The sequence below is a fragment of the Apium graveolens genome, chromosome 7, assembly GCF_009905375.1.
Source record: "Apium graveolens cultivar Ventura chromosome 7, ASM990537v1, whole genome shotgun sequence".
In the NCBI taxonomy this organism is placed as follows: Eukaryota; Viridiplantae; Streptophyta; class Magnoliopsida; order Apiales; family Apiaceae; genus Apium; species Apium graveolens.
Genome location: NC_133653.1, coordinates 15,414,514 through 15,486,602, shown reverse-complemented (window position 1 = coordinate 15,486,602; position 72,089 = coordinate 15,414,514). Strand labels below are relative to the sequence as shown.

Genomic DNA, 72,089 nt, shown 5'->3' with positions numbered 1-72,089 from the left:
GTCGATATCTCTGAGATCTCTACATGAGAAATTGACTTGTCGATATCTCCAATTCTTCACATATTCATTTGACTTGTCAATATCTCTGAGATCTCTATATGCAGAAATGACTTGTCGATATCTCCAGTTCTCTACATCTTCAATTAACTTGATATCTCTGAGATCTCTATAGGTCATTTTGGACTTCTCTACAAGTTATTTTGGACTTCTCGAATGACTTCTCGATATAACTTGATCTGTGAATTGTCGATATCTTGACTTAGAATATTTTTTATAGAACAGCTCTATTCAACTCCAAGATTCTACATCTTTCCTCTAAGGCATGATCATGGCTTGATCTTCTTCTAAAATTTATTTTTTAGCTTGAATCTGTTCACAGAAAAATCCCCAGTCTAATCTTCTAACCAATTCTATAGACTCAAGAGATACAATACATAATACATATTTATATTATCATACAACTTAATCTTAGGCTTGTTAAAGTGACTTAATCTTGTTATTATACAGGCATGTCTTGCACAACAATCTCCCCCAATTTGTGAGAAGATTGCTTATCACAAATTCATGCCTGATAACAAGAATAACCCTAATCTAAAATGAAATATATTAAAATTGACATATTGACATATACAAAACTTTTATACATTGAGTAATTACATCAGTTCAAAAAATTACAGACATTAGGTGAATTTTCATAGTCTGGTTCTTTAATTTCCTAATTAGGTCCTTGAGATTTACTAGCACTTGAAGTTCTTCAATTATTTATGTCCCTCTTAAGCCTTCCACCAGTTTGAGCCATTCATCCAATGAGTAATTGTTGAGGTAATTGACCCTTAACCTTGAAAATCTTCCAACTTGAATATATATAAAATGTTCATCTTTTGAGTATCTACTCATCCCCCTTGCCTTGAGCTCATTTAACCTTTCTTCAAACATTTCTATCTCTTTGGCATACTGCTTTTCCCTTTCCTCCCTCTCAGCCTTTATTCTTGCATGTCTTTCATTCCTTTCTCTCAACCTCTCAGACATCACAGCCTTCCACATCCTTGTACTAGTATCCTTTTCCTTCATCAAGCTAATCACCCTCTTCAATTCCGTGGTTAGAAATGTTTCCATTACCTCCCTTTTAAGAAAAATGAAGGAGCCATCCAAATAGTAAATTCTGACTTCTGCCAAAGAGACAACCCAAACTTTGACTATTTCTTCAGATAGTTATTGGAAATAATCATCATCATGCTCATGTTTAGAGGTAGAAAATCATCCTGATTAAAGCAGTTCCAGATGACACCAGCATCAGCTTACATTTTCTTTGGTTTTCTCCCAGCAGTCGTGAAGTGAGTTTTGGTTGGAGGCTTGAATGAATGTAGATTTGAGATTTTCTTTAAAGTGACATGGTTGGATGTGATGGGTACCTTGAGTATGGAGTTTGCAGTTTGCTTGAATAAGTACTTGGGATTTTGAGGTTGGATTGGTTGAGTGTTTGTTTGGTTTGGTTTGGAGGTCTGAGTTGGTTGGATTTGTGAAACTTTTATTTCCTGGACATTTTGCTCCTTTGTTTCCCCTTCTCCATCTCTCCTTTTCTTCTTTCCATCATCCTTCTTCTCATCTTTCCCCTTTTTCTTCTCATACATCTTGAAGACTAACTTGGATTTGAGCCAGAAGATTTTTGCTCATCCTTCTTCTGCTCATCATCATCCAAGTAATCTTTAGTGTTAATTTGAGTTCTAGGCAACAGGTTATCAGAATTCCTCAAATATCTCCCCAATATCTTTATCATCTCCTCATCTTCTACAGTCTTGATCTTCTGGATTTTTAAATCAATCTCTAGAGTCATTATTAGCCTCAAGTTTCCCAGGACACGGTGCTTTAGAATCATGAAGTGTTTGCACCTTTTGGTTGATGGACATATGTAGGTCACTCCTTTGCTAGGTTGAAGATATGCTTCTGGAAAAGAAGCTACTTGAGCCTTCTTAAGTTCATTTAGCAAAAGAGTGTCCTCTAAAATCACCCTGTTAACCTTATTAATTAGGATGTCCAGCTCAAATGCTCTTCTAGATTGGAGATAAGTAAGAGACACCTGCATACATCTATCCACCCCGGAGTCATTTATATTTGCAACAATCCTCTTCTCTTTGAAGTTCTCTCTTGTCACCATTACCACCCTTAGAAAATTGATAATTCTGTCCAGAGCCTTTTTGTAGGTGAAAAAGTTGTTGGTTAGAGAAACTCTGAGAGACCTGAGCAATTCATCAAATTCTTTGTCCAAGCAGGGTTCCTCAGCTGCTTTCTGTAGTGTTTCTACCCCAACATCATTTTAACTTGTTTGAATTGTGGCTTGGCTGGAAGATTTTAGCAGTCTAGCTTCTATCTTCCCCTTAGTTTTGGTAGCAGGCAGGAGTAGAGGATCAGGAAGTTCAGGTCTAACTGCTTCTGAAAATGCTGGAAGAGGAATATTTAAAGCTCCCATAATAGCTCCCAAAGATACTTTGCATTTGAAGGTGTTTATGGGAGTCTACTAGGCACTTTATATCTTGTTGTTGACTGTGCACCAAAGATGTCAATTGGAAGACTTGAGTTGATAAAGATTCATTTGACGACTGTATAGTTGAGATTTGGGCTTGCAAGTTTTGGATTTGTAGGATGGTTGATATAGATATAGGTTAATGTGAGCTTGATGCTGCCAAAGTTCCAACAGAATTTTGCACAACATTCTTGACCTCCTCTATGACCAAGGCTGAAGGTTCAAACCTAGCTTTGTAAAGTTGATCCAGCTTGACCTTTGAGTCATTATTCTGAGTGATTTGCTTCTGAATCACTTCATGAAGAGCTTTGAAAGACTCTCTCAGATTAGACACATTTTCTTCCAATGGAGTTAGATAGAGGACTTGAAGTATGTCTGAAAACTTGTTGAAATTGGTCTTAATGTCTTGAAATATAAGCATCAACTCATCAATCATTCACCCACTTCTTCGCAGCAACTTGATGCTTGACCAGAGTGTTTTCCATAGCTCTTCAAATGTGATGAAAGGCCTTCAACTGTGCTTTTTACACTTCTGTCACTGTATCATACACTTCTTGAGGAGTGAGGACCTTAGCATTTCTTCCTAAGATGGACACATATTCTTCTCTAAATTTTTATAAGGCCTCCTCCATTGTGAAGTCTTTTGAGAACCACGCATCCACATTACCATCTACTTTATATGCAATTTTCTCCTGTTGCTCTTCAATATCTTCCTTATATGAAAGTAGTATGTCATGATAGTCTTGGTTTGACATATCTATTGTAGGGAGTTAGGTGATATGGCTAGGCCTACAAGTTGCTCAACCAAAAGATCATTAACAATTGTTGATTGGGCATGAGCATCTTGCAGCCATTGATAGATGAGGTGAGAAGGTTGTGGAATAGTGTTTAAGAGAAAGGGTATGTCTGTTTGGTTTGAGGTGAAGGGTATGGAGGTGGTAGGGAAACCTGTGACAGGAGTCACAGTTGGACTCACAACTATTATTGTGGTTATGATAGTTTGTTGTTCACCACTAATAGGAACCTCCATTTGAATTGGAGGGGACTTGACTAGGTTACTATCATGTACCATAGCTTCAAACCCTTGTTCTTTTTGCAAAGAACTGGCACTTGAATGTATACTTGCCTCCCCAATAGCAAGATCATTGGCAATTTTACTCCCAGCTTCAATTGATAATGCAATTTCAGCTAGGGTATTGAGGGGAGTTGTCCCTACTTGAGGAACCTCCAATTGAATTGGAGAGGATGTAGATAGCTCCCCAACAAGAATATTACCCTCGAGATCGTTTGGCACATGAAGGTGCTAAAGTAACATCCACAGGGTCTTCAGTTAAAACTGATGAAACCCCTATGGTTTTGATGGTGTCATCAAGGTCTACCCCAACTTGTAGTCTTTCACCATCTAAATGTGGTTCATGGGTGGTGAGCACAGTTTCATGAACTATGTCACTTGATTTTGGTAAAACTTGAGATGAAGATTCAAGTTTTTCATTGTATGAAGAATAAATTTGTGAGATAAGATGTGTAAGATCAGAACTCTGTGTTGGAAACTCCCCTTGAGTAAATGAGGGAGTTTCAAATGATGTGCTCTTTATGTGTGTGTCAACCATATTTCTTCTTTCAGCAACGTGAGAGTGCTCAAGTTGGGGTGCAGACTCTGTACAGATTGCACTATGGAGAATGCTTTGTTCAATAGAGATTTCTTGTTGAGAAGGTTCCCCTAGAGTCTATTTAATTCCCTCTTTAATAACTGCATCCTTTTGGGAGGATACAGAGGTAGCTTCATTAGTGGTCAGCTCAATTTTCTTTGTCTTCTTTGGCTTCTTGACCTAGTTAGACTCTATTTGGATTTGATCCTCACCACTCTCACTTATGACATTTAAAGGTGCCTGCTTTCTCTTCTTTTTACGAACTTCGCCCTTTTGAGAGGATGAAGCAGTTGGTTCCCTAGCTTTTAATAGTTGAGAAAAAGTGGTCACAGTTGTGGAAGGCTCCTGTTGGTCATCCTGTATTTGACCTTCTACAGGTGCAGGAGCCATAACTGATTTAGAAACTGCATTTGACCTCATGTTGGGCATAGGGTAGGGGTAGGTCCTAAATCTTTCTAACATGAAGTTAGTGAGATTTAGTGCTACCTCTACCTTATTCTTTGTAGTAAGTGACCCAAATAAAATCTTGTACACTTGCTTATAATTGCCTATTTTGTTTCTATCAATACCTTCAAGCATATATATGTCTGTAACTTTATGACTTAAAGTAGACACAATAAATCTAGGGAAGAAAATTTCCTTACCTCTATTCTTCAAGGGCATGGTGAGCTTGGTACCGAGATCTTCCAAGATCAATAGCCCCACATTTATGTGCCTTTTATGAGCCATGGAGAACATCAGTTTCTGGACCACACTGGATATTTTGTCATGCCCAGTCTTCCTGCAGGTGGTGGCTCTCACAATTGCATTAAAGAGAAAAAACCATTCCCTCCTGAGATTCTTCTTGTTCAGGCTGGACAGATTGATCTTCTCACTGTAGTTTATGAGATCCATAAACTCAGCTAACTCATGTTAAGTTGGTACTTCCACCATGCAAGATGTAGGAATGCCTAGTCCATTGTTGACATCCATAACATCAAACCTCAATTGTCTGCCTCGAATTGAGCAGTTCACCACTAGGTACACAACTTGTTCCTCATGCACTACAACAGAGTTCCAGAAATCATTGAGTACATCTAGATACATGATTGGATTGGAAGTAAGAGCACCTGCAAGATATGACTCATAAGGAAACTTCACAAAATATTTGAAGCTACCAGGAGCCTGGTTAGCATCTGTGAAAGCTAAGTAGTTAGTGCCCTCTTTTGGGATAAAAGCTCTAACTTTGTTTGCAGCCATTATGAGTGTATGAATTTGCGTGGGTAAGAAATTTGAGAGAGAAAGAGCTTGAAATGAGAGAGAACGATTCAGGTTTGTAAAAACTAAGTTAATTGAGATCTCGAAAGCGTAAATAGGGGTTATGTCGAGATGTCTGGATATTTATAGAAAAAGATAAGTGACTTGTCAAGAAGTAGGAATAAACGGTTGAGATTTGCTTATCAAGAAGTCACGTGAATGAATAGATACATATCGAGATGTCACTGTCCTGACTCTTGTTAAGAACTAGATAGTGACTTATCGAGATGTCAAATAAATACCCTGTTTGTCCTAAATTGACTGAATTTAACCAATTTTTATTTGAATAAATCAAATAATATCAAAAGTATTGTACTAAAATAATTTATTAAATTAAATTATTTCAGTTCAAGGTTATAGAGAAGTCTAAAATTTAAACTTGTAGAGAACTCTATGAATAAATATATATGTCGAGATCTCTACAAGACTTATCGAGAAGTCATAATGAGGCTTGTCGAGAAGTTTTTCGAGAAGTCAGGAAAAAGAATTATCCAGAACTCTATCGAGTAGTCTCAAAATGACTTGTCGAGAAGTCTCAAAATGACTTGTCGAGAAGTCATTTAGTCTTATCGAGAACTCAGTTCTCTACATACTTTTGTTCTTTTCAGTTCTGTCTTATATTAATTTCATATATTTAAAATGTAAATTAACAATTAGACATTTTTTCTTCGAATTCAAAAAATTCCAAGTTGAATTGTAAATATAGAAAAATAAATATACATAGAATTATGAAATATTTATATATCATATTCCTGTTAATTTTCAATTAAACTAAATTAATTTTGACTTACCAGAAATTAATCTGCTGCCCTTTAGGATGAAGAATTTAATATTCCAATTTTAACAAGTCTAGTGAAAGTTGCTTCATCCAAAGATTTAGTGAAAATGTCAGCTAATTATTTTTCTGTTGGAACAAAAATGAGCTCAATTGAATCATTTATAGCATGTTCTCTAATAAAATGGTACCTTACATCAATGTACTTAGTTCTAGAATGATTAACTGGATTAGCAACAATAGTTATGGCACTAGTATTGTCACACATGATAGAAATTTTGTATAACACTAGACCATAGTCCATTAGTTGATTTCTAATCCAAAGCACTTGAGCACAACAACTTCCTGCAGCTATATATTCAGCCTCAGCTGTAGAAGTTGACACAGATTGATGTTTCTTATTGTACCAATATACAAGTCTTTGACCAAGAAATTGACAGCTTCCACTAGGACTATTTCTGTCAACCCTGCATCCAGCAAAATCTGCATCTGTGTATCCAACAGCTTCAAATACAGTTCACTTAGGATACCACAATCCCAAGTTTCACTACTAGAAAAAATACCTTAGACATTGGTTAAAAACTGATATCTATGTAAAAACGGATTGATGTCTTCGCGACTGATGTTAAAGGTATTTTTTCATGGATATTGGTTTTTATCCGATGTCTAAATCAGTCTTACACAATACTTTGAAAAGATTTCTGATGTCTTATTCCCTATTACACAAGTTATTAAGAGGAATGTTGTGCAAGAAATGCCTATACAATAACCAGACTAAGTCAATTTGACAGCCTGAAGATTTAGTTGTTTGATAATCAACTTTGTACTTTGTATTGTATTACTTGAGTCTATAAAAAGGTTAGAAGATTAGACTGGAGTATTTTTCAGTAAACAGTTCAAGCCTAAGGAATAAACTCTGGAAGAAGATCAAGTTAGATCATGCTTCAGAGAAATGATACAGAAGCTTGGAGTTGAATAAATCTATTTTATGAAAAATGTTCTAAGTCAAGATATCGACAAGTCACAGATCAAGCAATATAGAGAAGTCATTCGAGAACTCCAGAATGACTTATCGAGAAGTCCAAAATGGCTTATAGAGAAGTCTCAGAGATATCGACAAGTCAAATGAAGATATGAAGGTTGGAGATATCGACAAGTCATTTCTGCATGTAGAGAACTCAGAGATATCGTCAAGTCAAAATGAAGATGTGAAGATTGGAGATATCAACAAGTCAAATTATCATTAGAGATCTCAGAGATATCGACAAGTCAATCAACAAGCCAATTTTATATGTAGAGATCTCAGACATATCGGCAAGTCCTTTAGCATGCAAATATCAAAAGACCTCGACAAGTCAAATTTACCTATAGAGAACTCAGAGATCTCGATAAGTCATTATAATTATCGAGATGTCACTTCCCTATAGAACAAACTGGAGATCTCGACATGCCTCTCAAATACAGAATGCAGACAAATCCAAGATTCAAGATTATCAGTCAATAAACGATCTATCAACTAGATTGAAAAGTCTACAAAGTAGCTGAGGAGAATAAAAGATCAAGGGCCAAGATTAACTAGACAAAGGATGGTCACAGACCTACAAGATTCTGCACAGATTTGTTAAACTAGAAATGGAAATAGAAAAAGGTTGCTTTAGAAAAGAGTTTAGTACATTTTAGTGCAAGTTTTGTAAACCCGTGCTGCTAGTGTATAAAGCATGCACTGGTCCTTAGTTTAGAAGTATCAAACAACTTTACATTATCTTGTATTCTTTCAAGGAAGAAGCTGAGTTCTTATATATTTAAAAACACAGAATTTGTAGAAAGACAAACTTAATTAATATAAATTGTTGTAAAAGACATGCATGTACTTTAACAAGACTAAGACAACATGTCAACCTTAAGTAAGTTGTATTGTTATCTAAATTTGTATTCTGTACCTGTAACACTTAAAGTCTGTAAAAATGCAAAGGAGCAGACTGGAGTTTTTTTCCTAAAACAGTATCAAGCCTAAGGATTCTATCTGGAAGAAGATCAAGAAGATCATGCCCCAGAAGAATTTTGAAGAAGCTTGGAGTTGAATAAATCTGTTTGGAGAAAAATGTTCTAAGTCAAGATCTCTACAAGTCACAGATTTAATGTTATAGAGAAGTCATTTGAGAACTCCATAATGACTTATCGAGAAGTCATTCAAAATCCAGAGAGTACCGACGGATAAGCAACATCTACTCGACGGATGAGCTATATATCCACTCGATGGATGAATAACATCTACTAGACAGATAAGCAATATCTACTCGACGGATAAGCTATACATCTACTCGACGGATGAGCTACATCTACTCGATGGATAAGCTATACATCTACTCGACGGATGAGAAATATCTACTCAACGGATAAGCAATATCCACCGGGAGTAGAGAAGTCAGGAAAGCTACTCGAGAACTCAAAAAGATATCTACAAGTCATTCGTTCAATAGAGAAGTCAGAGTTATCGACATGTCTATATCCATTCGAGAAGTCGGAGATATCTACAAGTCAAGTGAAGTTATGAAGACTAGAGATCTTGATGAGCTGAAAACCTCTACAAGCCAAACTCATTATGGAGTACTAGAGATCTCGATAAGCCTTAGTACTTATCGAGATATCAAGTGTTCAAATAAATCAAACTGGAGATCTCGAAGGACAGTCTCAAAGTACAGAATTGCAGATCAGTTTAATATCCAAGATAAATAATCAACAAACAGTCCAACACCTGGATTGACAAGTCTACAAAAAGCAGCTTGAAGAGTGTGCAAGATCGATGGCAAAGATTAACTGACAGAGGAAGATTAAAGTAAACACGGGATGCTAAAGATATGCTAAGCCAGAAATGGAAGATTTGCTTTTCTATAAATAGAAATGACAAGTGACAGTTTAGAAAAGATAACAGCATGTTTATTATCCTCTGTGTAAACCAGCAGTTAACTGAGCTATAAAGTTAACACTGGTCCTCTAGTTAGTCGTAAAAATTTATATCAAAATTTTAGTAACACTCTCGAGAAGAAGCTGAGCTCTTTAACTTCGAAGAGCTTAGAAATTTTGTAGCAAAGCATCTTAATTTTTAATACAAAAATTAAGTGAGTTTTGAAGATTTGTGTTCGTTATTTTGTGCAAGTTTAATTTCTGCATGAACACTTTTCTATACAAGATTTAATTTACTTTGTTCAACCATTATCTTTCAAGAAAAGCCTAAAATCAGAAAAACACATTCAACCCCCCTGTGTGTGATTTATTACCTAACATAAATTAAGTGAGTTTTGAAATACTGTGTTTGTTGTGCTTGTTGTTTAAATTCTGCTAACTTAATATCTCTACAATTAAACTGCTTTGTTCACACTCCATTATCCAAACTTCAAAAAGGCTAAAAATCAGTAAAACACATCCACCCCCCTCTGTGTTGTACTCAATAACTAACAAGAAATTAACATCGATTCTTGATAAAAAAAATGATGTCTTTTTTTATATTAAACTTCGGTTTTAAAAAATTTTGATGTCAATTGTTACAAATTTAGTAAACATGTTTTAACAACAAATCTTTAAATTTTTACTGATGTTTTTAGTGCAATTAGACAATGTATTAACCACAATATTGAAAAAACTTAATTCTCAATAGTCAACAAATACATATATATAATAACCTAATTGAATTCAAGATCATCAAATAAATTCTCAATGTGTACCACTATTCTAAAATACGTCTATTATTCTATCATTAAAATAAATTATATTCTTCATGGTTTGTAGCCTCCCACATGCATCTGCTCTGACTGGCATAAAAAACCAGCTAGTAGTAACGAATTAATCAAGCGCTTGGTCATCATTTGCCACCCAGGAAGCTTGTGGCCGAGTAAGGTGTGGTCTATTGCAAGCCCTTCCAGAACAGAGGAGTTGAAACTCTCTTAGGAGCTGCTCTACTACAAGGTATGTAATACCCGGGATATAGCGTGTATTTATTTTATTGATAAATAATTTTTATGTGACTATTATGTAATTTTTGGTGAATTATCTGATGATTGGTGCGGATGTTTATATGTGGTAAAGTATAAGTATGTTAATTTTATTATGTACAAAATAAAATATAGATAATTAAGGTATTTTTTTGGTAATTTTGGAGTGTTATATGATTTTATATTGATTTGTGAATTTATTAATTATATCTGAATAATTACAAAATCATTTTCTAAAGTCGGAAATCGTCCAACCTCAACCGTTTTTACGTTTTTACAACCCGAAACTCTTCCGAAAACTCCTTCCTAGCCTAATCTGGTAATTGCAGACATTTTCTGTGTTATGACTTTTTCGATCCGGATTACAGTTTGACCCGTGCGCGGCCTGCGCAAAAATTTTCGATACGATGACCCTTTTCGATAACATTATCTTCGTACAAAGCATTTTATAAAAGCTCGGTTTTGATAGTTATCCAAAACCTTTGATGCTTATCCAAAGTTGAATAATGCTTATCCAAAATAGGATAATGTTTATCCAAAACGTTATCCGATATGATCGTTTTTATAGTTAGCGGCTAAGAAACGTATTTATCGATCCAAAACGATCTAGAACATACTAATATTCCGTAAATATAAATAGCCAATACAGTATTGTATTTTATACAGATAATTATTTGCAACCAGTAAAACTATATAGTTTCCAGAGAAAAATTTTAAAATTCATCGCGTTCTTCATAATCAAACGCACAAATGAAGGCGTTATCGAACTCCGGTTCGAGCGTGCCATATATCAAATCGAAGCTCTCGAAAAGTTTTTTCATAATCAATCATCCATTTCAGTGTAGAATCAAGGTCATTTTTTTATTTAATTATTTCAATTCGAATTATTTAGTAATTAAAATATAAATTTTGTTCTTGATGTTGTTTGTGTGATTTGATGCTAGAATCATGTAGATATTTTCTTCCTGGTCATTTTGGTCTATTATACGTCAAATTTGGAGTTCAATAACATATAGAAAATTGAGTTTGATTCTTGGATTAATGAAATTAGGGTTTATGTGTTTGAATGTTCTTAATTAAAAATTTGGTGTTTCTTTGTTAGGGGTTATCTATTGAAATTGATTGAATGGATAGATCGTAGAACAGAGAATTAATTGGTGTAAAGGAATTGTACGAACAATTTCTAGATTGGAAGAATCGAGCTCGCCGCAAAATTTTGGTACCGGCGGTGTTCTTGATTTTTCGTCCAAAAATCCGGACAACCCGATGTTTGTTTGTAGAAAACGATGGTTAAAATCAATTGTAGGGATTGTAAACTCGAAATCTGCACTTCATTGGGTCGTTCTAGGCGCGTATGGAGGTTTCCGGCGAGCTTAGAGGCGGCGTTAATGGCCGCCGCCGCCGCCGGAACTGTTGTGTTGGGGGAGAAGACGGTTACAATTACTGTTTGACCCTTGTAGTTTCCAAAAATTTGTAAATTCCTTATTTCAGTTTTAAAAATTCACAAAAACCTGATTTCCGTTTTAATTATTTTTAAAAATAGAATTCCCTTTTTATAATTATTTCCAGAAATTGTTTTTAATTCCAAAAATCAATATTTTTTTCTAAAAACTATTTTTAATTCGAAATTCAATTTAGATTATTTAATTAATTAATTTTAGTTAATAATTAATTATTTAATTAGTCGATTAATTTAAATATTAATTGATTAATTGATTTAATTAGTTATTGATTAATTTAAATTGATTATTTAATTAGATTTAATTATTTATTTTTGATTTAAAAATTTTGAAAAATAGTTTTGAGCTTTAAAATATTATTTTAAATTATTTTTAAGGCTCGATAATTATTATAAAATTATTTTAAAGTCAGATTCGGGTGTTCGAACCTTAATATTTAATTATAAAATGATTCGGAGACCTGTTTTAACTCCGAAAAACGTTCGAAAATTCGTAATAAATACCTGGAAAATCATTTTGACCCTGAATCTTCATTGAAAAATTATTTTAATTGAATATCTTGTGTGTTATATGCTACGTGCTATCTGATTGATGTGTTATATGCCTATGTGGTTGTTATTTGACTGTTTTGGTTATAACTTTCAATCCGTAAATCGGATTTGGGTAAAACGAAGGGTAGATAAAAGCTTATGACGTCTATGTGACGATTAGAATGGTGTGAGACTGAGTATTGATAGATGCTTGTGATGCCTAGAAGAGTAAGCGAGGCATATAAAAAGAAAGTCAGTGATCCGTAGATAGAAGTAAAGCATAGAAAGAGAAGGCACGTGATTGACGAATAGAAGCAAGGCAAAGAAAAAGAAGGAAAGTGATTGATGAGTAGAACTGTTAGATGAGTACAAGTAAAGTTGGAAATCATCTATGATAAGGCAAGTCCTTCTGAACCTTTCTTCGAGTTACATTGCAAATATTTCTGAACTTTCTCATAACATGTTAGTATTCAAAATAAATCTTGTTTTACATTGCAAGCGCTTTAAACTATTCAACCTTGAACCCTAATGATATCATTGAACTTGAGTTGTAAGCTTTATTTCTTGTAAACCACCAACGGTTGATTTCCCAGATATTAAACCATACCAATACAATACTACTTTGCAAATACATATACACTATAAACCAAGTATTTTAACAGAATGTCTTGAGCATACAGAAACTTATACACCCTGGAATACCCTATCACATCAAAGATCAATACCATGTATTATCATTGAACCATTGTTTTTCAGATAATTGATTCTTCATCAGGCTTGAAGTCATTCTTCATATCTACACCTTGATACTCCCTGTTGATACCTGTAAAATATTTTATGCTCTAAGATAAATGCTTTATCAATGTTAATCATGATTCTGTTTTTATTGAATTGTATTGTTATCATATTGAATTGTTTTAGAATTAGATGGTTTTATAAATGTGGACCAGATTCATGGTCATATTAGGCCAATGCGTGCCTTGGATCCAGTATATAGAACAAAGTTGGGAGCCTTGCTTGGGGTTAGTGTGTGACTGATCAGCAGCCTAACCTTGGTTTTTAAAAATGAAAAGAGAATATCCAATTCTATTCCTTGATTATCTAGAAACTTGATTCTTCTGAATCATTTCAACTGATCATTGTTGAACCTTAGTTTTTGCTATTATGACTTGCTGAGCTAGTTAGCTCACACTTGCAAATCTGTTTATGTTATTTTACAGTTGAAAAGGAAATTATTGGTAACGAGGATTCGCAGTCCAGTGTGCGAGCTAGGATTCCAGGATAAGATGGACCGAGTTAGCAGGAGCTTTATAATGTAGATGAGTTGTGTAAGATTGTAAGAATGATATCATTATCAGTTGTAAGAGGAACTAGTTGGGATTTGGTACGATGTAATAAAAGTTAAGGTTGTGGCTTGTTTTCATACTTTAACCTGTTGTGATCCATGATTATGGTAAGTAGGGTCTTTACATATATTACTTTCATAAATAGGTATATATAGAGTGTGTGTGTGTGTGTGTTGTGAACCGCAAACTTCTGACCTGGGTTTAGAGGGCGTCACAGGTTTAAGTAGGGTCTTTACATATATTACTTTCATAAGCAGGTATATATATTGAGTGTGTGTGTGTTGTGAACCCCAAACTTCTGACCCGGGTTTGGAGGGCGTCACAAGGTAAGCTATAATATAAATTTTACGTCAAAAAATTGCAAATTATTGAACTATACCATATATATTGCAGGTGTTTTGGTGAAGCTGCAATGTAAAAATACAAGTACCCAGTAGTGGTCCAAACAAAGCCGACAGACAAGAATGGAAAATTCTTGATCAACGCACCCAAGACAACCACTACTTATAGATATCATAAATGCAAAGTATTTTTGGCGTCATCACCTGATAATGGCTGCAATATTCCAACCAATAGTCATGACGGAGTGCACTTTGTGATGTGGATGAGATCCACAAAGCCGCTAGGGCTGCATAAACTTATGTTGATGATTTCAGAATCTATAAAACCAGGTGTCACAATCCTTGCTTTGCTTGCCTGTGACAAGCCATGACTCATCAGGAAAGTTGATAACCAACTATTAGGGTGAACCATTTTCACATATTGTTAAATTAAGCAGTAAACTTCAATTTATCAATTAATAATGCTAATTATAAAGACCAAATTAACAAAAACAATTTTTAATTTTAGACCTATTACTATATAAAATAGCTCTTCAGTACAGGCTTTTATCTTACCTTCAAATTCTTCCACTTAGCAGAGTTCTCGGCTTGCACAAGCTGGGGGAAATATGATACCCTGCTAGACTTTATTTAATTTCCCATGACCTTCCAAGTCCAAATACAAGCCAAGTAACTACAAATAATCCATTTTTTTGAGCCAAAATTAGTTACATAATTCATTTATGATTTTGACTCTTTCCATATATCATTTACATGTGGTTTACATGATTTTATTTAAAACTAAATAAAATGGATTAGATCTTACCTTAGCACAGATCATCGTGAGAACCTTATGCTTATATTTATCCATCTACAATGCAGGTCAATATCTCTTATTGTCTTATATTTTAACTGCATTGTCATTTTAGCATATTTAGTGATATGGAGGCATATCTGGAAAAAATGTCAAATAAACAATGCATGAGGTACACATATCGAGGGGACTAGAAGAACAATTCTATACATAACACTAATAAAGAACCACAATAAAAAGAGATAATCAATAAAACATAAAATAAACTATCAAACAGATTGATTATACAAAGTTCCACGAAGTTGTGTACAAACCTATTCCCTACTTATTTACTTTGCCGTAAAATTCAAGAGGCCAAATAAACATATATCAGAATGATAATAAATAGTGCAATGTAAAAAATTTTATACTAATATTTAGATTACCAGAGAAATAATAACAAGCTTGCACTTTATTAACAAACTATATACACACATTTCAACCAAAATTTATAACATAATTGAGTATTTTCAAGCAAGCACATCCAATACTCTGATTCAAATTAGCATTTCCCAAGTTTTAAAAAGTTTACCAAGTCTTCTGAACATGGTGGTCCAACTATCCCCGCTTATAAACACCAAGATTTAATACCTCACTCCAATAATTCAAACATCCCCCAGGGCCTATCCTCTGGTCAAGAAAACTCAGTTGCTTTATATTACAAAACCTAATCACAGGAACAGAACAAAACAAGAAATTATCTAGAAAGTTAAATAGAAAAGAAAAAATCTATAAAGTATTCCCTTTTCCAGATCATAATCAACAAATAAAGTATAAATATTCAAGTAAAATCTTAAAGAATAATAATATTAAGAAAAATAAAGATGCATAATGGCATGTGTCGAGAACAAAATGACAATAAAAGACTTGCAATTAAGCAAGAGTATTAAAACCCTTTTTAAAACTTTATAAACATAGAGATTTACAAATAACAAGAGTAACTCATTAATATTGATATTTGCTTCAAGGAACAAGAAAATACCCTGAGTCTATAAGATTTGAGATAGGTACCGATGTTTCAAAACCTGTTGAGAAAACCAATAAAAAGTAAGAACACAGAAAACCAAATTCTCATGAAGAAAACAAAACCCAATTGAACAAACTAATCCAAGTCGGGTCGAGAAATTAGGGTTTCTCATAGCAGGAGTTTGAGTAATTGAAGATCTACAATATTCTGGGGTTTAATTGGAACCCTAGTTACTTGCAATGTGAGACGGTGATATAAATTAGGGTTTTAACTGTGGAAATATGGTCAGAGAGATAGAGAGATGAGAGAGAATGAGGAAGGAAGAGAGAGAGAGAGAGAGAGAGAGAGAGAGAGAGAGAGAGAGAGAGAGAGAGAGAGAGAGAGATGAGAGATAATGAGAGAGAGAGATGAGAGAGAATGAGAGAGAGAGATATGGGAGAGAAAATTTTTTTAATTTTTTTTAAAAGTAATCATTAACAATAATTTTAGTTTCAAATCGATGTCTACAAAATTTGACAACGGTTATTCACGTTTTTCATTTCTTAAAAATTACTATCGACAACGGTTATTTTATCGAGTGATATCTAATACACGCAGTAACATCATTTTAAAAATAACCGATATCTAAAAGAACTTTAACATTTGTTATCTGAGTAATCGATGTCTAAGGACCGATGTCAATTGACAGAATTCTAGTAGTGTTTATTGTTCCCTTCAAATATCTGAAAATTCTCTTTATTGCTATCAAATGTGATTCTTTGGAATTTGCTTGAAATCTAGCACACAGAATGTTGCAAACATAATATGTAACATCCCGATTTTTTTATAATTATTTTTAGTTGAATTATTTGATTTAATTATTTATTAATGTCAGTGTGCTGTAGTTAAAATAGTTTTTATAATTTTATTTTTATTCTTATATTCAGAATATTATTTTAATAATATTATTTTAAAAAAATGGCAAGGCTTTTATTAAAATAAGAGTGAAGGTTTTATAAAAAAAAGAGAGAGAAGAAAGAAGAGAGTTTGGGTTTGTAAAAAAAAAGAGGAGCTTACGTTACTTGAGAAAAGAGAAAAGAGGGATAGAGGGAGAAGGAGAAAGAGAAGAGAGAAATAGAAAGAGAAAAGAGATGGAGATTGAGATTGAGATTGAGATGAATATCAAGACCTTTTTGGAGGGTTATGAATTTGGCATTTGTGGAATTGGGGTTCTTGTGATTTGTGATTCTGAAATCGTTGTTAGCATTCTCGATAACTAAGACCTCAAGGCACAGATATCTTTCTTGTACTCTTTATTTTCGTATTCGAATTCATTTGTACGGATATCTTTCTTGTACTCTTTATTTTCGTATTCGAATTCGTTTGTACGGATATATTTCTTGTATTCTTTCTTTTCGTATTTGAATTCGTGTATGTATATTGCATATTCTGAATTTTGTTAAATTCGCATCCGATTCGTTGTTCAACGTATGATTGTGATTTTATTCTCGTTGGAAAGCTAATTTGATTATCTTCGTTTTTGTTCTTTGTATTTTCTGAAATTCTGCTTGTAAATATGTCAAAATCTGTTGTTTGTGTAATCTATTGCTGAAATTTCTGTTTGTTCGGCCTAACATCATAAATTCATTATAAATTGAATATTTGTTCAAATATTATGTGCAATACCACTTTGGAAAGCTCTTTCGATATCTACAATTTGCGTTTACATCCGCTGCTAAATTCTGTAATTTTGATGTCTTAAAACATCAAAATACAATTATAATCAGGGGCTGATTATGTTCTGCAGTCCGCATTTATTTATTTTCTGAATTCGTTACTTGTTCATTTTTGACGAACCTTACCATTCTGGAAAGGTCTCGGAATATTCTACGACTTTCGTGTTTCGTACTTTTTCAGTTGACTTCATCTTTATGCAGTAATTTGACATTCTTTGAAACTGATCAGATTTGTGCTTGTCAATAATTAGTGGTTTGTTATGTTATTTTTTTTCGTGATGTTGGGTTATAGTTTTTTGAGGTTATTTGATAAATCTATATATAATTTTGGAGATGTAAGATATTTGAGTGTGTGATCTTTGAGTATTTATTTTGAGTTATTTATGTTATTTGTATGACTTGGGAGTTTGTAAGACATCCGTCGTGAGTGGATAATCTCGTGCTTGGCACCTCCTATGCGGTGTACTTAAATTGTATGAGCGTGTCTCCGAAGTTGTGGGACACGTATAGCCATGGCTAGTATGTGTATGATTTGGCCTTTTGGGTACACGTGCTTATTGTCATGCAAGCCCCTGTAAGATATTGGGTAGTATTTGCTTTGTGCTATACAAGCCCCTGTAAGTTTTGATGACTACATATTTCTGGATTACCGAAAATGTAGGACATCCTGTAAGTGTAAGATTATCTCCCATGTTCGTATGTAAGCTATTTTGTGTATTATTTTGTAAGTGTGAGAATATGTGTAAGAGTATGTGTAAGGGTATGATTTTATTTTATCATTATTCTTTCAATTATATTATTTGTGATTATTATGTAAAATTGATAAGGATATGTGTAAGAGTATGATAAGTTTTGGGTGGTAAGCATTTAGTTTTGTTTTGTGAGTTGATTATTCATTTTTTTATATTGTCTCATTCACTATTATTATTGTGCTTCATTCAGATATTCAGTTGTGTTCTTAGCCTCGTCATCTTTTAGTCTTTGTTCCGTTATGCTTTATTTTATATCCATATATGAGCCCTTCGCTCACTGTCGGTCCTTTGTTTTTCTTGTTTTCCTCCGGCAGGTATTCTCTCTTTTAGGTGGGTTGTTTAAGGGGAAGAGTGCGAGTTCCAAGACTTTGAGGAGTTTTATATTTTCTTAGATTTTCTTTAGAGTTTGTTGGTTTGGTTGTAATTTGGTTGTATTTTATTTCAAGAATTGAAAGTTTTATCGGATTTTAATGGAGTTTGGATTTAAATAAGTATTATCTTGAGAAACTTAATTAGTTGGGTTGTTAAATAATATCTGGTCTACTAGCAATTAAGTATAGCAAAGATCCAAATCATTCCTTTATAGCCAGATATGTCTACACTTTTTCCTTTCTTATCTTCATCGAACTTGGTAGCTGTAGATATTGGTGTAGATGCAGGTGATTAGTCAACCATTCCAAACTTCTTCAATAAATCTTGAACATATTTGGTTTGATTGATGAAGATGCCATCACTTCTTTGACTAAATTGAAGGCCAAGGAAGTAAATGAGCTCTCCCATTATGCTCATTTCATATTCACTCTGCATGAGTCTTGAAAATCTTTGACATAACTTCTCATTAGTAGAACAAAAAATGATATCATCCACATAGATTTGAACTAGGATAATATCATCACCATGCTTCTTGTACAATAGAGTCTTATCAATAGTTCCTATAGTAAAACCATGTTTGATCAAGAATTCTGATAGTATGTCATCCCATGCTCTAGGTGCTTACTTTAAACCATAGAGAGCTTTTAAGAATTTATACACTAATTTTGAAAATTCTGGAACTTCAAAGCCAGGTGGTTGTTGCACATAGACTTCCTCTTCCAATTCACCATTGAGTAATGCACTCTTCACATCCATTTGATACACCTTAAAGTTTGAGTGTGCAGCAAATAAAAGGAATATTCTTATTGCTTGAAGTCTTACAACTGGAGCAAAAATTTTCATCATAGTCAATTCATTCTTCTGGTGAGTAGCCTTTAGTAACCAGTCTTTCTTTGTTTCTTGTCACAGTTCCATTTTCATCCATTTTGTTCATATACACCCAGTCCTGTGAGTAGCCTTTAGCAAATAAAAGGAATATTCTTATTGCTTGAAGTCTTACAACTAGAGCAAAAATTTTATCATAGTCAATTCCTTCTTCCTGCAGTGAGTAGCCTTTAGCAACCAGTCTTTCTTTGTTTCTTGTCACAGTTCCATTTTCATCCATTTTGTTCCTATACACCCATTTTGTTCCAATAATGCTTTTGTTTTTTGGTGCATGAACTAATTTCCAAACTTTATATCTCTCAAACTGATTTAATTCTTCCTGCACGGAAGTTATCCAGCAAGGATAAAGTAAGGCCTCTTCAGTTTTCTTTGGCTCAATTTGTGACAGAAAACATGCATATAAACATTCATTTTCAGTAGCAGTTCTAGTTCTCACTCCAGCATTTAGATCGCCAATTATTGCATCTTTAGTGTGACATGTATCCAATTTCTTGGTGTGATCTTGTTGACTAGAATTGCTTTCACCATTGGCATGACTTGCAGAACCACCATCTTCTTCTCCCCCTGAGTTTGTATCACTAAACTCAGATGAAATTATTTCTTGATTAGAATCTTCATTTTCATGGATCACTTGCTCAGTTGTTTCTTGCTCCATTCTCTTTTCTGTGTTGACCTCAACATCATCCTCAAAATCACAGTCAATATTGAGATTTTCAAACTTCAAAGTTTCAGCTTCATTTTTTTATCAAGGCATTCCAAGCCTGAACACTTGTCATCATCAAAAGTCACATATGTGTTTTCCATAATTTTCTTCTGTTCAAGTATATAAACTCTGTAGGCAGTTCTCTCCAATGAATATCCCAGAAAAATTGCTTCAAAAACTTTAGAGACAAATTTTCCTACATATTCAGAGTTGTCTTTTAGTACAAAGCACTTGCTTCCAAATATATGCAGATGCTTCACATCAGGCTTTCTTTTTGATAGAATTGAGTAAGGTGATTTGCCATGGTTTTTGTTGATCAAATATCTGTTTTGAGTATAGCATGCAATATTCACAGCTTCTTCCCAAATACTTGTTGGCAGATTGGCATCTTGTAGCATTCTTCTGGCAGCTTCAACTAAAGTTCTATTTTTCCTTTCAACAACATCATTTTGTTGAGGTGTTCTTGTAGCTGAAAATTCTTGAACAATGCCTTTGTCTTTGTAGAATTCACTCAATGTTGCATTCCTGAATTCTGTGTCATTATCACTTCTCAGTTTTTTTACACAGTTTTGCTCTTTAGCCTATTTTTCAACTTTCTTTATGTGTTCAATAATTATATGTGGAGTTTCATCTTTTGAATGCATAAACTCTACCCATGTGTACCTTGAGCAGTCATCCACCATCACCAGTGCATATTTCTTTCTAGAAATAGATAAGACATTAACTGGTCCAAACAGGTCCATGTGAATAAGTTGTAATGGTGCACTATGGAATTCACAGTTTTTCTTTTATGACTGGACCTTTTCATTTTCCCTTTTTGACAAGCCTCACAAACTTCATCTTGAGCAAATTTTAAATTTGGCATGTCTCTCATTAATTCCTTTTTCACCAAAGTATTAATTGCTTTGTAATTTAGGTGAGAGAGTTTCTGCTGCCATAACTTACTTTGCTCAATAGATGCCTTGGTATAAAAGCAATAAATAGCACCAGTGTTTGCTAAACTCAAATCTGCAATAAATAAGCTTCCTTTTCTAACTCCTTTCAGAGCAGTTTCACCAATCTTTTTGTTGATAATTGAGCAGTCTTCTTTTTTCAAAATCCACCTTGAATCCTTTGTTAGTAAATTGGCTGACACTTAAAAGATTAACTTCAAGTCCAACAACCAGTACTACATCTTCTATGTCAATATTTCTAGAAACCATCTTGCCATATCCCATTGTGAATTCTTTGTCGTTGTCTTCAAAAGTCACCAATGGGCCAGTCATATCCTCAAAATTATGATAGCAGGGCCTTATCACCTGTCATATGTCTGGAGCATCCATTGTCAATGATTCAAATGACTCTTTTCACCTTGCCCTGCACATAATAAGGATTAAGTATGTTTAGCTACCCAAGCAGTGTTGGGTACTTTCTTCTTTTTTCACTGAAGTGGCAGAAGTATAATTTGATTATTCAAAAAGAACAATATTCATTGATTGATTTGCATTTTCCTTTTTAACTGTAGATCCAAGATTAACTTCTTTGAGGTCTAATCTCAGTTTATGACAGCTTGTCATCACTTTCATATTGCAAGGAATGCAATCAAATTTGTCACAGAATGAATATGGGTCTTCATCCAATGCCTCATTGTATTTGCAGTCTCCTAACTTTGGCCCACTAACACCCTTTTTACAAAGGTGGGTTAGGTGATTTTTTGAGCCACATTTTTTACACTTCATTCTGGGGGCATCTGCAACAAAGGCATAGTGGTTGCTCTTGTTCACACCTATTTTTCCATTTCTGTTCTTTTTCTTTTTCCCAGCATTCTCAGTTATAATCTCCTTGATTGGTGTCTTGATAACTTGATTGACCATTGGCTTCTTTTCAGGTTCATTTATGGTTGTGGTTTCTGCATCCTTCTTTTCACTGTCTTCATCTGCAAGTTCTTCCTTGATGACCAACTTAACCTCACTGAAATTAACCTCACATGCTTTGAACAAAGGTGCATCTACTTTTCTTAGCATAATTGGGACATCTTGATTTGCAATTGTTTTTCCTTTGTCACCTTTATTTTTCTTGTTACTGCTCAAGACATCATAGTCCAAACCAATAGTTATATTTGTTAGTGTAGGTGCCCTAGAGGCAATACATTATTCTTTTAAATCTTTATGTCAGTTGATCATTCAATAAATGTATTTATTATGACCTTAATTACTGCGATATTTTGTTAGCATAATAAATGTCCTTAGAATCATGATACACATTGTATAGTTTAAGTACATGACTTGAACTTGAGATTATATAATATATCATATTCTTAAAGGTCCCTAGTCGAGTATTATTATATAGGACAATAATAATACATAGATAGACTAGTATGTTGTTTGACAAGATAACCACATCTCATTGGTTATAAGTATGGGGATACTAAAGTCAATACATAGGTACATGTGAGAGTACATGGTACTGGACAGACCACGGTGAGATTCTTCATGTTTAATAAAGTCATAAGAAAGACTCACAGTGATAATGGTGTAACGATCCTTTGACTTGAAATCATTATATTTCTATACGAGGACTAATATACTTTGACTACATTAAAAGTTACTTTTGATCGGGTGATGATAAAAATGGACATCGGGTATATCATGAGTCGTATGAGAAATATGAATGATAGATAAAGGATTTAACCCTCCTATAATTAGGAGAGATATTATTGGCCTCTTGATTGAGTGAGACTATAAAAGCATGGCCATGCTCAAATTATGATTTGTCTTGATAGTCTACTCATGGATCAAGTAAACCCTGATTAAATGTTGAAGAGGATGACTAAATACATGCCTCGAGTTTATTCTATAATATGTATGGTTAAAGGGATTATATTACACGAAAAACATTAGTCACGAAAGGTTTTATCTAATCACGATTTAATTATTGTTTAATTGGGTAACAATGATGTATTACTAGATACCGCTCATTATTTATAATTTTATTAGAGAATAAAATTATTGCCAATTAAATAATAGCCTATAGGGTCGCACAAATAGAGCACTTAATGGAATAGTTAATTTAAATTATGGATTTAAATTAATTGATGATTATTCGAATTTTATTATAATTAAGTAAGACTTAATTGAGATAATATAAATTTGAATTAAAAGGAATGTTTTTGCCCATAATAATTAAGTATGACTTAGTTATTAATTAAATAATAGAAATTCGTTTTATTATTTAATCCAATACCTACTAGGGTTGGGCTTTGCTGTTATGGGCCTTTTTAATCAGCCATTATAAATAGATAATGATAGGTTAAAGAGGGGGTACGTTTTTTGAGAAAAGCCTAGAAGCAAAGAGAGGCAGAGGCAATTCGGATCGTCAAGAAGGAGGCTAGTACATCTATTCCGTAGTCAAGTTCGTGAGACGTTCTTGGAGGTACTCGTGTGGATACCATAGAGGTGTTTTTCCGAGAGGTAGACACAAAGCGTGATAGCTAGGATCTCCGTTGAGTTCGTGAAAGTTAAGCTCTTGAAAGGTATGATTCGTGATCTCCATAATCTGCCCATAATTATACATGGATCCTGTTTTTGGGTTTCGATTTTTTTTTTGTTTTATTTACGTTTATCCGCTGCGTTTTATGCCTCGGAACCCAACACCATTAGCACATGGTTTGTTTTTCTCATGGTATTATCCAACCAACTGAGATGCATTTTTAAAGGAATTCAACTTCACTTCATTCTTTTCTAATTTTTCCCTCAACGCTGCTTCAATCTCACTTGCACACTTGAGCTTATTTTTCAGATATACATTTTCTTGTTTAACTGTTTGAAGCTCAACAAGCTGCAGCTCCAATTCTTTCTTTTCAATATCAAGCTTCTCATTTATCTTTGACAGTCTACTAACTTCCTCAGTAGCTACCACCATGCTTGTATAAATGTGAAATATTTCTACACTCATCATTTCAATATTTTCTTTATATTGACTTGTATTTAAATCAATGGTAGTTAGAGTTGGTACCTCTGATTTTGATGAGGATGATATTCCTTGCTCTAAAGCCATGAGTGTATAATTTCTAAATTCTTCATTATCATCATCTTCATCAGTGTCATCTCAACTCTTGCCTTCAGTTATGTAAGTCTTACCCTGTTGTTTCTACAAGAGAGCTTCATACTTTGCTTCTGAGTCCAGATAAGCTTTATCCTTATTCACTTTCTTTGGCTTTCTACACTCAGTTACAAAGTGGCCCAACTCATCACAGTTGAAGCACCTTATTTTTTATCTGTCAACAGGTCCAGTTTTGTAACCACCTTTGCCACCTGAGTTGTACTGAGTTCTTCCTTTCCAGTTGTTGCTATTTGAGGTTTCTCCCTTGCTCTTGAAGTACTTTGTCTTTTTCACCCTAATATTAGAAAACTTTCTAGAAAGGTAAGCCATAGAGATCCATCTCATCTAGCTCATCAAGGGTATAATACTCATCCTCTTCTAGCTCCAGTATGACTTATTTATAGGGCTCCTTGTTCTTTTGCTCAATAGTATGAGTGACTGGAGTTTGAGCTTCTTGTTCATCTTCAAGCATTATACTGTCATTGACCATCAAGGCACTAGATCCATCTACTACATGTCCTTGGTTTGCCTTCAATGACTTTCTCTGCAACATTTCAAGCTCATATGTTTTCAGAATTCTATATAGGAACTCCAGTGTCATCCTGCTCAAGTCTCTTCCTTCTCTAATAGAAAATATCTTCTGTTCAAGATGGTCAGGAAGAGCTAGCAAAAACTTTAGGCTAACCTCTTCAGCTTCATAATATTTATCATGAAGTTGTAAGTCATTAATCAATTTGATGAACCTTTCAAAAACTTCAGTAATTCCTTCTTCAGGCTTAGCCATGAAACCCTCATATTGTGAAACCAAGATTTTCCTTTGGTTAGATCTACCTTCCTCTGTCCCTTCACACATTATCTCAATCTTTTCCCAAATTTGTTTAGCAGAATTATAGTTGACAATATTATTGTACATCACATTCTCAAGAGACTCAATTAATATGTGTTGGAGACTGCTATCCAGTGCAACCTTTTCCTTTTCAGGCTATGTGTAGGTTGAGGGGTCTTTAGGTGTGTAATGCGCTGGTATGACCATATATTCTTCTGTACATTCAGAAACTCTCAACACAGGAATAAAAGGACCATTCTTGAGAATCTGAACATACATGGGATTTTCCATCCTCATGAACAACATCATTTTCTTTTTCCATACTGTGTAGTTGACCTTGTCAAAGCCAGTTATCTTGATGCTTGTCAATTTCTGAGTGCTCGTTCTTCCAAGATCTTTGTCTGTTTACTTTCAGATTTGGCTTTGATACCACTTATTAGATATTGAATGCTAAGAATATAACACGGAGGGGGAGGTGAATGTATTTCTTGGATTTTTCTTTGTTTTAAGCTTTTTAGATTTTGGTTTGAACAAATAGTTATGGAAATGTAGAGATATTGAAGTAATCATAAATAACACAAACACACAATATCAAAAAATCACTAATTGTATTAATTAAGTTTATCTTACTACAAATTTTGTGTTCTTGTAAGTTAAGAACTCAGCTTCTATCTTGAGAAAAAATACAAAAAAAATTAGATCTGTTTGTTACTTTTGAACTAAGGACCTGTGCATGCTTTATAGACTAGCAACACGGGTTTGCAAGATTTGCACTAAAATGTATTAAACCATTTTCTAAAGCAACATATTTCTATTTCAATTTCTAGCTTAGCAAATCTGTGCAGAATCTAGCAGGTCTGTGACCACGCTTTATCCAGTTAATCATGACCCTTGATCTTATATTCTTCCAGCTACTTTGTAGACTTTCCAATCTAGTGAATAAATTGTTTGTTGACTGATAATCTTGAATCTTGAACTTGTCTGCATTATGAATTTAAGAAGTATTGACCGGATTTCGTAAATAAGATTGGAGGCTCCAGAAGGACGTCCACCCGGGTTCCGTAAGTGTGTTTGTGGGCTCCACGAGGACGTCCAGCCTATAAAGTGGAGTGTTTGTAACATTCTAAATCGATAAGAATTAGAGTATTGTGGTCATTTATAAAAACAAGTTTACAATTAATGTATATAAAATTACTAGCTCTTCTGGACTGGTTTCTGATGGGTTATTAGTCTATTTTGCATTCTGTTATGAGTTTAAATGTTACATTACCAAAATAAAAAATTGTCTAGAAAATTATTTATAAAAAATAAGATAAATTCGAAATAGTATTCTTTACCATAAATTTAGTTACAAAATTATTTGGGTATATGTATATAAGTATTTAACTCTTACTTTACTCAAATTTCAACGACAATAGTATATAAAAGGGTCTGTTTGGCCACTCCCGTTTAAGTGACTTATTCGCTTATAAGCAAAGAAGTACTTATCGACGAGTGTTTGTCGACCCAGCTTATAAGTTGAATTTACAACTTATAAGCTGATAAGTTGAATGTTAGCAACAACGTACTTTTTCTCAACTTATTTTTGATTTTTCGCTTTTTTATTAATTTTTGTTTTAAAATTTATGTTTTTACATGTCTTTCTAATTTAAAATTTACGAATTAAGATAATTGCATTTAAAATTTATTTATTTTAGCTCAGTTAAGTAAAAAATATTCTGACATTTAACCAAACACTTATTTAACTTTTAAGTATTTATCTACTTATCACTTATAAGTCCCTTATTCATTTTAAGTCATAAGTTACTTATTTTAAGATTTCCCAAACATGTACAAAATTTAATACAAAATTTAAATTTGAGTTGTCCATATTTTTTTATTTTTTCGTACATTAGCAATATTATAAGTTTTTTTAAAAACAAATGTTGTATGGATTAAAAAAGAGGCCAAAGCCTTACATTAATAATGGGCATGTCCCTTACAACCCAATAGGCTAGACCCCCAACTTCATCCACCTACTACAACACAAGGCTACAAACCAACTTCTACCGTGATCAAACCATGATAAAAAAATATGATGATCAACAAAATAGCTCTAAACTTGGACAACAACAATTGTCTAGATAAAAACCAAGTAAACATAATACAGATTAATTAACTAATTAAAAACTTAAGCATAACAGCAACATCAGTGGAATAGACACATCAGACCCCAGCCTTAACAACCCTTCAGCTTCAACGCTACCCCATATTAGAGTTTCCAGCACCCATGACTACAAACGTTTCATGGTCAATGTCGCCCTCTCCAGCAACCTCAACACCTTCAATATCATCCTCTAATTCGTCACCAAAAATTTCAACAACATCTTCAATCTTGTCCGACATCACTTTTTCAGTTTCAAACATTATCTCTTCATATTCATCTTTGAATAACTTAACATACATATTAACTCATCAAATAGAGTCAAGATATTTATTTCACTTCATCATCTTATATTTTAATACCATCCTGTGAGAAAACAACACCAAAATCAAAACAAAGTTATTTAGAACTAAGATCAAATAGTTGTAGTGCAAAAAATTAAGTTATAACAAGATAAGAAAAATAATTGAATCATGATAAGACTAAAATGTGATGTTTCAAAAGATTAACGAAATCGAGATGTATCGAAATATTGTACTATAGTATACCAAAAACAGAATGGTTAAACACATGCATCATTTTGAATCAATTAAAAGATCAAAGTAGTTATTAGTGGGACAAAAATAAACATTGACAATTATCTAAAAACAGAAGCAACCATTAATAATCATCTGCAAAAATACGATTCAAAATTGTGAATGTTCATAAAAAAAACTCAAATATGTGAATAAACAACCAAAACACACATAAATATAAACATCAACATGTATGTACAGATTTACTAAAATAATAATGAATTTACATAGATTAATCGGGACAAAAATGTGTTTTCTAGTTCATATATTTTCTAGTACAAAAATGTATTGATTCCTGCATGTAAACAATGAAGAAGATTGCAATCTAATTTTTTTCATGTGAGATTGTGAATCTATGATTGATTTATTATAATGATGAAAATATGGTAATTGTAGGATTTATTCTTTCTGATATTTTAATTATTTAAAACCCATTGAGTATTGGATATTTCATAAATCGAGGTTGATTTGTATAGAGAATAGTTAGTTTTGTAAAATGAGACGATCCACTCGTCAAATTAAAAAAATATGAGTCATATATTTACTGAAATGCCTTTTTTAATAAAAATTTGAAAAAAATTATATGTTTACCCAGTGCGCACCCGAAGGGTAGCGGCTGCGGGTTAACTACGATGGAAAAAAAAAATTTGATATTGGTATTGATGTTATATAATAAATAGATTTGAATGGAAGTCCCGAAAACTCAACTTCGAAGTTCCGACTACCCTACCTTTCACAAATATTGTCAGGCCCATATATGATTTGATATGGACTAAACTAAAACAAGCCCAGCAAAGCTAAACTCTAGAAAATTTTCGTCAATTATGGTCAAAATTAAGATTTTATTCCCGATATTAGTTTTATAAAAATTAGGTATTGGTAATTTTGGAGAAACATTTAATGTTTATGTGAGATTTGGGGCTAAACTCTAGAAAATTAATTCCATGAGTTAATAAAAATCCGGATTTGTTCTCAAAGAGCCCAAGTATCCTTATTTTTTTTTGCCAAGAAGAAAATAGACTTTCATTACTTTAAATCTTGTTCGAGTACATGGATTATATCTTGAGAGACTTCATTAGTCCTCCAGATGCGATCAGCTACAGAATAACTACAGCTTGCAAAAGCATGGGCTAGGTTATTCGCAGAACGCTTTACAAATTTAAGGTAAACACCTTTGTTTTTTACCTCCTTCAGGAGATTTCTGCAATCCTGAATCAGAATGCCAAAGTATGATGACATTGTTTCGCGGCCACGGATTTCCTGGACAGCAACTAAACAATCCGTTTCAACTACTACATCATTCAGCTGCTCGTCTTTGATCCAGCTCAAAGCTTCTCTATTCCCCATTGTTTCGGCACACTCTGGAGTAATACACCCTTCTTTACAGCTGGACCTTGCTTCAATCAATTCACCTTTGTGGTTTCTTGCAGCAAACGCGAAACTATACCTGTTTGAAGCTTCAAAAACCGCAGCATCAGTATTAATCTTAGTCTTATTTTCATTTGGAGGGGACCATAGCTCATCACCGTCATCTGGGTTTAACAATCCCCATGACTTGTCAAAAAACCTGTCTTGAGCTTCTTTCCACTGACTAAGAACCACTCTAGCTGAATACACGGCTTCCTGCACTTCCGTACTTTTCTGGTTCCATATTAGGTTGTTTCTGCAATTCCAGATTGTCCAACACAGCATGGCACCAATCTGACGCTTAGTAGCATCCCACTTATCAAATACATTCAGGGCCCATTCAGTAAAAGAAGTATGAGGAGTATCATCTGTAGAGACCTCGACTATTTCCCAGCAACATCTGGCGAAAGAGCAGTCCAGCAAAACATGACTCGTGCTCTCAGCTTCCCTATTACACAAAGCACATGCTACGTTAATACTCACCTGCTTTATACGTAGCATTTCTTTTGTTGGGAGACACCCCGTTACAGCCCTCCACATAAAGTTTTTGATTTTTGGGGGTATTGTCAGGCTCCACATCCATTTCCAGAAACGAGAAGAGCCACATTGATTTACCATGGGCTTTGATTCTTGAATTAGTGTATACGCCGTCTTCACCGAAAAATTCCTAGACTTTTCCTTCCTCCAGTACCAACTGTCTTCAATGTTGTCTGATAAAGGAGTAGCTAAAATGAGATTGACATCTCTCTGAGTCAATAAATGCTTAACTAGATCTTCATCCCATTTTCTTTCATTTGGTGCCATCAACATTGATACTGTATGACCTTCAATATCTGTACTCTCCGTTGACACGTACGGGTTATCAATACTCGGCAGCCATGGCTCATTTAGAATCTGTACCGAGTTTCCATCTCCTACCCTGCGACCCAAACCCTGTCTTAGAATATGCTGGGCTGCCAAAACACTCCGCCATATAAAACTTGGGCTTGCTCCCAACTTAGCACTGAGGAAGCTGTCATTTGGAAAATATTTTGCTTTAAAAATCCTTGCTACCAACCCATTTGGGTTTGTGACCAGGCGCCAGCCCTGCTTCCCCAGTAAGGCAACATTGAACTCATGCAGGTGTCTAAAACCCAGGCCTCCATGGAACTTTGAAGCACACATCCGCTTCCAGCTCATCCAATGGATATTCTTCTCTTTTTTCCCTGATTTCCACCAGTATTTGCACATCATCTTTTCCATATCCTCGCACATTTCTAGAGGCAGTAAGAAGACGGACATTGCATAGTTGGGTATTGATTGGGTTACTGTCTTCAGAAGAATTTCTTTGCCACACTTATTTAATAAACTACCATCCCAGCTCTGAATTCTATTACGAACTCGATCTTTCAGGTACCCCAAAACTGCCGTTTTATTTCTACTCATACAATTAGGCAGCCCGAGATATTGACTGTTCAAGCCAGCTTCATAAAACCCCAGAACTTCTAACACTGCCTTCTTGGTTTCTTGTTGTACATTACGACTGAAGAAGACACTAGACTTACTAGTGTTTATTTTTTGACCAGATGCATGTTCGAAAATTGCTAGAATCTCCATTACTTTTGCAGCTTCTTCCTTAGTGGCATGACAGTAGATATAGCTGTCATCCGCGAAGAACATGTGCGTCACAGACGGAGCACCTCTAGCTACACTGATTCCCTTTATCAAACCACGCTGCTCATAGTTCTTAATTAGTGCTGATAGGCCCTCCATGCATAACAGAAATAAGTACGAAGAGAGAGGGTCGCCTTGGCGCAACCCCCTTTGAGGAACTATATTACCAAACTCCTTGCCCGAATGGGTGATTTTATATCGAGCTGTAGTAACGCACTGCATAAAAAGGTCAACAATTGAGTTAGAGAAACCCAACTTACTTAACATTGCTCTTATATAACTCCACTCCACCCTATCATAGGCCTTGCTCATGTCGAGCTTCAGAGCCATCCAACCTTTTTTGCCTCGAGTTTTACGCTTCATGTAGTGCATAATCTCAAATGATATCATAATATTATCTGAAATTATCCGTCCCGGGATGAAAGCGCTTTGCTCTTCAGAGATAATCAGGTCAATTACCTCTTTTAGCCGATTTGCTAACACTTTAGAAGCTATCTTGTACCTGACATTACATAGCGAGATTGGCCTAAGATCAGTCATGTATTGGGGATTTTTCTTTTTTGGAACCAGGACAATATTAGTGTCCGTATATTGATCGCTCAAAGTACCGGATTCAAAAAAGGATTTTACCATTTGAATTACATCGCCCCCAACTGTGTTCCAATATTTATGAAAGAATCCCTTCCGGACTCATTCCGTCAGGGCCCAGAGACTTATCAGAATGCATATGAAAAATCACCTGCTTTACCTCTATTTCTTCAACAGGTGACAGAAGAGCTTCATTCTGTACGTCTGAAATTTTTCTCCCAATGCAACTAATTACGGTTTGCCAGCTTGTTTCTGTTGCAGTGAATAGATTAGTGAAATAGTCTTCCATCATTCCTTGCAGACCTCCTTCCCAGTCTACTTGCTCTCCTCTGTCATTTAGCAAGAATTGAATCTGGTTATTTTTCCTTCTGGCTCGAGCTGTAGCATGAAAAAATTTACTGTTTTTATCCCCTTCCCTTAACCATAGTTGCTTCGACCTTTGTTTCCAGAAAATTTCTTGCTGGGTGAAAATTTCTGACAACTCTTTGTTGGCACATTGGTTTCTCTGAATTGCTTCTCTATCCCTTCGCCCTTTCGTGTTTCTTATGATCTTCTTACACTTGTCAATCCTCTTTTTAAAGTTTCCAGTGAAGTCTTGCCCCCAAGCTGACACAGCTTCCAGACATCTGCTTAATTTGACTTGTATAGCCTCATTCTGATTTCTCTGCCACGAATCTTCTACTATACACTTGCATACTGGTTCCCTAAGCCAAGCGTTCTCAAACTTTTGCTTTCTAATTCTTGGCGTTAGACTCGCAACAACTGGTTCCAACAATATAGGACTATGGTCTGAGGTTGACACCTCGAGATTGACTAACGTTGCGTCCTTAAAAAAATTCAACCAAGAACTTGAAGCTACAGCTCTGTCTAATCTAATTTTAACCCAACTGTCTGTGCCATGCCCCCTTTCCCACGTGAATGGATAGCCTTGTAATTCCATATCATGTAGATCACATTCATCAAGAACTTCCTGAAACCCATTAATCAGCCATGACGGATACAACGGACCTCCTCTTTTGTCAGCTTGCCCTAAGACATTGTTCATGTCACCAATTAATATCCAGGGGAGCTGCATTTGCGTATACAAATGTCTAATGAGATCCCAAGTAGACCTCCGATTCGACCTTTTAGGTTCACCGTATAATCCCGTTAATCTAAAGGGGGGCCAACCCTGAATGTTTACAACCACGTCAATGTGGTTATTACTATATGATTGTAAGGTGATCTCCTCTTTGCTTCTCCAGAACATAGCTAAGCCACCTCCCTGGCCTTGACAATCGACTGCAAACGCTCCTTCAAACCTTATTTGCTTTCTTACATTTTCTACCTTTTCTTTTTTGCACAACGTTTCGCTAAGGAATATAATACTGGGCTTCTTTTGGATCAATTGATCCTTTAGGAATTGTAAAGCCCACGGGGTGTCAAGCCCGTGGCAATTCCAGCTAAAAGTCGTCATAATCCTAGGCGGGCCCGATTTTCAGAACCCGCCACAAATCCGTTTTTTGGCCCAATATTAAGTCCATCCTGGTCCATGCTGTCATTGTCCGATACTTGCTCAATTTCTGTATTTATTCCCATGATATCCTCTCCCTCACAATCTGTTCTTCTTTTTTTATTTTCTAAAATAATACTTTTGATACCTGTATTATTTTTCCCTCCCTCTGCATTATCTCCACTATTTGAATTCCCTGATTTGTTGCCCATCGTATCGCTCTGTTGCAATCCCATCCCTATTATTTTGCTTCCCTTATCATTCCCCGTAATTTCAGGGCTTACCATCTCAGTACGAACAAACTTCTCCGGTGCCGGATTATCGACTGAAGACCTTGATGATTCCGTCATACCTTCCCCACCAGTTCTCAACCATTTCGAGCCTATCAAATTGTTTTGTCTTCTTGGTTGAGCCCTCATCCAAACACCATATGGCCTAGTCAATTCGTTTTCTGGTGTGTCAAAGATCTTGCTGCAGAACTTTTCTCCATGCCCGATGATTCCACATATGAAACAGAATGTCGGGACGTTTTCGTACTTGAAAGTAATCCAACTCCATTCATTTCCAGACTTACGAACTTTCATTCTCCTCCTTAATGGTTTCTTAATATCAATGGTAACCCTTATACGCATGTATTCTCTCCATATACCTTTGAAGTTGCTTGGGCAAGAGCAAATATGCCTTCCTACTTGGTTTCCAATCTCCTGCAGTACCTTCTCCGATATAAAACCTGGCTGCATATCATGTATTTGAACCCATAGATCGATTGTATCCAAGGGAGCACACCGAGGATTCATGTTATCAGGCATTCGTCCTATCAACAACACTTTCCGGTTAAAGGACCATGGACTTCCTTCTATTACTCTATTCAGATCAATTACATGATAGAATTGGAACAAGAACAAGTTGGCCTCCACAGTCTTAATATATACTCCCTTACCTGGCTTCCATAACGTTGCCAGAGTATGTTGCATTGCTGTGAAGTCAAAGATCCCTTCTGTTAAAAATTTCCCCACCAGACACAACTTTGGATCCCCCATTTGTTCTGTGGGCGTAACATCTCCGCCGTCTTCCAACGATATGCCTCCAACATCGTCTTCATCTAAACTAATTTCGTACATTGCCTGTGTAATATTCTCCATGGGATTCATTTACGAAAAAATAGACTCAAAAGATGTAACTAAGGATTAAAAACTGCAAAGATAAACTGAGGAAACACGACTTAAAACTCCCAGACGGATTCAAAACATGGCAAAAGCCAAGACCTTTAAACCATGGCAAAAGCCAAGACCTTTAAACCATGGCAAAAGCCAAGACCATTTCACTAGAAGTGCATTTAACGGTAACAAGAGATTAAACAAGGAATAATGAGAAGAATGGATGAGGAAGAATACTAGTTACTATCATAGTTATATTTTTTTTCTTTTTAAAAAATTCAAGTATCCTTATTTAAGAATCTAGAAAATAATTGTTGTTAGGTTCGGTTAAAAAAAAAATTGTTGTTAGGCCAATACACCTTTTAGTCAGCAGTGAGTCATCTGCTGACGGTAAGTTTCTTCATTTATATTTATTGAATTAAATTAAATTTCAATATTTCCATTTACATGGCAACCCGGGCCAGATTTATTTGTTTAAATTATGTTATCAGTTTCAAATGTTCAAATGATGTCATGTGATATGCCAATGTGGACGGAATACAATAACACTTTTTGTATTTAATCAGTAAAAAAATAATAGTAACACCTGGATTTTCGAAACGCGTTTTTTATATTGGTGTTTCACACCGGCTGACAGGTTTGATTGTTTGAATGACATTCTTAAAAGCAAGTATGACCTGAATGTTAAGCATGTAAATATGCTCTCTTTTTTTGGTGATAATGCTGCCTACCTGCATGCTTGTACAAGTTCTTTCTTTAAGGAAAAAAGTCTGCCATGCACATGGCCTAGATGCTTAACTTATTCTTTCACCAATTCATACAACTCATCCAAGTTGTGTGTATTTCCATCCTCTTTTTAGTTCAAGTGTGTGCATTCATGAGTGAATTATTTGGTGTATTTTATGTAATATAGGAGATACATGTTGGTGTTTGACGCGATAGTCAAGTATGTACTTGTTGCGGTTTGGTTAGAGGTTTAATTTGTAAAACAACTTTGAATAAAACTAAGGTTAATAATGTGTAGGTGTACGGAAATCTTGTGTAATAAGTATGAAATTCACAATACTTACATTCCAAATATTGTCAATAATGATACAATCCAAATGGAGAAAACTCAAAAATAAACACTCAAAACCCTTCACACTAGATTGTGATAAACAAGACTGTCTTACACATGTTAAACATCTAAGTTAGAAAACTGAAACAATCATTTAGTAATTGACATGCAGATGAAAGGGCTGGACCAAATTCCCCTGTTCTCTCTTCCTATCTCTGAAGTTGTGTTCCTTTCACAGCCTGTTGAAAAGTAATGGAAATAATGGATAGCAGCAAGAAGATGTTGTGGTCACTAAGAAATGAAAGCCATGACCACTAAACCAAACACATGGCCTTGTCCCCATTTCCCAGCCCACTTTGCACATGCCTTGTGTCCTCTCTTATACTTTTCCTCCATTCTTAACTTCAATCTCAAGAACTTAATAATTTAACAAACACTCTCACACAGTTATTTAAAATGTGTTGTTAGAGATCAAATCAGCTATTATGTTACACTATCCATTATAATTAATAGCATGTTGTTCGTCATAATCTTATAGAGCGGGCGCTACGGATGCGCCAGTCTGAGAGGCCAATGCAAGGCACTGAAGGTGCTGTGGACAGGTGGTTAAGTGATCGTTTGTAAGGCCAGCTGCTTGCATGAAGGAATGTATGACAGTTGGTCCGACTAGCCTGAATCCTTTCTTAACCATGTCTTTGCTTATGCCTTCTGATTTCGATGTCTTGACAGGCATTTTGTGGCTTGATTTGTATTGCGTCACAATTGGCTTGTAGTTTACAAATCCCCACAAATACTTGTCAAACGATCCGAAATCTTTCTTGATCTGTACGTGAATTAAAAGAATAGACAACATTAGTGTCGCGTTTGATTGCGGATAAAATTTCAGTATCTTAAACAAGATAAAATCAAGTACCTGGAGAATTCGGATAGAATTGTCCACAATCCCCCTAACTTGGCTCAAGGCTATAGAATACTTGGTACTAATTGATGTAATTTTCTTCTCTGAGTATTTGGAGACAGTTTCTGCATCAAATTCTGAGAAAGCATCCCTGATAATATATGAAAAACAATAAAATTGTTAATAATAAGAACCTGAATTGTGTAAAGATTAGATAAAAAAAGTTCTCTAAAATTTTTGAATGCAAATTTTACACGCACCTGAATTCTTGTCTTTTCTTTAAAACTGAAGTCCAATCTGATCCAACTTGTGCACCAGTTAATACTAACAATTCAAACAACAGCCTGCATAACATATAATATCGTATCAGCTCCTAAACTCAAAAATTGCTCAATATGGAACAAATATGCAAATTGCAAATTCGAAAGATTGCAAGATATGAATAATTACCTGTCGTCGTGAGCAGGAACACCCCATTCTTCATCATGGTAAGCAACATAGATAGGGTCTGCAAGAGCAAAATAATGAGCAATCTAGGGAAAAATATGATACTTAAAGAGTCAAGACTAAGAAACCAAAAAAGCTTGTTATTAAGTAATTTTCGATATATTTTGATTGATAGTCATTCATACCAGAATTAGACGTAATAAAGCTGCATCTTTTTTCCTCTGCAGCAGTTGTTGTAGCATCATCAAGCGGAACTACTGCGGGTTCAAACCTTGCAGACTTGGTTCTTCCATAATGAGCAATTTTTGATTTCCTCTGCACTTGCATATTTGCAACTTGTTCCCTCCTTGCTGCAGCAATGCTTCCAGGAGCTTCTACTATGGATGAAGATGAGTAATTTAATGTAGTTGTGTCCACAGAAGGTGCAATTTTTTTCGACTTTTTTACTGGTGTCACAACTTTGCTAGTGCTTCTTGGTGTCAACACTAGCTTCTCAGTACTAGAACTAATTCCATTTGGATCATTCCCTCGCTTAATCGCTGGCTGTCGTGGAGATTTTTGCTTAGGAGATATAGGGGGTGTGATTACCGAAGGCCTAAGTTTGGGACTGCCATTAGTAGTACTGGAAATGGTACTAATTTTTGATGGTATAGGTTGGATCTTTGGTGGTGTAGTGACAGATTTTGCAGGGTTTTTCTTTAGCGAATTGCGACGTTCTATCAGTGGAACTCTGTTGCAAGTAGGCTGGAGAACAGGGCGTCCATTGATATCATAAGAACCAGTTTCTTGATGTTTTAACTTGGAAGAACACATTTTCAAGTTTTGAGTTTATTGTTGAAGTTCAAATGATTGTTTGTTCTGAAAAAAAAAATGAGAGAAAGGGTGAAGGAATGTTGAAGAGTTATGAGAAGGAAATGAATACAAGTGGAATATGTAAATGATTTGAGAAGAGGTTGGAGGAAAGATATGGGGATTAAGTGGTATTTAAAGGGAATGTGGTGGGGTTGGGTCAGCAATGTTGTAACATGAAGGGTTGGAGTCTGCCATACATCCCATTGTTTAGGGCATTATTTTTTTAATTAATGTGACCATATGAGAATGACACCAACTCCCCTACTTCCCCCTTACCTGAGGTTATGGGTTCAGGTCAGAATCTTGTACACATTACATGTTTCATGTATGGAGATATACTCGTCTTCGTCTCAAAATACTAGTCCCTCTTTCCTTACTGTTGCATTAAAAATAAGAAAACGCATTAACCATCATGTAAATATGCATCGTTCTTTGGTTGTTCAGCTACAAAAAAACGTATAATTTTGACACCACACTACAAGAAACAGGTCTTTTTCGAGCTTGAGCTTGACAAGCAAACGCGACTTACCTTTGCATATTTTATCCTTTTCTACGAGGAACGAGCAAAAAATGCCAACTTTGTAATTGATTGGAAATGGGAGCGGCTAGGTAGTGTCACTGCCAATAAGCCAGCCCATTATTCCAATGACCCCTTATTTTGATGTCCTAGTTACTTTTACTGTTGCAGCTGGAGTGAGTGAGAAGGTTTGAGGGCCAGGAAGACCAATGATTCCTCTTCCTTTAGAGCTGTTTTCTAATTCTATCTCTCTGTCCTTCAACTTTTCCAATATGCAAAATCAGGAAAAGAGTCATTAGTTAAAATTCCAGTTTAGTTAGTTGTTGGAACTAATCAGAATTAAAGTAATACCTAAAGGCTATAAAGACCTAGTTGACATTTTGGTTGATAATAAACTTAATTAATTTGGATATTAGAGAGTAAAATAAGTAATGGAGAAGAAAGGAATATGATTTCATTACTCAAAGAAAATCAAGAACTTGAACAGGAAGCAGTGCAGGAAAAAAGTAAATAAGTTTTCAGCTGCAAGCAAGATCTGACAAGCACCCAAGTATTAACACAAAAGGAGTATCTAACAAGGAAAACCATTTTTCAGGAAAATTATACAAAAGCAATAGAAATTCTTTTCTTTTATTTTTTTCATGCATGTGATCTATGTTATGGCCTTTTGGGAACACAAGGTTGAATCAACAAATTCTGAAAATGATCCCATATATGCACTCTTATGCATATGTTTTCTTTAACATTCAATCAAATGTTCAAACTTGTAATTTAACGGATAACAAATAGACACTTGTTTGTATGTAATGAACTCATTTGCCAGTAAAATTTCATTACTTCACATACAGAAAACTCACTGTAATTGAGTAGGTAATACTTTGGCCACTTTTTAGTTTTTGTCATTTCATTTCAAAGTTTCAACTGCCTTGATTGTGCTGAATACATAAACTTTACAAACTTCTTGACATGAGAAGCAAGAAGATGAATGGAAAATTCTTCATTGATCTTTCACACTAAGTAAAATAATATGTATGCATCACCAAAAGGGTAGCAGTTTCTTTATCTGCAAACGTTATAATACACCAAAAGCAAATGCTGAACATCCATTTGTTATTTGCTAAAGACAAAAAGAAAATTTACCCAGAAGGCCACAAACAATGTAAATTAGCATACATCACTAAAGACAGTGGCGGATTCACAAGGGGGCTCAAAGCCCTCGAGCCCCCTTCTGAATCGGCCACCTCGAGTAATTAAAGCTACAACTTACAATCTTTAACAAGCTGTCAGTGAATCCAAAGTTAGTACACCAAATTTAAATAGTTAAAAAGAGTTGGTAAAATTTTGTCCAAGTGGATCAAGATAGATGCAATAAATATAAAATTACAGATACAACAAGTTTAGAAGCCGTGTGCAAGAATCATTAGGAAGTATCCTCAGAATAAATGAATGAATACAAGTTTAATTTACTTGGCCTAAAATGAAACAGAAGAAACATCCCATGTGTTCATCCGACATATTTGCATCAATAATTCCAAGCATTTCTTAGACATAACTTAGGGAAACACATGATTGATTAGTCTATTTATTACTTTTTCTCTCTTATCGATTTGACTTGATCTTTAACCAACAACTTATCCTACTTAAACCAAACACATTAGTTGGAATATAAGTGTGTTCGTTTAAAATTTTGCAATTTACTGCAGGAAAAAAGTTAGGTTAGTTCAATAAGAGGTTGGTTTTCTCAACCTGCAGGTTCACATTTTTCCTATTAATAAAGGATTCTTGGTTTCTCAAAGGCGACGTGTGAGTATTTTAGTGAATATCTCGAGAAATTTTCATAGATCGATGAATCGAGTCTCAGTAGAAAAAATAAGCGTCAAATATTTAAATTACTAATGTTATATTCTCTTGGTGTCAATAATAATCTTGTTCCTCCTTGTGTTTGTTCATGTGATCTCTACCATGTGCAATGGTTGATTAAAATGTGCACGTAGCTACGTACGAAAGAACTATCCATTATTCATAATCTGGATCATTTCTCATCATTTTTCTCTACTTTATTTTTATCCAGTTTCTGGCTTGGCATTTATAAAAAAAAATCTAGTTTTATAAACATTATTGATTCAAATGATTTCTGCAATATAAGAGAGAGTACAATCTTTATGAACTATGTACGGAATCACTGATTGATGAGCATCACTCAATCTAAGTTTTTGTTTGAGACTTAAAAATATTGCCCTTATAAGTTATGATTATACAACCAACAAAACACAAAACTAGTCCTTATGAGTTTATGATTATACGAAGAAAAAACATACTGCCTCTAAGATTTGTTGGTATAGGTACATGTCTGGTTATGTTTGTTCAATTGTACGATTCAGGCGGAGTCGGGAGTGTTGAAAAGTATAAGATTATGTTGGACGAATCTTTAGTCCCCTCCTGGTATATTGAAAAATTACAGAATGTAATGAGAAAATGTGTAATAAAAAGGACCTCCAGCAATCCTGACCACAGAAACTAGCTATAAGCTAAAAGCGCATACAATTCTGTCTTATTGTCTCTAAGGGCATCTAGTTTCAGGATAGAGAGAGGAGATGGACCAACTTGTTCATTGTTTACATTCAATTCAATCATATACATGCAATGTACATATAGCAACCATTTAATTCTTGGGGCACCCTTTCTATCTGTAGCATGAAAATTCATCAGCTTAAGGGTAACCATCTCCAGTAACATCAAATGTGGATCCACATTTTAAATATTTCCGGTACACCTCGACAAAATTTGCAGGATTATGAATGACTCATCTCAAGAAACAGGTATGCACAGCTACAGCCTAGAAATGAGTTTGTGTCATACGTGTAACTGATATATCAGTGAGTTGATCCAGCTTAGTGTTACACAAAAATGCAACGAATTTTTAAATGTAGTATAAAAATGAATTAAGCTATTCATGATGGAAAATTAATTAATTTGGTTATGTATGACTAATTTTTTAACATGATAACATAAAGAATCACATGTATAATTAAAGGAACAACGGTTAGGTATTTTATCACATGGGATGAGCGAAAATTGGTATCAGCTTTTTAACGTATCAAATTATTATCAGCCTAAAGGAAACGAACAAGTTTTATGTAAACCCATTAGGTCGGTTAGGTCTTTTATCATTTCAGATCAGCAAGAATTTGTATCCGCTTTGTAAAGGATCATATTATTATGAGATCAGATCTACGGTCTATTGACGAGCCTAAAGGAGACGAACATGTTTTAAGTTTGAGCATACATTGCAAATTTGCCATATTCTTTAGGAAAACAATTTTGAAAGATGATCGCTGTCATTAAAAAAATTATAGTCGAAATGAAAAATGAAAAATGGAAAATAAAGCCTTCACTTCTCTTTTATGTCTTCCATTAATAATCTACTTTCCCCGGTCGATTTCTCTATAGTTGAATAGAAGTCTGGAATCTGGGGTAACTTACTGGTGTCAGGCTCACTTCATTTAGAAGACCCTCATGGCGGGGCTAGGTGTAGGCTCATCATCGATCATGAGCTTGTTGGCCGAGTCATAAGGTTTTGACAGAACATGATCACCTCAACCCGCACCCACATTAAGCACAAGTTAAAGCGTTGTGAGATTTTGGGCATGGCACGTAGCATTGCTCATTAATAAAGATGTAATTAGGCTTTCTATTGAATAACAAGCATGCCAACTTCTAAGGATAAAGGATAGCTGCGGAATCCAAATTGCACATGCATTCAAGATCATATTGTCCTTCCACTTATTAAGCCATCCAACTTGATCTAAGATATAGGAAGATCAAGTTTCATCTGCTTTGGTGTGCCCTTGGCCCTTGGGCACACATTAGAAAGACCGTATCAGCAAACCATGTAATTTTTTTTGTCCAGCTGTGTTGTTTTATGGGGCCAAGATAAAATCTTCGAAATTCTGACCAAGGGATTGGTTTTGTTTATGATATATTGCATTTTCCAATTAGTCTTGCTTCAAATACCTAGGAAATGCAACTTTGTAAAAATATTTTCTCTTTAGTTTCAGATTCCATGTGGAACTTAGCAAAACTGAACCTAATGTGCCATGCTCTGTCGCTCATCAAACCGTTTATGAAAAAGAAGAGTCTCCTTTCTTTTTTTTATATGTTTACATCAGAAACCTTTGGCCGATTACATTATTTGTGAGAGAATTTTATTGCATTTACAAGAATAAACAATATGCATATTTTCCATACCAGCTTTCAACTGCCAATAACAGAGGTGCATATTTAAAATATATTCATTGGTCGATTATGTAATGACACTTCGTAAGAAAAAAGGAAAAAAGGTCTTTTAAGTTAGTGGAGAATAAGTATTCATGCCAGCGATGAATAAACTGAAAAAGGCCATTGCTCGTCTCATATTTAATATAATCATATGATCTTACAGAGCTGCTACAGGTGTGCCAGTGTGAGATGCCAATGCAAGGCACTGGAGATGCTGCGGGCAGGTCGTTAGGTGATCATTTGTTAAGCCAGCCGCTTGCATGAAGGAATGTATGACAGTTGGTCCGACTAGCCTGAAACCTTTTCTTACCATGTCTTTGCTTATGGTTTCTGCTTTTGATGTCTTGACAGGCATTTTATGGCTTGATTTGTATCGAGTTACGATTGGTTTGTGATTGACAAATCCCCATAAGTACTTGTCAAATGATCCGAAATCTTTCTTTATCTGTGCACAAATTAAATTTCTTGCTAAGTACCAAAAAATAATAATACAGCACTAGTGTCTGATTGCATATGATAAGAGATGATCAAGTACCTGGAGTATTCGGATAGCATTGTCCACAATCCCTCTAATTTGGCTCACCCCTATGGAATATTTAGTACTCATTAATGTTATCTTCTTCTCGGAAAATTTTGAGACAGTTTCTGCATCAAATTCGGAGAAAGCATCCCTGAAAACATAAAAAAAAATATAAAAACAATATTCTAATTAGCACAACATGATTTTTGCAAAGCTTAGTTTTTTTTCCCCAAGATTTGAGAATGCATAACACCCACCTGAATTCTTTCCTTTTCTTTAACACTGACGTCCAGTCTGATCCAACTTGCGCACCAGTTAATACTAACAATTCAAACAGCAGCCTGCATAGCATAAACATATCAGCTCTTGGCATCAATAAATTCAAGGACAAGAGGCATATGTCTTTTGTGTATATGTGTGTTTCAAAACAAAGAAAGAAATAGGGATATTTACCTGTCGTCGTGAGCAGGAACGCCCCATTCTTCATCATGGTAAGCGACATATATAGGGTCTGCAAGAGCAACACAATGAGCTCAATAGGGAAAAATATATGAAATACTGAAATGTAATATTAGATAGACAAAAAACTAGTTATTTTAATTATTTTTGGCAGTTATAAATTAAAAGTTATCTGTACCAGAATTAGACGTAATAAAGCTGCATCTTTTTTCTTCTGGAGTAGTTTCTGTAGCACCAAGGGGTAATATTGCAGGTTCAAACCTTGCAGACTTTGTTCTACCATAATGAGCAATTTTCAATTTCCTCTGCACTTGCAAATTTGCAACTTGTTCCCTCCTTGCTGCAGCAATACTTCCAGGAGCCTCTACTATGGATGAAGATAAGTAATCTAATGTAGTAGTGTCCACAAAAGGTGCACTTGTTTTCGACTCTTTTACTGGTGTCACAACTTTTATAGTGCTTCTTGGTATCAACACTACCTTTTCAGTACTAGAACTTAATCCATTTGGATCATTCCCTTGCTTAATAACTGGCTGTCGTGGCGATTTTAGCTTAGGAGATATAGGTGGGGTGATTAATGAAGGCCTAAGTTTAGGACTAACATTAGTAGTAGTTATGGTGGTACCAGGTTGTATCCTTGATGTAATAACAGATTTTATAAAGTGTTTCTTTACCAAATTGCGACGTTCTAACAGTGGAACTCTGTTGCAAGTTGGCTGGAGAACAGGGCGGCCGTTGATGTCATAAGAACTAGTTTCTTGAATTTTGAACTTGAATGAACACATTTTCAAGTTTTGAGCTTTTGTTGTTGTTAAAATAGTTGTTATGTGCTTTTGATAAAAATGAGAGACAAGAAGAAGGAATTTTGAAGAGCTATGAGAAGGAAATGAATGCAAGTGAAATGATTTGAAGACAGGTTGGGGGAAAGATAGGGCACTTAAATGGTATTTAAAGGGAATGTGGTGGGGTTTCTGCCATATTACCAATTGTTTAGGGTATCATCTTTTAATTTTAGTGACCATATGAGAATGACAGTAGTTCCCTTAGAGCTAGTCCAATGCTAAAGCTAAAATCAAGTTGAATTCGAGGGGTTTACCATATTTCTTCTATCGATTCTTCATGAGGTGTCCTCGTCGATTTCTTAACTGTCCACTAAATCAAGTTGAAATGGGAGCGGCTAGGTGGTGTCACTGCCATTTTAATTATTGCAGCTGGAGAAAGTGAAAAGAATTGAGTCTCCCGGGGCCAGGATGAAAATGATTCCTCTTCCTTTAAACTGTTATCTTATTCTATCTCTCTGTCCCTTAACTTTTTCAATATGCAAGATCAAGAAAGAATCAGTAGTTCGAATTCCAGTTTAGTTAGTTGTTGTAACTAACCAAATATAAAGCAAGAATACCAAAGGCTCAAGGCTGTACTAGTTATAAAATTAAAGAATCTGATTATAAGTGGTAGTTTAAGGGAGAAGAAAGAGATATGATTTGAATATTCAATGCAAATCAAGAAGTTGAACGGCATCCTTCTTAACTTCCGAGACAGGGCCGGCCCTATGTATTTGGGTGCCCCATGCGGGATTCAAAAATGGTGCCACATATGCATAATCAAAAAATCACAATAAAATATATTCATTGTATAAAAGAAATTTATTTTGAATCTAAAGTAGCAAGTGAATATAATGAATTTCTTGTACGCTAAATATCCAAGTTTTCAACCTCCTGCAATAATCTCCTGCAACACTGATGTAGTATCATGAATATAGAACAGTCATCATTACTAGTACACAACAATGTCAAAATAAAGTTATAAAAATGAGTTTACCTTTATTGATTTTAAAACTTTTTTCTAGGCTTTTGAGATGTGAATCTCTCTATGATTTTGCTATAATCTAGAGAACTTGTCAGCTCACTTTCAATACACAATAAAGCCAATTCATTAAGTCTATATTGAGACATCGAAGAGCGGAGATAAGATTTGATCAGTTTCAATCTAGAAAATGTCATTTCCGCCTCTACTACTGTAACAGGAATGGTCACAACGATTCTATAAGCTATCCAAGCATTTCGATAATTTATTTGTCTTGAACTAGAACTTAAATAATTAAGCACATCTATTGTCTTTGTTATCTCATCGGGTATTACCATTCGAAGCACTAATAACTCGTTAAACAACTCTGCGCAAACAATATCATATCGCATATCATGTCTAAGAAATCTCTCAAGCTTCCGCCGCTTTCAATTTCTTTTGCCTTTTTTATGCCCCGATAACTGGTTAAGCTTCATTTTCAAATTATCTAGTCATCAAACAAAATAATACAATTAATTTTAGTCACCAATCCTAAATCAGTAAATCACAAAAGACAAACTACTTTTTACAAAAACAAATCTCAATTATTCTCTAATTATTCACATCAAATCCTTAAATTGAAAAATAATAATAAACAAATAGTAAATTACAATATTATTAAAAAAGTAATTAGAATAGAAATCTTTAAACCATACCTGTGTTATAATTGCTGAATTGCAAAGCACACATGATCCGATATTCACGATGAGTCGATGACTTCCTGTGTTTTGTTAATTGATATTCAGAATGAACAGAGAACAATCTGTGTTCTGTATTTTATTCGGTAGCTAAGCAGAGGGAAGGAGAGAGTTTTGTACTTTTGTTATATGACTTCATCTGCCCATCTGGGGTAATGGGTATAGACGCGCATAGTCCAAAAACTCAATTTCTCCAAACCTTTCGCATTTTTACTTTGTTTTGTTTATTAAATAAATTTATTAATTATATTTTTAAAGTAAATTAAAGTAAATTATATTTTAATTTTAAAATAAAGTTATCACAAAGATAATAATATATTTTAAAATTTTAATATGTCCCCCAATCACATATATGTTAATGTATTCTAATTAAAATTTGTATTTTAAAATATAAAAAATATAAAAAATAAATAATATAAAAAATAAATACACCTATATACATATGTTATGAAATATTTTGGTGCCCCGGTGCGCGGTGGTGCCCTAGGCGGCCGCCTTAACCAAAGGCCGGCCTGATCCGAAAGTAATAGCAGTTCTGGTCGAATCCCTGCAAGTGGCCGCATTATCAAATTTTTAGGAGATGGCATCCTTCTTAACCTCCGAAAGCAATAAAAGTTGTGTTCAAATCCTGCATATGGCCATGTTATCAAATTTTAGAAATAAAATTCTTAATATAAACCATCGTAATTCATTTTTCTTGGTTGATTTGACCCACGATTTAAAGGATAGAGAAAAACTATTTTGTTCACTGAATTTCAATTTCTTTGCGTTGATGTAATGTCTGGAATGTTGGTGTAGTGCCCACTCACTGGAGGTTAAAAATTCGAATCTGGTGTGAATGTGTAATTATTTAAAAATATATATCTTGATTCAAAGGGTTGGACATAATAACTTTATTGTTTTTATCATTTCATTCTTTCACGCTGGGAACAACAATCAAGTAGATTCCTTCTCTTCCGACTGCTGTATAATAATAATACCTTATACACCAAAGACAAATGTTAAGTATCTCTTGATTTCACAAAACTTTGTTATTTGCTAAAAACAAAAAGAATTTCACCTATGAAGAACTATAAAATCACATCTACTCTTACTTAAAGTAACTTTACTGTAAAAAAAATTATCAGCATCTCCCTCATTGACACATGTCGATGATTCCAATTATGTCAAAAACAAGTCGGGTGTGTGAAAATTTCACGAATTCAAATTTTGTGGGAGAAAGTGAGTACGTGAGTGTATTTAACAAAAAAAGTAACTTCACCAGAAAGGGAACACTATTTTTGTGCAGAGCAGCCCCCATCTGGGTAACTGGAATTACAATCCTTGACAAGTTGCCAGTGAATCCAAACTTAGTTACAAAGAGTTGGTCAAATTTTGTCAAAGTGGATCAAGATACATATCATAAACACAAGTAGTTTGAAAGCCGTGTGCAAGAATCATTACGAAATATCCTCTAGAATTAAATTCAAGATTACAACTTTACTTGGACTATGATAAACTCAAAGAAACAACCCATGTGTTCATCCGACATAATTGTATTAATAATTCCATGCATTTCTTAGAAGACATAACCAAGGCAAAACACATGATTGATTAACCAACCCTTCATTTTTCTTTTTGTTTGTATCAACTTGAATTCATCTTCATCCTTAACTTATCCTTCTTCAATTACCTTCCTATCGATAATAAGTTGTAAGAATATTCGTAACTAATCCTTTTTCTTCAATTACCTTCATGTTTATAATAAATTGTAAAATTATCCACAACTAATCATTCTTCTTCAGTTACTTTCGTGTTCATAATAAATTGTGAGAATATTGACGTTGACAAGGAGTTGAACCACAATTGGGGGTGACAAGGAGTTGAGCCTGAAACTTTTTATCGTAATTTGGCGATTACTCGTGTTTTGGGGTAAGAGCTCAATCAAGTACATAAAAAACACGGGTTTTATATCAAATTACCCACCGAACTCGTTAAAATGTATCAAGTAGCTACTCAATCTCCACGGCGACTCATTTAAACCACTGAAATACTATTATATATCACTCCGTTAGATTTTTTAAATTTTTTAACAGAAGTACTGTGTTTGTCGTGTATTTCTTTGATTATTATGGTTTATCAGCAAACTTGAGTGCCTCTCTCTCATCTGTTTAATTGATCCTAAAATAATCGTTATCTTCACGGGTAAATTAAAAGCTAGGTGGTCTGCAATTGTAGTATTAATTTGAGTAAAATTCAACAGAGATGAAAAGAATATGTCCTTTCAATTAGGACTCTCGTTGTTTATCTCAATTGTATATGTCGGGCAGTTTAACAAAAATATACGACTACAAATTTTTAAAGTTAACGTTTTCCGTCAAAAAGTTTTAAAAAACTAACGGAGTGATATATATTAGTATTTTAGTGGTTTACATGAGTCGTCGTGGAGATTGAGTAGCTACTTGATACATTTTAACGAGTTCGGTGGTCAATTTGATACAACACCCTAAAAAAACACATTTTATGGTTAAGGTAATCAATTGGTATTTAAGTTCATTCTTGTACCTTTCTGTTTGTGTGTGATTTTCCAGCATGTGCACTGGTTTAGAAATTGTAGTGTGCACGTAGCTACGCACGAAAGAACCATTCCATTATTCAGCATCTGCATTATTTCTCATTTCTGTTCTCCTCTTCTATTTAATTTCTCATTGGCATAATACAAACAATTGCTACTCCATTTTTAATAATAGATTCTCGTAATAAACCAGAGTACAATTTCATTGAACTGTGTACGTAATCACTAATTGATGAATCCTAAAAATTCTCTTCCAATACTTGAAAACATAAACACCAGCCCTTCTGAGCTGTGATTAAACCTAATGGCTTAGTTTATACTGAATGCATGGGAGGACTAGTCGCGGCAAGGCTCCTTCTTCGCTAGTCATGAGTCCGAATACTCATTCTCCTCTTCGGGTATATTTAAAATCTTCCCGAGTTGGAATTAAAATGCATTTAAAATATTTGTAACACACCAGACAAATATGTTTGTGTGGAAAGGGAACCCTGCAATCCTCACCACAGAAACTAGCTATTAGGTAAAAGCGCATGCAATCTGTTTTCTTGTCTCCAAGGGCCGCTAGCTTCAGTATACAGAGATAAGATGGACCAACTTGTATGTTAATCAAATTCAATTCAATTATATTTACATTCAGTGCACACAACAACCATTAATTCATGGGGTACCATTCTTTCTGTAGTATGAAAATCGATAAGCTCAAGTATAAACTATCTCTGGTGACATTAAAAGTGGATCCGCATTCTAAATTATTGCCAGTACACCTCAACAACAGATTTTAAAAAATGCAAATCTGGGCGTTACAAAGAGATTTCAAGTCTTATCCAAAAATAACGTCAGTAAATGCAGCTAAATTTTATACAAGAACGTAAATAGTGTAAATATGCTCAGTAAAAAAGAATTTTCGATGTTCTATATGATGGATTAAACAAAAATAGGAAGAACTCTAAGATACTGATAGAGACCTTTTTTGATATATTGTTCTACTTCATTTTCATGGATAAAGTTGAGTTTTAAGTTTGAGCCTACATGATTGACTTGAAGCAGATTGGCATAAACTTTAGGCTAACATTGTAGAAATATGGAGCCAGGGACCGGTGTTATGGTCCAGTTTACGGCATGAGGGCACTGGGCACGTTTATAAACGTTATCTGCATTTTTGTGGGGGTGGGGGGCGGGGGGTTGTTCGAGGACCCAAAGACACAAAGAGCCCATATGAAACTCACTTTTTGCAAGTGGAGAAATTCCTGAGATGGGGCACTGTCACTTCTTAATAATAGTGAAGTGAAGATAGTAATCGATACAAACAGGCAATATCACATGCATTTTAGATCATATTGTCACTCCACTTACTAAGCCATCCAACTTTATCCAAGATTACTGCAAGATCAAGTTTCTATAATTTTGTGATACAGTCATCAACTGAATCCGCTGGAGATCAACTTGATGATTCGGGGTTCGAATTTTCTACTGTAAAACCAGATTTAAGATCTGAGAATGTTATTCTATGGTGAGCATGACCTTTGAGAAGTCAATGCGGATAAAGTAACTTCACTAATATCAACTTCTACCCTCTGCACATGGCTTGATTCTAACTTCCAAGTGATGCTGTATCTAGTTCTAGGATGGTCATATATGCACGCCACTAATAAATTTTGTACAACTGTCTTACTGTATGGGTCCAGTAGAGTATAATTTTCATATTCAGGGCAATGGATTGAATTTTGTTGCTGTAACAGTTTACATGTACCATACAGTCCTTCACCTAATACTTAGGAAACCTTCTAAAGCCCAGAACAATTAGGACTCTATTTAATTGGGGAAGGGGGTGTTGTTTGCCAGGTCCATGAAGTGGTGCAACATACTAGCACATAAAAATCCTGAGAGTGTAATGTTAAACAAAACTGAGACACCATTTGTCAATTCAGTTCTATAGTATCCGGACTCGGACTAGTTTACTTAGCTCAGAATCCGAAACTGGGTATGGATAAGAGGACTCAGCATGTAAGCTTAACACAACTGATTTTTTGCACAATTTTAATCCTGAAAATGTAATGTTATAACTGAAGTACCATATGTTAATTCAGTTTTATAGTATCCGGACTCGGACTAGTTTTCTTAGCTCAGGATCCGAAACTGGGTATGGGTAAGGGCACTCAAAATGTAAGCTTAACATAACTGATTTTTTGCTCCATGGTAAGTCTATGAAGTGCCTAGTGGTAAGAAATTTATGAACACTTACTCATATCTTGATATGTCAAATTCATAGCATAAAATCAGATCGATTTCATAAGAAAAATCATATATGGATGACGGACCTTCCTCTGTATAAACAATCTGTCATGAGACCAGCCTGATACTTTATTTTGAACTAGATTTCTGGAGAGGGAAGTGTTCTGTTTAAGTATGAAGGATCTAACTCAAATTTCAAACCACACCCCTGTTTTTTAATTTTCACAAAGTACGAGGATAAAATCAAATAGTCCGGGTGATGGAGCTCCACCCTCCAGGTGCAAATGAAAGTCCTCATTAAACCCATCAAGAAAATTGACCAGGACTCCTCACAAGCAGTTTCTGAACATGAAATATTCTACACACTTGACTAATTTTTTTTTATTTCTAAAAATCCTTAGAACAAGAGGTTTAGAAAATATGTCTGAATTTTATACTGTGAATCAAAAACATAATGCAAAAATTTGCAATTTGCGGTCGTTAACTGCCAAAAAGTACGCAAACTTACGAAGGAAAAATGCTAATTGTGATGTAATGACACTCTATACCAAAAGAAAAAATAACAAGATCTTTTGGATTGGTGTTGGACTAGTATTCATCTGTGGCTAACCTAGACTAAAATTAACAATTAAAGATCACTGCTCATCTCATTTTCAATATATCAAATAATGTTCTACGAACATTCTCCGAGGAAAAGGAAATATCATTCACCTGAATCACTATAGGCATATTGGAGCTTGATATATTTGACATTTTCATGATCCACATGTAATCAGTATATGTGTGTCCAGTATAGGAACTTGAATCGACAGATTTCATCGTTCACCTTAATCAGTATATGTGCGTACGACATCCAGTATAGGAGCTTGACATTTTGGACATATTCCACTATGTTGTTGCAGCTCATGAGCGCATTTGTAACAGGTGCACATGTGACCGCATCTGAACAAAGTTGTAATAATTATTATACAATTAGTGTACATATAATTGAGGTGGTGCTAAAATAGAATTTATTAGAGGTTATATCGAAGTACCTGTACAGAAGAGAATCAACTTCTGCCTCAAAGCAAAGACAACAAGTTCCTTTTCTTGGTATTCTATCAGTAGAACCGGTTCCTTTAGTTTGAGCTGTAAGAGTATTGATTATTAGGTACCATCCTACATGTAATTCCAAATATAGTGTGCGTTGACTATATACTCACTTGAATGGCTTTTAACACTTTCAGCCTCCCGCATCATGAATTGCTGCATTTTCACCTGCATCTCCATGCAGGTGTGCAATGATTTTCGCAAATCATATATCTCCTTGTGAAGTTGCTCCATGTGTCCTCTCAAATTAAAAATGAGTTCCATCTCCTGTTACATTATAGAATTAGCTTTACATTGGTTGAAGGCTAGCTGAAGGATGAAGTTAAGCGAAAAGAGATAAAAGGGATGTAAAACTCACAATTGAAGGATGACTTTTACTGAGAGAGGAGAACTGCTGATTTTCCAAAGTTAGAGGATGAAATGATGCAACATGATCATCACTGACATAATTATCTTGGCCATGACTCCATGGACCAAATATATCTGCTGAAGCATAATTCATTGAAGGCGTTTGATTAAAATATTCATCTCCATCACTATGTTGTCTCCCCTCAGGACTCTCATCTTCTTCCTCTCCTTCTTGATAGTATTGAACGCCTCCCTTTTGCTCATTTTCTCCGTGTGCATACATTTCCTCATCTTCTTCCTCTCCTTCTAGATGGCATTTGATGTCTCCCACTTGCTCATCTTCTTCGTGTGCATACTTCCCCTCTTCTGTTACCACCTCTTCCGGCTTTACTTGTTCAACCTGATTATCCGTTGTAAGTGATTGTCCTTGAGTGCGTGAGATCATGAGTTGGTCTATCTTGTCCCTCATTGCACTGGAAAGAAAACTTGAAACATTTTTTCTGCATACATTAATCAACAATCATATTTTGTTACTTGCTGCCGTCTCTTAGTGATGGAATATATAAGCAGTTGCCAATTTCATTTTATTATTGTATGTCAATCAACAATCATATTTTCTACTTGGTTGCCTGCTCGTGACAATTAAATATATAAATATTGGAGCCTAATTCATCTACTGATAGTTTTCTCGACGTGCATTTAAATTTAATTATCCACAGTTTCCTGAATCATAGTCGGCAGTTATCTGGTTACCATTGTAAAACTATGTAGTCTCTATTCCATTCATAAAAAGATGATAGTTATTAAGGTCTGATGCATGTGGTATCTCAATTTATGTGATTTACATGAACTACTCAATTTCGAGTGTCTTGGTAGGAAACAAACAATTTAATAAATGTTTACTGTTTCATATCCGGACTTTTAGCATGTTGATGACCGTTCTAGGCAATTAGCTCAGTCATGTATATCACAGATGCCTTTTTCCTGTTTTATACTTCATTTTGATACAGATGGTGTTTTGTTTTTTGTTCAGGTTTTAAAAACACAAGTAGGGAATGGAAGGAAACTATGGCAACTAATATAAACATCAGAATTTAGTTAGCGTACCTTTCAAGTAGTTGCTTAATATCTCCATTATCATTGAAAGGATCAAGCATCTCATCGTATCTTTCTTGCCTGAGACATTCCCAGTCACTGCGTGGGCGACAAACATCATATATCCAGTCCATAGTAGGATCTTCTACGTTCTGATAATAGTGATCCTCTTCCCCTTCACTTGGTTCTTGAGATAAGTCACTCTTCCAGTCGGGAAAAGTTTCAATGGCATTCCCTCTATCTAGTTGCTCTTCCCATTCAATCTTCAAAAGTGGACTTTTCTCTACCAATTCATTCAGGGATACTATCGACTGCTCATCATCAACCTTCTCTTCAGCTTCATTCCTGTCTTCCCACTCATCAGGTAATGTTGCATTATCAACATAATTCTGATGTGGAGTTATCACATCATGACGACTAATATCTATTTTAACCCGATCAGAGGTAGACCAATCCTCCCCTTCTACGGTCTCATTGGATACATCCTGATTTTTTAGAATACTTCTCAGGTGAGTTTGTTCCCATGAATGAATAATATCTTTAAGTGACCTGGGGGTTGAACAGACAACATTTATGCTCTGATTTTCGATTTCTTCTACGTTATTACATGTGGAGTTTGAGTTGACATCAACCACAAATTTATGACGACTTTCCCCGTGAGTAACTTCAGGGGAATGAATCTCTTCTTTGTGCTGAGTCGAGGTGGTCGGATTTACTGCAGTATTAGTGTGATCTGTCACATCTTTGAGTTGAATGGAGGAAGAAGGATTATCCATGTTAGGAATAGAAGAATTATCCATGCAAAGGGTAGAAGCATTATCCACTTGAGGGGTAGAAGAATCATCCACTACCTCTTTGAGTTGACTGCCGGTAGAAGAATTCTTAACGATAGGGGTGTGATCTGCTATCTCTTTGCATTGACCGGAGGTAAAAGGATTTTTCATAGGGGTGTGATCTGCAACCTCATCGAGCTGAGTAGTGGTTGAGAATTTATCCACATCTTGGGCGTTGTTTATCACCTCTCTACAAGGACTTGAGCCAACTGCATTTGGCTCTAATCCTGTGCTAAATCTCTCCCTGAGTGCATTGTTAATTTCATAAAGAGTAGTTGTTAGCTAATGCAGTTTCATATGCAGAACAAAATTAGTACAGGCTTTCAAAGCAAAAAGGCCCAGTGATATGTACAAGCAAATGAGAAAGAATTAACCAGTTCATACAAGCACATGATGATAATATGAAGAAAAAAAGCCCTATTAATCAATTTTCATAGAAATGGCTTCCTAGCAAGTACAAGCTTCCTTCATGTCAGGGAAACCGCAAAAAAAAAATGCTGAACATATCAAAGTTTTTATGAAGACTATTTTTATCATGTTTTCAAATTTAAGATTTTAGTCACGATTTCAAAGTGATTCATCTTTCCATATCCAGAAGAGTTCCCGCAATAGAAAACATGTACACATAAGAGTAAAGATTCCTGGGCAATATACGGTATCCCAGATGTGGATACCAGAAAGGATATTTACCTGAGATGCATGACGCTGGATCCTTTGGAATGCTTTTTCCTATCAGATACCAGTGAATGTATCTGCTCACTGTCTCTTAATTCTTTCTCGTGGAGTATGATTTTAACTTTAAGCATAGCCTGTTGATCATTTTTCATGAAAAACAATAATTACTCAAGCATGCCTAAAACCATACAGAATAATCATATACATAAAATATATAATTTCTTTTGGTAATGGGTAATTGCAGAAATAAATACTCTAGCACCAGACTCTACCGAGTCCCAAACCCTCCTCTTGTTACCACGAGAAGAGGGTACCTAAAACCTGACAATAATATTTCCTTGATTACAAAAGTGAATAGCCAGTAACATAAAGAAGACAACAATACCTGAAGGCGGCCTCTGTGTGAGAATTTTGAAACAGCTTTACGCTCCCCTAAGTGTTGAATCTCCTGGTGTCTATTGCGCTCCAATTGCATAAGAAAATCATTGAAAACTCTGTGCCCTCTAATACGTGGTGCGGCTGGAAAAGCCCTATGACCTCTGATGTCAGAAGCATTGTTGTCAATAGATCCCAAGCGTTGAACCTCCTGTTGTCTATCGCGTTCAAATTGCATAAGTGAATCCTTAAAAACTCTGTGCCCTCTAATACGTGGTGTGGCTGGAATAGCCCCATGACCTTTGATGTCAGGAGCATGATGGTCAATAGATGTTCGAACTTTAGGCAATGAAAAATTCGCAACAAACTGCTCATTGCTCTCATCCCCACATTTCAGTTTCTTGATTATATCAGCCACCCTCATTCTCTCCTTTTCTGTTGAATTAGAATCCCTACTAGGACCTGTCCTATCAGATTCCGAATCCACAGACGATTCCTCTGCCATCGACTGGACATCTGATTTTTCCGCAACAGATTCCATAACGCTTGAATTTCTAATTTGTCCATCAAGAAACTGTGAATTGTCCGTAATTGTCGAACCTGAATTGCTCCTACTGCTACATGAAGAATAATTTATGTGATTGTTATTCGAAATCAAATTCTGTGACTCAGCCTCGAAAAATCTCCATTTCTGAACAATTGATGAAACACCTCTAGATGATTCTTTTTCAAACACCTCTCTAGCCATAGCCCATTTATCTTTATTATTTTCTAGTGACTGAGCCATAATAGAATCAGCTGCATTTTCAGGAGATGCAGAAAAGCAAGAATGAACCAAACCTTTTAGGTTTTGCTGAATACATGCATGACCATTATTCTTTTTTCTAAATCTATTTTCTCTACCATTATGGTCTCTCAACACACATCCAAATGGACTAGATGAAACAATTTCAACTTCAGAAGAGGCCATAAAATTTCCGAAACCTCGAAAACCTTTCCGAGATTTTACCACAAGAACAAGAAAGATTACCCCTTCATGCAAAAGGGGTGGAAGGGTGTCAAGACAATGGAGAATCCATTTTCAAGAAAATGTTGCAGGTGGGGTTTTTGGACAACCTTAATTACCCACAAAAACAGGTTCTGATAAAACAATGTTGTTTTCTCTCTGTTGTTTTTTCTGGATTCACTTTCAAAATGCTAATAATAGAAAAATGAGTAACTAACTTGAAGGTTTTATGGAGAATATGAATCCATAAGAGGGAGAAATTTATGGTAAAAATTAGTGTTTCACAAGGCCCCAACTACTCCATACATCAAAATTTTAGCTACTATTTGACTGTATCTAATAGCTACTGATCAGGGATAAGAAAAGAAAATTCAAATTTGTAGATAAACAAGTAGCTGTTACACAAAACTTGAATCTTGGATAAACGATTGCAAGATTCATGTTAAGATTTATTTAGTTATTGTGACATTTTTTTACCCACTAAATATAATTATTTATTGTTTTGACCATAGTATTATTACTTTTTGAGGAAATTGATATCTGAGGATATCAAAAATCCATAAACTTTATCCAAAAAGAAGTTAAATGTTACTAATTCTTTTCCCTTTTTTATTCCAATACTTTTTGTTTTTATAAATAACATTTAAGACTATAAATTCTAGATTTTCTAGTATTTACCGTTCCCATCTCGTAACGCAGACTCTTTATTTTCTACTATGGAATCTCAAAGCATACATTTCAAATATAAATATGCATTGATAGAGCGGCTTTTTTTTTTGAAACAGCATTGATAGGGATTCTGTGGGTGACATGACATCTCTGTCAAAATTGTACTTAGAAATCGAATTATTCGCTAATTACTACTTTGATTTACTTTTTAGTAATTTTAGAAATTATTTTATTATTTTTATTATTTTCAATAAAATATAATAGAGAATTATTTAAATATAATAAAAGGGTTGCAAATGAATATACTTGATTATAAACAAAACTCGGGATTGACTCGGTTAATTGAACTCGGTTCGATTTGTTTCCTTAAACGAGCCAATCTTGAATATAAAAATGAGTTCGGATGGGTAAACGAGACAAACTTTTTGTATGTTCGCTTAGCTCGTAATCGGCTCGGCTCGAATTCGACTCGGCTCAAATAATGTTTAAATATATTACAAATAATAAATTATTACTAATCACTTAAATATTTTTACTAGTATATGTTTCTCGTTATTTATTAATAATTTAAATATTTTAGAAATTTTGTTTATATATCTAAATTAAACACTTAATTTCCCGTAAGAAAACTATCAAGTATTTTCATCACGCACTATTCGTATATAATTATTCAATTTTCATAAACATCATTATATAACCTGAAATTTACAAAAAAAAATCAAATTGAAGTAAAATATCAAAACTGAATAAAATTTCAACATCAATAATTTAGAACATAATATATCGTTTCTAAAGTTATGAATGCCTGAAAATTTTAAAATAAAATTGGATTCGTTCTTAAAATTTGACTTGAAAAATAAAAAATTATAGATTAAGAAATAAGTGTACAGTGTGAGTATATATACGAATATAAGATAATAACTGATATTTAATATCGATTTAACTTTTAAAAGTATAAATTATACTTTAAGTTTAGTCGTGTAAAAGCTATATGCAAACTCTTAATGTACAACCTGACTTTGTTCGAACGCAGCACAATTGTTCGTGAGCAATCGTGCGTTAGTATCGGGTTCAACTCGTTTTTTAACGATTTGATCTTGAATATCACTTTCTATTCAGCTATCTCTACTTGGCTCGACTCATTTAAAAAAAATAAGGTCATACTATGTTCGTTTGCATCTCTATATGATATAAGATGAAGGGAACCTATTTATAGGTTTCAAGATTAAAAAATATTATAACAAAATTAATCAAAATTTACTTTTTCGAAAAACCCAAAATATATTAATAATTAATCCAAAAGATTACAAAAGGAACCAATATAAGTTTAAGGCTTCAGATACATAGTAGGATGCAAAGATATGATAATAAAGCATAAATAAACGACCTAGATAACTGAAACTACTGAAAGGACAACTAGAAAACTAAGAAATAATAGCATAAGACTGTAATTTTAGAAGTGAGGTGAGTACGGAGGCCTAGTTGAGAAGTAAGGATTATAGCCTGCCCCAACAATGAAATCTTCCTGCACTGCCTCATCAACTGGCATTACAATATGACCTTCGAGCTTGTCATTTTCAACTGCACAGTAATACTCTTTAAAATGCATATCCTTCATGAGCAAATCCAGGCGGAGGGAGAGTATTTGGACCAAAATTAATTAGGCCTTCCTCGTCGCTGAAGATTTCCACATCCTTATGCATTGGGTCACTGTGACCAAATCCCAGATCAAGGTTAAGCAGCTCTTCTATAGCTCTCACTTTCCTGGTTAGAGTGTAAAGCTGAGAGCATTTCTCACCTCCAAGCCTGTTGGTAGTAATTTAAATTTGGTTTTATGTTTTTAATTTTTAAAAAACTCAGTTGTCAACCCAAGGATGCAGCAGAGTATATTGTAGAGTTTGTTTCAAGATTTGTAGGATCGTGCTAGTACTGGAACTGCAATAGGAGTTTTAGTTGTTGGTTTTTAGGACTCAATAACTCTAAGCTATCTTTTATATATTTCGGATGTAATCTTCATTTCTGTTTAGAACAATATATCAATTTGTTTCTCAAAGTTTAAAGTCAAGTTACTGTGTATGTGTGTATATCAGCTTCGATCTCTTTAATTGGTATCAGAGCCACAGTATTCAGGCTATAGTACTCACAACAAACTGGGAAATGGATGTCGTAAAAGGTAAGACATGATCGTTTGGATTAACCTACCCAATGCTGGCCCGGAATAACTATAAGGAATGGGCATTGAAGATGAAAGTCTTTATACAGGCTTAAGGGGTGTGGATTGTTGTAGAACCCAGTGATGCAAAGGCAGCGGTTGACAGAGAAAAATGACAAGGTTGCTTTGGCTATGATCTATCAAGGCATATCTGAGGACATGTTATTGTCAATCGCTGGGAAGAAAACGACAAAAGAAGGATGGGAAGCCATCCGAGTAATGTTCCAGGGAGCTGATCGTGTGAAAAGGGCCATGGTTCAAATGCTAAAAGCAGAGTTTGAGTCACTCTGTATGGATGACAGTGAAAATCTTGATGACTTTTACATGAAAATGAATGGGTTGCTGTCTACAATTCGAGTTTTAGGAGAAGGGATAGATGAAATGTAGGTGATTAAGAAGCTACTTTGCTCTGTTCCGCCTAAGTTTCTTCAAATCACTACAACAGTTGAGCAGTTAGGGATTTAGAGAAAATATCAGTTGAAGAAGCTCCTCGGTCTCTTCAAGCTCACAAGGAGAGGCTCAAGGGCCAAAGCAATACTGCAGGAAGCAATCTTCTACTGATAGAAGAGGAATGGAACAAGCGTGAAATAAATGAAGGCAAACTTTTATTCATTCGAGAGGACTGGATGAAGACAACAAACAAGGAAGCCACAGATGGGCAGTCAAGCTTCAGAGGACGAGGTGGATGAGGTTACCAAGGGGCTGGACGAGATAGAAGCACTGTAAGATGCTTCAACTGTAATGTGATGGGGCATTATGCTGCAGAATGTAAGAGACCACAACGAGAGATGAATCAAAGGCCTGAGGCAAACATGGCACAAATCAAGAATGACCAACCTGTATTGTTGTTGTCAGAATTAGATGAGAGCAAAGTTAAGATGGAGCTGCTGAATGACGAAAATATTATTCCCAAGTTGGACACTAGTGCAAAAGAAATAAAAACCTCACAACTGCGGTACTTGGACAACGGTGCTAGTAATCACATGACTGGGGACAAGTCAAAATTCTCAAAATTAGATGAAGATATGACTGGAGAGGTAAAGTTTGGTGATGGGTCAACTATGTGTATTAAAGGAAATGGGTCGATTTCGTTTAAGTACAAGACTGGAGAAGAAAAGGTATTTAATGATGTGTTCTTCATCAACCCTGTGTAGCAATATTATTAGTCTTCGGCAAATGTTAGAACAAGGAAATAAGGTGGTGATGAACAGTGAATTTTTATGGGTATAAGACAATGATGGAAAGCTGCTGATGAAGTTAAGAGGTCAGCAAATCGTTTTTATAAGATTTTACTTAAAGAGTTCCAGAGTGTTTTCCTGCTTACCAAGTCAGAAGAGGTTTTATGGTTATGGCACATCAGGATATGGTTGTGGGTCTGCCAAAAATGGTACAACTTAAAGAGGCATGCAAGGGATGCTTAATGGCTAAGCAAACAAGGATGCCTTTTCCAAATCAGTCACATTATATGTCTAGAAAAGCACTAGAGTTGGTACATGGCGATATATGCGGACCAATCTCACCACCAACACCATCCGGAAAGAGGTATTTTCTACTTTTAGTCGACGATTTCAGTCGTATGATGTGGGTTTATTTTTTATCGACTAGGGATGAAGCATTTGGGATGTTTAAGAAATTTAAAAAATTTGTTGAGAATGGGCCTGAGAACAGAATTAAAGTATTCCGTACAGACAGAGGAGGTGAATTTTGTTCCGCACAATTCACAAGCTATTGTGAGGATGTTGGCATTCTTAGACATTACACTACCTCTTATTCACCACAACAAAATGGTATGGTGGAGAGGATTAATAGAACGGTTGTGGCGATGACAAGGAGTTTTCTGAAGGAGAAACAAGTTCTATCTGATTTTTTGGGTGAAGCAGTAAGGCATTCTGTATATGTACTCAACAGGTTACCTACACGAGCACTTTCAAGTTACACACCGTATGAAGCCTGGTTTGGGAAGAAGCTCGATCTTGGTCACATCAGGATTTTTGGGTGTTGTGCGTTCTTTAAGGTACCAAGCATTCACACAAAAAACTAGATGATCGTAGTAATTATGTTGTTTATCTTGGAAGGGAACCTGGTAGAAAATCCCATCATTTGTAGGACCCAGAAGAGAAAAGAGTACTTGTTAGCAGAGACGTAGTATTTGTGGAGTCAAAATTGTGGGTCTGGAATAATGTGGCTGATAATGCATGTTAGATATATTTGATAATGTCATGGCTAATATGATTTATGTTTAGTTGTTAGATATATTTGATAATGTCATGGCTAATATGATTTATGTTTAGTTTTCAGATCTTACTTAAACATGATAAATCAGTACTTACTGGAAGTCAGGACTTAAGGATATCAGTACTTATATTATCAGGAGATAATCATCAGAAGATGGATATCAGAACTTAAGTGCTGAAGGACGTTCAGATAAGGACATTAGCTGATTAAAGGAAAGAAGATCGAGATAAACATAAGAAGAGATATGCATGAAGAAGGAATTCCATGAAGAATAGAATACTTGGAAGAAAAGATATCTGATTGATATATTTTAGGAAGCAGAATTATATTCCATATCAATTAGCGATTATCTTGTAACTGTGTAGTATATAAACACAGACATAGGGTTTACACTATAAGTGTTATCAATATTCGAGAAGATTATTCATTGTAACCCTAGCAGCTCTCGTGATATTTGTTCATCACTGAGAGGTAACAGTTCCATACTGTAACAGAGTTTATTATTTCAATAAAGTTTGTTTTCTGTTACTTGAAATATTAAAAGTTCGATTTGATTGTATTTTACACTGTATTCACCCCCTCTACAGTGTGTGTGACCTAACAAGTGGTATCAGAGCCTATCTGTTAACACACATACAGTTAAAGATCCAAACACAATCATGTCTGACACAAAAACTCCAACTAAGCCTACCAAAACTGAAGAACCTCCAAAGACACAAATTCAAAGTCAGTATGAAACCATCAGAGTTCCCATACTGAGACCATCTGAATATGCCATATGGAAGGTGAGCATGACCATGTTTCTGGAAGCTACAGATCCAGAATATCTTGATAGAATCAAGGAAGGGCCTCACAAACCAACCAAGCTCGCTGTTGCAGTTGCAGGTGAAGCAGCAAAGACCGTACCAAAGGAGAAGAGTGATTATACTGCTGAAGATATCGCATCAATTGCTAAGGATGCTAAGGTACGACACTTACTGTATAGTGCCATTGATAATGTAATGTCAAATAGGGTAATTAACTGCAAGACTGCTAAGGAGATATGGGATGCTCTGGAAACAAGGTGTTAGGGAACTGATACAATTAAGAAGAACAGGAAGACAATACTCACTCAAGAGTATGAACACTTTGACTCAAAGGCTAATGAGTCATTGACTGATTTATATGATAGATTTGTTAAACTCTTGAATGATCTGTCACTGGTTAATAAGGAGTATGATCTTGAAGATTCAAACCTTAAATTCCTGTTAGCTCTTCCTGAATGTTGGGATTTGAAGGCAACAACAATAAGAGACAACTACAGTCTTGATGAAACAACTCTTGATGAAATTTATGGAATGCTCAAGACTCATGAACTTGAGATGGAACAAAGAAGCAAGAGGAAAGGAGGAAAGTCAAGGACAGTTGCTCTTAAGGCTGAAGAAGAATCCCCCAAGGCAGCTACCTCAAGAAAAGACAAGGGTAAAGCTCTTTTCACAAAGTCTGATACTGAGTCATCAAGTTCTGAAAGTGATGATGACTCAGATTCTGAAAGCTTTCCTGAGACTGATGCTGATGAGGAGATGATGAAGCTGTGTGCTCTTATGGTGAAAGGGATCACAAAGATTGCATACAGGAAGTTCAGGAAGGGAAAGAAGTTTTCCAGGAAAGGCACAAGTTCTGATAAGAAGAATTTCAAAAGATCTGAAGGCAGAGGAGGAAAGTCTGATAGAGGAGATTATACCAATGTCAAATGCTATAACTGTGGTGAGAAAGGCCACATATCTCCTGATTGTAAGAAAGTAAAGGGTGACAAAGGCAAGTCTCTTGTCACAAAACAGAAAAGCTGGACAGACACCTCAGACTCTGAAAGTGAGGAGAACTATGCGTTGATGGCAAATGCTGATAAAGAAAGTGCTGAGAGCAGTTCTGAAGCTGCTGAAACAAAGGTACCTCAGACTACTTATGCTTTTCATACTGATGATATTAATGAGTTGAAAAGATATCTTAAAACCATGTTTCTTAGTTATAGAGATCAAACTTTAACATGTGAAAGATTAACTTCTGAAAATCTTGCTTTTAAGAAAAGAAATGATTTCTTAGAAAAAGAGTTAGTTATGTTCCATCAAACTCAGAAGGATAGAGATGATGCTTTTTATGTTAGGGATGAAGTGCTAAAAATGAATGAATCTCTAAAAACTGAGTTAGAAAAGGAAAGAGAGATAATCAGGACTTGGAATAACTCTGGCAGAACAACTCAAAATTTGCTAAGTAGTGAAAATTGGAAAGAGGGCTTAGGTTATGGAGAGGATAAGAATGATAAAGGAACTGTAGAAATTAAGCCTGTTGTTAAGCAAAAGCCAAAGTTAAAACCTGTTAAGTTTGTAACTGTAAAGTCTGATAATGATAAATCAGAAGTTAGAGAGGGATTAACTTCTGACAAACTAAAACAGGAAAAGACAGCTGAAGTAAACATAGGCTTAATGACTAAGAAGCAACTTAATCATAAGCTGAAAGATGTTAAGAATGCAAACAAGGTAAAATCACCTAGGAAAAATAGGAATGGAAAAGAAGGAGTAAATAAAAGCAATGATTATAAATCTGTTCCTGATGCTCCTAGGAAAATATGTCATAACTGTGGAAGTTCTAACCATCTGGCCTCTTTTTGCAGGAAGAATAAGAACATAAACTCCTTATCTTCAAAATCAGGAGTTAAGAGTCAGTCTGTTAGATATAAACCACAAAATCCTTGTTTTCATTGTGGTAGTTTATGGCATTCCATTTATACTTATAAGGAATATCATAGTTTGTACTATGATTATTATCAATTAAAACCTTCTTTGAAGAAAGTTTCCATTGTTCCTTCTAGTGTAAATTCTGATTCAAAGTCTGATAGTGAAAGTTCTGTTAAGAAAAATGTTAACATAAACTCTGATGCTAAATCCGCTGTAAATGTTAACAAACTTGATAAGGCCAAAGGATCCAAGCAAGTCTGGATCCTTAAAACTAATCATTAGTGGTCTTTGTGATTGCAGGGCAACAGAAAAAATATTCTAGTTTTGGACAGTGGATGTTCAGGACATATGACTGGAAATAAAGCCCTGCTAACAGACTTTGTGGAGAAAGCTGGCCCAAGTGTTTCTTATGGAGATGGCAACATTGGAAAAACATTGGGATATGGCAATATCAATCTTGGGAATGTCATCATTAAAGAAGTAGCTCTGGTCTCAGGACTTAAACATAATCTGCTGAGTATAAGTCAAATCTGTGACAGAGGTTATCATGTTGATTTCTTTGAAGAACACTGTGAAGTTGTGAGTAAATCCAAAGGCAAAGTTGTTCTAAAAGGATACAGGCGTGGTAACATTTATGAAGCTAAGCTTTCAACAAGTGCTGATGGTTCTGCAATCTGTCTGATGAGTAGAGCATCAATTGAAGAAAGCTGGAATTGGCACAAGAAACTCTCTCATTTAAATTTCAACAATATAAATGAACTAGTCAAGAAAGATCTTATGAGAGGACTGCCAAAGTCAGTATTTGCTCCTGATGGCCTTTGTGATTCTTGCCAGAAGGCCAAACAAAGAAAATCTTCATTCAAGAGCAAGACTGAATCATCAATTCTTGAGCCTTATCATCTATTACATGTTGATCTATTTGGTTCAGTGAATGTCATGTCTATTACAAAGAAGAAATATGCATTGGTCATAGTGGATGAGTTCACTAGATACACATGGGTGTATTTCTTGCACACAAAAAGTGAAACTGCATCTATCTTGATTGATCATGTCAAACATCTGGATAAATTGGTCAAAGATTCTGTGAAAACCATAAGGAGTGATAATGGCACTGAGTTCAAGAATGTGATAAGGGAAGAGTTCTGCAAAAACCATGGAATTAAGTAGGAATTTTCTGCTCCTGGAACTCCACAGCAAAATGGAGTTGTTGAAAGGAAGAATAGAACTCTCATTGAAGCTGCACATATAATGCTTGAAGAAGCAAAGCTTCCAACCTATTTCTGGGCTGAAGCTGTGCAAACTGCTTGTTTTACTCAAAATGCAACACTCATTAACAAGAAAGGAAAAACACCATATGAGATGGTGAAGAAAAAGAAGCCAAATCTGAAGTACTTTCATGTATTTGGATGCAAGTGTTTTGTTCTCAAGACTCATCCTGAACAGCTATCTAAATTTGATCTAAAAGCTGATGAAGGAATCTTTGTTGGATATCCACTTTCCACAAAAGCCTTCAGAGTCTATAATTTGAGAACAAGAGTGATCATGGAATCTATCAATGTCTCTTTTGATGACAAGAATATTACTGGTCTTGAAGATTTTATTGATCATGATCAGCTGAGATTTGAAAATGAAGACTCAAGTACTGATACTGAAAATCCTGACAGTCTAAGTCCTGATACTGTAAACTCTGATGGATTAAACTCTAATGTTATTGAAACTGTGGTGACTACACAAAAGGAAGATGCACCTATGCAGGGGGAGCATACTCAAGAACATACCACATCTCAAGAAGCATCAGAACACACATCTGGCTCTTCAAGTTCTGATTCGTCAAGTTCTGATAAGCCAAGTTCTGATAGTGCTGAAAATCTAAATTCTGAAGAATCCAACTCAGAGAGTATAGTTTCAGGAGGAGCATCAGAAAATGAAAATGAAGACAGCATGGATCATGGGGGAGCATCCAGTTCTAGAGAAAACCTTCCATCTGCAAGGAAGTGGACTAAATCACATACACCTGATTTGATAATTGGAAATCCTGATGCAGGTGTCAGAACTAGAATAGGTACTTCAAACGAATGTCTTTACAATTCTTTTCTCTCTCGGACTGAGCCAAAGAAAGTGGAAGAAGCTCTTCAAGATGCTGATTGGGTGCAAGCAATGCAGGAAGAGTTAAATGAATTTGAAAGAAACAAAGTCTGGACCCTAGTGCCAAGACCAAAGAATAGGCCTGTTGTTGGTACAAAGTGAGTGTTCAGAAACAAAACTGATAGTGATGGTATAATTACAAGGAATAAGGCAAGGCTGGTTGCAAAAGGATATTCTCAACAAGAGGGAATTGATTATGATGAAACATTTGCACCCGTTGCTAGGTTAGAAGCCATAAGGATATTTTTGGCTTATGCTGCTCACAAAAAGTTTACTGTCTTTCAAATGGATGTGAAAAGTGCTTTTCTCAATGGAGAATTGGAGGAGAAAGTATATGTTGAACAACCTCCAGGCTTTGTAGATTCCAAACATCCAGATTATGTGTACAGGCTTGATAAAGCACTTTATGGACTTAAGCAAGCTCCTAGAGCATGGTATGAGACTTTAGCTCAGTTTCTTCTGGAAAGTGGATTTAACAGAGGAACAATAGACAAAACACTGTTCTACCTCAACCATGGAAAAGACTTACTTATGGTTCAGATTTATGTTGATGATATCATTTTTGGGTCTACAACTGACAGACTTTGCAAGAAGTTTGCCAAACTGATGCAGTCAAGGTATCAGATGAGTATGATGGGGAACTTAGCTATTTTCTGGGCCTTCAAGTCAAGCAAAATGAAGAAGGCACTTTTATTTGTCAAACTAAGTACACCGGAAACTTACTGAAGAAATTTGGAATGCAAGATTGTTCAAGTGCATCCACTCCCATGGCCACTGCAACAAAACTGGATAAGGATACTGGTAAATCAGTAGATATTACTGATTACAGAGGTATGATTGGCTCTCTACTCTATCTAACTGCTAGTAGACCTGATATCATGTATGCTACCTGTCTTTATGCAAGATTTCAAGCAGATCCAAGAGAACCTCACTTAACAACTGTGAAAAGAATTTTTAAATATCTTAAGGGAACAGCTGATCTGGGATTATGGTATCCCAGATAATCAGATTTTAAACTAATAGGTTACTCAGATGCAGATTTTGCAGGTTGCAAAATTGACAGGAAAAGCACAAGTGGAAGCTGCCAATTTCTTGGAGGCAGATTGGTTTCTTGGTTTAGCAAGAAACAAAAGTCAATTTCCACATCAACTACAGAAGCAGAATATATTGCTGCAGGAAGTTGTTGTGTATTGATTCTTTGGATGAAGAATCAGTTACTGGATTATGGGTTAATATATTTCAAAATCCCTATTTACTGTGATAATCAAAGTGCTATTGCTATGACAGGTAATCCAGTTCAACACTCTATGACAAAGAACATCAGCATCAGGTACCACTTCATCAGGGAACATGTTGATGAAGGTACAGTGGAGTTGCACTTTGTTCCAACAGATCAACAACTATCAGATATCTTCACAAAACCATTGTGTGAAGCTACCATTACAAGATTGGTAAATGAACTTGGAATGGTTTCAGGTTCTTTCTCTAAATCTGCTTAGTTTTGTTCTGTTGCATCAGACTTTATGATCAGTATTTACAGAATTTAATCTCTTTGTGTATTCTGTGCTTAATTGAAAAATGTGTTTAAGTACTGACTGTTGTCTGATATATATTTCTAAACTCTGATAAGTGATATGTCTGTTTAAGTAACTATTCAATCCTATGAGGATAACTGTGCTAGATGCTGAACTAGTAATCTTCAATAAACAAGGGATCCCATGTAAGAAGTAATTATTTCTGTGGAAATCTATTGACACAAGCAAATTCTGATAATTGAGCTTAGTTGAGTTTACTTTGTCTATCTTATTACTAAGTCACAAACTAGAATAATGCTACTCATCTGTTAAGTTCTGATGCTAGTAAATCTATTGAATGTACTAAGTGCTGATAAACCTTACTTATCAAAAGAAAAAACAAAAGAATCAAGGATTAAAAATCAGGTACTCCTTTGAGATCTAGAGTAAAAATGTGGAAGGGAAGACCCAAGTACATTGCTGGTATTAAGTAATATGCATCAGAAAAGCAAATAAAATATTTTCTTGGTGACTTTTCATACTCTATGATTACTGGAGAAATACTCTGATAATAGCATAAATTATGATAAGCAGTCGTGACTCACTTACACTGAGAAGCCACTATAAAATAGAATTTAAAAAGATGCATTAAATTAGCACAAAATAGTTGAGGTGGACTCAAGCATGAACTCATTCAACAGTAGGTTTCAGAATAATGACAGCTCTTTAGCAAAGTTTTAGTTATGCATTATTTCTAAGATGTACTGAAGTGAATCAGACTTTACTCTTTGTCTGATATTTAGCTTAATGCACACACTAATCACTCCATATGAATGATGAAAATCACTGTGGTGATCTATGTTGTTTTAGATGAACAATCATTGTGTCACATTGCAGACATTCTGAGGACAAGTTCTGATTACATATTCTGATGATTAAGTTCTGAAGAATATAAATCAGAATTTGTGAGAGGACTTACTAAGATAGGCATTTGTTTTTCGAGTTAAGAAATTATGTTCTGATGACTGTTAAGTTCTGATATAAGTCTAAGTTCTGATATTAACGTATGATTCTTTGCTTGACTTATTTGTGGATAAAATTTGGAAACAGTCTCAGTTTAAACCTGAATATGTTGAAGTGGAAGATTAATAGTCTCTATGGTTAGGGATAGTGGTACTCGTACTTGAACAGACAACTTTTACTTGTTTCTTGTGCGCATTAAATCATGTTTTCCCTTTCCAATGAATGTTTTTCTTTTTCCAAGTCTGAGGAGACGAGGTAAAATTAATTCTACCTGTCAGCATTAAATTTCTTTGCGTCTCATGGCATTCTCCTGCCTATATAAGCAACCACTTCACTTCAGCCTTCCCATCAAATCTTTTCTCATAAAATCATCTTCATACTTTTTCTATCAAAAACACCATGGTCAGATACAATATGTTTTTGAACTACGAAACCTTCAACATGGAGCTGAGCTGTGCCGATTGGCAGCAGGAATGGCACGTCACTGCCATTTCTGATGAGATATAGGACTCTATTCCCCAGGAGGTACTCATCCACCTCCTGTTCTTCTATATGGACTACCATCACCATCTGGAGCGATTGGAGGATGGAAGGCTGGAAGCTCTCCGCCAGCAAGAGCGAATCATTCGACTCGCCATTCTGTTTGTCGAGAGTAGGAAGAAGAAATGATTTATTTTCTTCTTCCTGTTTTTCTTCATCATCAGCCTTGCCCTGCGTCTTGAGCTAGGACAAAGGCTATTGACGTTAGGTTTAGCAGCTTAGGGAAATCTTGTACAAGTTCTGACGTAATTTAAATTTCATGAATGTATTCTCTTGATATATTAATGAAATTTGTTTTTATTTCAAGATCTTGTATTTGAGATATTTTAATGTATTGTTAAATCCTGATACATATTCATATTCTGATGACCATATAAATTCTATTTTAATTTAAGTTTTGATTTTCTTTTATCAGTACTTACTCATCTGATTTATCTTGGTCATTTTCACTCGATTTATTTTTAGAATATTGATGTTGCAGTGAACAATAATTAAATAAGTGGGAACGGTTTCAATTCTGAATTAAAATTGTTTAACCTTGATTAATGGAATAAATGGGTAAGTGGAACGGTTTCTTCTTGAAAAACTACAAGTGGGTAAGTAATGATTACTGTTTTCTCGCGCCCAGTAACTATCCGTTATTACTGCATGTCTGATAGGTGTCCAACGGTAACATTTTTTTTAAGAGTATAAGTAAGACAGAGAGAGGATTTTTTAATCTTTTATTTCCTTTCATACTTTTTCTCTCTACTTGATTTTACTCTCTTTCTTCTTCTCACGTTGGTTTTTCATACAGACATTTTATCAAACACCTAACAGGCACTCTTAAATATCAATTTTTCTCATGGCACCAAAGGATTTAATCATTGATGGAGCTAAATTTGTTCCAAACAACTATGCTGTAATTCTTGATCATGCTGAAGCTCCATCTGAATTGCATTTTGTGCAAGATCTTCTTGCACACAGTGAGATTGGGTATGCATTGACCCAGCCTTCAGTCTTTTCGAGCCAACAAGTTCTGACATTTTGGCGGACTGGGCACTTTGATAATGGTGGTACATATGGCACTCCCAGTATTGTTTTCGAAGTGGGTGATTCTTCATATGCAGTCACTCCTGGTACAATACGCAAGGCTCTACATCTCCCAGAATGATGTACTTTTTCAATTCCAGAGGAATCAGCTCTTCAGGAGTTAATGGCCAGTTTGGGGTATGAATAGAGTTTGGCAAAGCTTGGGCAGTTGAAACAGGCTCATATCAGGAGGGAATGGAGCTTCTTCTTCGACTGCATCACTAAAGCTTTTGGGAACAAGTGTTCGAATTTTGATGCTATTCCTATAATGAGTCAGCACATCGGGTATGCTATTATAAACCAAACTCATTTTCATTTTGCAACTGCAATAATTGGTTTTATTGGGGATAGGATGACAGAGGATAGGAATGTTGTTCGCTTTGCTAGATTCTGTCAACTTATATATACTTTCTGTACTGATGAACCTCAATTAGTCAGTTCCTCAACTCCACCTTTTAAGGTTGCAAAACGCTACTTTAATGACCTGATAAATGCTGACACTAAGAAATCAGTGGTTAGACCTTTACAGATTCCTCAGTCTGTAAAACAGATTTTAGTAAATGTTGATCCTGATACTTATAGATCTGTTTATTTATGATGTCCAACCAACATCAACCTCTCAAACACCACAACAACCATCAACACCTACCACTCATTCTACTCAACCAACCCTCAGGCAATATATCAAATCCTATCTCTCCACTTCACAGACAGTTCAACCCTCATCCTCAACATCTACTGTGAAGCCTTCATCTTCCAAACCTAAGAGGACAAAGATTGTTCCTCAAACACCTCAAAAGAGAAGGAGGATTGCTTTGAGAGATGAATCTGATACTGAGGAACAGGTTCCTTCTTCAGAATCTGTTGTTAAAGAAGCTGAGAAAGTGACTTCTCAGAAGGATTCTGGAATTGGGGGATCTAGGCTTCTCAAGAGGCTTAGAAGAATGACTATTCCTAACACTCCCAAAGAATCCATATCTACAAAGAGATACAAGAAACAGAGGGCAAAAAGGCCAGTTTCAGATGATGAAGAAGCAGCAGCTAAGGAAAGGGGATCAGGAATCTCTGATCTCACAAGAAAAAGAATTTGCTAAAGTCACTTCTTTTTCATCAACTCCATCTCAGGAAGCTGTTTCTGAAAAGGTCAACACACCATCTGTATCTCCTGTTGATCCAGGCACAATTACTGATATTGATGTTCAGACCTTGGTTGTGCCTGAAGTAATTCTCTTAGAAGCTCCAACAACAACTAATCCATCAACAACACCTGTTACTGATGCTGTACAAACTCCAGAGTTATCTACTACACCTTCTCTGCATCTAGATGCTGATGATCAGAATATAGGTGAGCATCCGGATATGGCTGTTGATCAGAACTTAGAACCAGATCAGCAATTAGAGGATGCTGAAGCCTCCATTGCTACTCACATTGTTGTTTTATCAGAAGATACTGATTCTTTAAGTTCTGATGCTGCAAATGCTGGAGATACTGGTGATGCTGCTCCAAATGCAGATGCTGATGAAGCAGGTCCTTCAGGACATGCTCCTCAACAAACTATTCTTAAGTCAGAACTTGTTAAGAAGTTTGTTACCAGAGAGGCACCAATGTCTTGGAGTGAAACTCCTGCAGGACAGGAGTGGACTCAGGAATGGAACTCAGTCACTTGTGTTCCAACTGCAAAGCATCTTGCTGAGCAATTGACAAAAGCTGATGAGACGTTAAATACTGATGATTTTAAAACACAGCTTAGAGTCACTGCATTGAGTACTAAACATTTACAAGGTCTTCATTCACATACTCATGCAGAGTTACATCTCTTAAGGGAAGAACTAATGAAGCAAGAACAAGTTCACAAGATTGATAAGAAAAAGTTCTTCCAACCTACCTTTGACAGGATTGCTTATATTGAGAAGACTCAAGACACACAACAAGCTCAGATTGCTGATATTCTGAAAAATCAAGCTTCTCAGCAATCTCAACTTACTGAAATCCAAGCCTCAGTGGAATTTCTTGTCTCTCTTCTACTACCTGCTGATGCCAAAAAGGGGGAGAAAGTAATTAAGTCCAAATGCAAGACTGACAAGACACTGAAAGGGAAGGATGATGAAAAGGATGATCAAGAAAACTCTGGAATGG

General features: G+C 35.2%; 4 protein-coding genes across 4 annotated transcripts; 1 reads left to right on the top strand and 3 right to left on the bottom strand.

The window, feature by feature from the left end:
• Nucleotides 1-35,101: 35,101 nt before the first annotated feature.
• LOC141671894 (uncharacterized) lies at nucleotides 35,102-37,421 on the bottom strand. Its single transcript, XM_074478325.1, has 5 exons — nucleotides 36,642-37,421; nucleotides 36,460-36,517; nucleotides 36,270-36,353; nucleotides 36,025-36,160; nucleotides 35,102-35,934 (listed from the first exon to the last, which is right to left on the bottom strand). The coding sequence occupies exons 1-5, from the start codon at nucleotides 37,267-37,269 to the stop codon at nucleotides 35,644-35,646; spliced, it is 1,197 nt and encodes a 398-aa protein (XP_074334426.1). The 5' UTR covers nucleotides 37,270-37,421; the 3' UTR covers nucleotides 35,102-35,643.
• A 4,682-nt stretch (nucleotides 37,422-42,103) lies between these two features.
• On the bottom strand, nucleotides 42,104-44,317 carry LOC141675309 (uncharacterized). Its single transcript, XM_074482027.1, has 5 exons — nucleotides 43,261-44,317; nucleotides 43,077-43,134; nucleotides 42,881-42,964; nucleotides 42,639-42,774; nucleotides 42,104-42,548 (listed from the first exon to the last, which is right to left on the bottom strand). Exons 1-5 carry the CDS (start codon nucleotides 43,865-43,867, stop codon nucleotides 42,261-42,263), a joined length of 1,173 nt encoding a protein of 390 aa, XP_074338128.1. The 5' UTR covers nucleotides 43,868-44,317; the 3' UTR covers nucleotides 42,104-42,260.
• A 6,636-nt stretch (nucleotides 44,318-50,953) lies between these two features.
• On the bottom strand, nucleotides 50,954-55,989 carry LOC141672263 (uncharacterized). Its single transcript, XM_074478823.1, has 7 exons — nucleotides 54,834-55,989; nucleotides 54,464-54,582; nucleotides 52,953-54,017; nucleotides 51,856-52,345; nucleotides 51,611-51,764; nucleotides 51,443-51,536; nucleotides 50,954-51,350 (listed from the first exon to the last, which is right to left on the bottom strand). Exons 1-7 carry the CDS (start codon nucleotides 55,791-55,793, stop codon nucleotides 51,236-51,238), a joined length of 2,997 nt encoding a protein of 998 aa, XP_074334924.1. The 5' UTR covers nucleotides 55,794-55,989; the 3' UTR covers nucleotides 50,954-51,235.
• A 2,805-nt stretch (nucleotides 55,990-58,794) lies between these two features.
• Nucleotides 58,795-59,864, top strand: LOC141673314 (uncharacterized). Its single transcript, XM_074480049.1, has 3 exons — nucleotides 58,795-59,093; nucleotides 59,168-59,391; nucleotides 59,476-59,864. The coding sequence occupies exons 1-3, from the start codon at nucleotides 58,795-58,797 to the stop codon at nucleotides 59,862-59,864; spliced, it is 912 nt and encodes a 303-aa protein (XP_074336150.1).
• The last annotated feature ends 12,225 nt before the right edge of the window (nucleotides 59,865-72,089 follow it).

Coding starts and splice junctions, on each gene's coding strand:
- LOC141671894 (XM_074478325.1), bottom strand. CDS start 37,269: ATGTGTTCTTCCAAGTTAAAACATCAAGAAACTGGTTCTTATGATATC. Junction 36,354..36,459: donor GTTCCTGCTCACGACGACAG/GTAATTATTCAT, acceptor TATGTTATGCAG/GCTGTTGTTTGAATTGTTAG. Junction 35,935..36,024: donor ATTCTATCCGAATTCTCCAG/GTACTTGATTTT, acceptor ATTCACGTACAG/ATCAAGAAAGATTTCGGATC.
- LOC141675309 (XM_074482027.1), bottom strand. CDS start 43,867: ATGTGTTCATTCAAGTTCAAAATTCAAGAAACTAGTTCTTATGACATC. Junction 43,135..43,260: donor CTTTATTACGTCTAATTCTG/GTACAGATAACT, acceptor TTGCTCTTGCAG/ACCCTATATATGTCGCTTAC. Junction 42,965..43,076: donor GTTCCTGCTCACGACGACAG/GTAAATATCCCT, acceptor TATGCTATGCAG/GCTGCTGTTTGAATTGTTAG.
- LOC141672263 (XM_074478823.1), bottom strand. CDS start 55,793: ATGGCCTCTTCTGAAGTTGAAATTGTTTCATCTAGTCCATTTGGATGT. Junction 52,346..52,952: donor ATTAAGCAACTACTTGAAAG/GTACGCTAACTA, acceptor TAATGTATGCAG/AAAAAATGTTTCAAGTTTTC. Junction 51,351..51,442: donor GTTGATTCTCTTCTGTACAG/GTACTTCGATAT, acceptor AACTTTGTTCAG/ATGCGGTCACATGTGCACCT.
- LOC141673314 (XM_074480049.1), top strand. CDS start 58,795: ATGCAAAGGCAGCGGTTGACAGAGAAAAATGACAAGGTTGCTTTGGCT. Junction 59,094..59,167: donor GGAGAAGGGATAGATGAAAT/GTAGGTGATTAA, acceptor TTGAGCAGTTAG/GGATTTAGAGAAAATATCAG. Junction 59,392..59,475: donor GTCAAGCTTCAGAGGACGAG/GTGGATGAGGTT, acceptor ATTATGCTGCAG/AATGTAAGAGACCACAACGA.